The sequence below is a fragment of the Carex rostrata genome, chromosome 11 (assembly GCF_964058835.1).
Source record: "Carex rostrata chromosome 11, lpCarRost1.2, whole genome shotgun sequence".
NCBI classification, from domain to species: Eukaryota; Viridiplantae; Streptophyta; class Magnoliopsida; order Poales; family Cyperaceae; genus Carex; species Carex rostrata.
In genome coordinates, this window is record NC_135928.1 from 11,579,770 (window position 1) to 11,640,717 (window position 60,948).

At 31.5% G+C, this 60,948-nt stretch overlaps 3 protein-coding genes across 3 annotated transcripts; 2 read left to right on the plus strand and 1 right to left on the minus strand.

Annotated features, from left to right (window-relative positions):
- The first annotated feature begins 7,865 nt into the window (after positions 1 to 7,865).
- On the plus strand, positions 7,866 to 11,913 carry LOC144561380 (ethylene receptor 2-like). Its single transcript, XM_078310345.1, has 3 exons — positions 7,866 to 8,188; positions 8,588 to 10,437; positions 11,126 to 11,913. Exons 2-3 carry the CDS (start codon positions 8,665 to 8,667, stop codon positions 11,666 to 11,668), a joined length of 2,316 nt encoding a protein of 771 aa, XP_078166471.1. The 5' UTR covers positions 7,866 to 8,188; positions 8,588 to 8,664; the 3' UTR covers positions 11,669 to 11,913.
- A 16,674-nt stretch (positions 11,914 to 28,587) lies between these two features.
- Positions 28,588 to 30,847, plus strand: LOC144561836 (plant/protein (DUF668)). The gene is made up of 2 exons (XM_078310934.1): positions 28,588 to 28,781; positions 29,068 to 30,847. Exon 2 carries the CDS (start codon positions 29,077 to 29,079, stop codon positions 30,685 to 30,687), a length of 1,611 nt encoding a protein of 536 aa, XP_078167060.1. The 5' UTR covers positions 28,588 to 28,781; positions 29,068 to 29,076; the 3' UTR covers positions 30,688 to 30,847.
- A 19,646-nt stretch (positions 30,848 to 50,493) lies between these two features.
- LOC144562260 (LOB domain-containing protein CRL1-like) lies at positions 50,494 to 51,948 on the minus strand. The gene is made up of 2 exons (XM_078311447.1): positions 51,606 to 51,948; positions 50,494 to 51,005 (listed from the first exon to the last, which is right to left on the minus strand). Exons 1-2 carry the CDS (start codon positions 51,882 to 51,884, stop codon positions 50,658 to 50,660), a joined length of 627 nt encoding a protein of 208 aa, XP_078167573.1. The 5' UTR covers positions 51,885 to 51,948; the 3' UTR covers positions 50,494 to 50,657.
- Between the last annotated feature and the right edge of the window lie 9,000 nt (positions 51,949 to 60,948).

The following is a 60,948-nucleotide window of genomic DNA, read 5'->3' on the forward strand; positions in this document are numbered from 1 at the left end:
CTTACTTCTTAAATCTTGTTGCATTTGAAGAAAAATATAAATACGAGACTAGTGAATAGTAATTTTGAAATCTCAGCAATCTGAATCTAACCGGCAAACTATATATTTCAAGATGCATGCTAGGAAAAACCAGTTGTTTCGAGATGCGTTTTCGAAAAATTCGACGGTTAGATTCGAATTACAGGAATTTCAGAGTTACTGTTCACTGGTTTCAGAATTGCAACAGATTTATTTTCTCATTTCACACTTATGAGAGGTTGCATACTTGCATGCATGTATTTAGACTTTAGAGTTGTGCTTTTTGGACTTAACAATGCATCATCTACATTCCAATTAAAGCATGCTATGCAGTGGGGGCAGTTCCTACAGCATTTGCACATGCATGTTCTTCAGCAATTGAGTCCTCATTTCTTCACAAAAATAGAAATGTAGTTCCTCATGTACATGCATATCAATAAAATTTTCTATGTTTGCGTGGTGTTAAGGTGCCAAAGTTTTTTCCAAGGTTTTCTTTATAAAAACCTAAATTAATTTTCAAACTCTGTCTATCTAGTTTATACACATTCTGTCTTAAGTCAGAAAAAAAAAAAGGGTTCGTGATAGACTTAGAAAGCCAAGGGTAAAAAAATATATATATCTTTATGGAAATGAAACTCTCACGGATTGAACAGGAGTAATACTAGAATGAGTGACCTCCTGGGAAGCTCCTATATTGCTGATTCAAATTGGATTTTATTTCTGACCTACTCAACTTTTTTTTCTTTTTTCTTTTTAGAATAAAGACTTTGAAGAAGAATAAATTTTCAGACAAATGGAGAGAGCCATTTCATGATCTTCATTGTTATATTGTTATAATTCAAGCATCAACCAAATTTGGCACCTTAACACCATGCAAAACAGGTTTAATATCAACAGCATATGAAAACAAATTGCTTCCTTAATTATTTGTTACATAACCAGTTTAAGAAGGTGGCATTTTAATTAGTTTACAAAGCCAGTTTATAATATTCTTTGATATGAAATTTTGTATATTTTTATAATATTTTTACTATTTTTTAAATAAGTAGAAAATCATTATTTTTGAATGATTCAGAATTTTTAGATCAGATAATTTGCCACTTATCTAAAAGATTAGTAAAATTATTTTTAAATAAATGTAAATTTTGGTGTAGATCCGAAGCGTACACATTTTATCGTACAAAATATGATGGAGGATTTTATTCTGTAATCGCGCCAAACCAAACAGAAAAATTGATCTGACAAGAACGAAGTACAAAAGAGTTTGATGAGAGAAGAAACAAAACGTCTGTCGAGGGTTGTTATATCAAAATAAAAAAATAAAAAAAGTGTGGAACAGAAGAATATAGATCAAGATCAGAAATAATAATATACAAAATAGATATGAGTGTTTTAGTTGGCTTTGATCATTAATGATGTGTCTTTGTCAAAGATTTAAATAATATTTATCGCATCACGATAGAATAGTCGAAAAAACAACGTTATTACATATTGTGTTGCTATAGCATGCTATAATGTCTATAGTGCTATAGTTTTTATAGTCCGAAAATACTATAGAGACACTGCTATAGAGACACTGTCCAAATGAAATTGATGGTCCTGAGTTCTGCGGACTCCAGTCTAGGTCCACATATTGGCTCTACAATCCCTATTAAATGAGATCGCGGATTGTCTGTGCGGTCTGAATATTGATGGAATTCCTCCAAAATTATGGTTTTTTTTTTATTAATATTATGGTAGATTAAAAAAAAAAAATTCGGCGACTATGTGTGTAACTGGAGCCACAAATGAATGCATGCATGTTGGTTTTAGTAGAAATCTAAAGATATTAATAAAATAATAATTAAGGATCATGGGTTCGTATTTGGTGGAAAGAAATGATTAAAGGCGTTTTTGCATTTTGCATGTTGATTTTTTTTATGAAATCGATATCAAGAGGAACAGTCGAGAGCCTCAGAGCCCAAGATCGTTCATGCGGAATATTGATAAATTAAATTGAAAAATGTATTTTATTTTATTTCTATCTTTGCTTGATTGAGTAGTAATAGTATACTAAAATCTGGAAAAATAAATTCTTGTTTGTTACAATGTTGGTTTGGAGTTGATATTTATTGAAAATTAATTAACTTAATAATCTTGACAATAATAATTAAGCTAAAAAAATGGATAAGGTAATCAAATTGCTGGACTGAACAAATTTGTACATTTGACTTACCATAGTTGAGTATGGCTAGTATAACATCAGTGTCATTTCAGCCTATATAACACAAACTCTAAAACCTATCGAATCAACTTCAAACGGTGAATCCAAACCATTTAAACCAATCTACTTTATTAGTTGTGCATTACATGCAAAATTTATAATTTTACGAATTTATTTAATATCAAGTCAAGCGGTCAAACGTGTGAGCTTTTAAGTTAATTTAATACATTCATTTTTTCTAAAAGCAATAGCAATTGAGAGATTTATAAATAGAAACAATATTAATTATTCTAACAGAACAAGCACCATTGATTTTATTTTTCGAAAAGACAGCTCCATCGATTCTAGAGATCAGTGGAGAGAGAAATAAGTAGAAATGACTAATGCAGATGTCTCAGAACAAAATTTAACTTCTCCCTCGGTAGAACTGTTTTTTTTTTAAAACTAAATTAATGGTGCTTGTTTTCTTAAAATAATTAAAATTAATTCTATTTTAAAAAAAAAAAGAAAAAAGAAAAAAAGGTGAGAGATAGCATGTCATGGGGTACACATAAAGGACTTTTTGGAGAAATTATTATTGGATTCCTTCAAGTTGGGTTGCTTGAAGCGTGCTAGAACTACTTCCAAATTCCAATATAGACATTAAATAGATCAATTAACAGCAAAGCAAATGAACAACAGAACCAATTGTCAAGTTGGTACTTGTTGTCGATTGTGTGCCTTAATCTGGGTCCCAAACACCCATTTGGTGCATGTCACCTGGACTCAACCATTTCATGCCTATTGCCATTGGCTAGTGAATTAGTACTTAGTAGTGATCAGTACATCTATTTTCGAGTCATGCCCTCGATTTTCAATCTATGCACATGATGTGTTGGTTCTTTTCTTGAAAATTTTGAATTCATGTCGTTAATAGGTCTGGGGAATTGTTATTTCTCTTTTTTCACACGCTTGGAAATGGAAAGTCTATACTCTATATCACGAACACATACCCAGTATGCGTACGGATCTAAATAGGAAGGCATACTGAGTATGCACACCGATCCGTGCGCGTACTGAGTCTGCGCACCGATTATGTGTGTGTGTGTGTTTTTTTTTGTTTTGTAGTAAATTCATCGAATGCATGCATCTAATTGTTGTTTGATTTTATTCTTGTGGTGGATTCCAGTTCATGCATTGAATAATTCCAGTTCATGCATTGAATAGTTGGAATGGAATGGTTGAGTCCAGGTGTTATTAAAAGGGAAATAAATCTGCAGGAATAACATGACTCTATTATTCTTCATTCAGGCATTAAAAAACAACGAATATACTTTATGGTACACGAATCTTAATAAAATTGAATGGCTGAATGAGAAATAACAGAGTCTTGTTATCCCAAAGGAATAACAACAAATTTATTTTCGTGCTTAAGTATATCAAGTTTCTCTGTGAACTCAACTTTAAAATCTATTGTATTGATTTCAAATGACGAATCTAAACTGTTAAAACTCATCTAATTTACTAGTGATGTGTCTACATGCAAAAATCTTGAACTTCCAAATTAATTAGTAATAAGTCAAGCGGTGAAAAATTAGAAAGTTTGTGAATTAATTTTAATGCATTTATATATTTTGAATGTTCTTTTTATCACTTGACTCTAGACAAAATTAATTCAAAAATTTAAAATTTTCACATATAGACGCATCACCCGTAAGGTTGATGGATTTCAATGATTTGAATTTCTTATTTGAAACCAATTTAATAGATCTTAGAGTTAGTTCACAAAGAGTTTGGTGAACTTAAAAACACCATAGTTCTACTAGTCGAGTAGAACTAGGGTGTTTTTAAATTAATTAAGTCGCTTTGTGAACTAAACTAAAAAATCTATCAGATTGACTTCAAACAATTGAAAGAGTAGGGTTAAAATGCACTATTGATTTTGTGCCCCAACCATACCCTACATCTCTATCTCTGTTTTCAAAGATTAAACAGTCGATCAGAACCACTCTACATGATATCCATATTAAAATGTACTTAGAGACCAAATTATATATATATATTTTTTAATAAATTTTACTATTTTTAAATAGGTACAAAATTAATGTTTTTGGATGATCTAGAGTAGTAATTTTGTACCTATCTAAAAAATAGTAAAAAAAATAAAAAAAAATATAAAGAGCTATTTTATTAGAAATTTGATAATCATTTTTTAAGTTGATTAGTTTAGTTACTTTTCTTTCTTATTTTGTCCTTCAATAGCTAATTATCTGTTTTGTTTCAAATTTCAAAAAACTCACATGTTAACTTTATAAAATTTATTGTTTTTGTTCTATCAACATCCATTTTAATTTATTGTTCTTATTTTGTCCTTCAATTTATTGTTTTTGTTCTGTCAACATCCATTTTAAATTTATAAAATTCTCATTTTATTTTTATTAAAAAAAACATGTAGCATGTGTAAGAAAAATGCTCAGTTTTTCAATAGATCAGTTTTGTTAGTGTAAATAATTCATTTCTCTACTTGTAGCATATATAAGTGGTATTTAGCTAGGCATACACTTGTGTGTGCATCGCAAGTAAGAAAATAAATTATTTATCTTCACAACTGGCCAATTAGATGATTGCACATTATTTTTTAAATATGCTATGTATATTGTTTTATTAGATGGTAAAATGAAAACTTTATAAATTTAAAATGAGTTTAAAAAAAATTAATAAAATTGAATAGATTTGTGAGTATATGAAATTTAAAATACATTGCGTTCATCTAACTAGAATAGGTTAAACATTTTTTTTTTGTGACGGTTTGTGAGAAAATATATTTTACATATAATAAAATTGAATTTGACTAGTATGATATTGGCATCATATGACATCAATTTCAAAATTTATTGGATACACTTCAAACGAGAAATCCAGACTGTTCAAATCGATTTACTTTATGAGTAATATCTTTACATATAAATTTGTATTTTTTTCGAGTTATTTGAGTACCAAGTCAAACAGTAAAAAAATATTGAAAAATTAACTTAAAAGCTCCTGCATTTTATCGTACGACTTGATAGTTGATACTAAATAAATTCGAAAAATTATAAATTTTGCATTTAAATTTGCAGCTAATGAAATAGATTGGATCAAAATGGTTTAAGTTCGTTATTTGAAATTGATGATATATAGATTGAAATAGCACTGAATTCATACTATTGGACTTAATCAAATTACTTTTCAAAATTTGAAGTATATATCAAATAAAGCTCGTACATTCTGAGGTAATAATATAGGGACTGGAGTCACTAGACGTTTGGCACTAATTCTATTTTTAAAGAACTAATTTTCGTGAAATCAATCCGAAAATTGGACCAGAATAAAAAGTTTGAAGTGAATAAACCAAAATTAAGTGAACACAATAGTAACTACATTTAGTTTGGACCTACTTAGTCCTCTAAATTCAACCTTTCAAGAAAAGAGAAATGCTAATAATTGTACGAGGGAAATGTCTAAGACTTGTATTAGGGGCGGAGTCAGAATTCCGAACTATAGAAGTCAATTATATAAATATTTTTTTGCGAGGAATGGAGATTAATTTTACATTACTATGCTATTTTACTTTAAAATATATAGAAAAAACATATATGAGTATAATTTTTTTTTTTAAAAAGATAAATTGACCCATATTTAGGGGGTGTACACGGATTGGATATTATCTGATTTCGTCCGGATCTTAATTCAGAAAATTATCTAAATTATCTTATCCGTATCTATATATGAGACTATCCGTATCCGTATCCAAAAAATTATAATAGATAAAAATACGGTAAGACTTTTAACTATCTTTATCCGACCGTTTACACTCTTAAACCACAAAAAATTTACTATATGTTCTTAAATTAATTTATTATATGTTCTTAAATTAATTTATTAAATTGCATATTATACCAATGATATATTAAATTACATATAGATATATATTTTGATGAACGTATCCGTATATGTATTTGTATCCAAAAAATTATAAAGGATAAGAATACGGTAAAATCACTATCCGATCTATATTCGACCGTTTACGCCATATTCCTCTTCCTCATTCCGTTTCTGCTTGTACGCCGGTCATGTTGGGGTATGTGTCTTTTTTTTTTTTTTTTTGCTTTATCTATTTGTATGAAATAATGTGATAATTTATTATATTTAGGTGTTGTTGAGCATAGCAATATTATTTAATGTGATAATGAAGTGTTTCTTTGAATAAATATATGAATGTTGATATCCATATATATTTTTTAAAATTGGTTAAGATAGGCAATCAAGTCATTAACCTTCAAAAAGTATGTGTTAATTTGATATATTTAAAATGGCGGAAAGCGGAGGTGAATGAAAGGACACTTGTCATCCATTCGTCCGTAATCTGTTTTCACTGTTATTTTTTATTTGCGTCACACAATCTTGTGTTTAGATTTAGATCATATGATATAAGCAAAGTTGTAAAAAACGTTTATTTAGATCGATTAATCGGCCGATTAGTCGTTGACAGTAATTAAATTGTCATGAATTTTTCTAACTAATTTACCGATTATTTTCGATTATAGCCAATTTTTTCCGATTAATTGTTTGACGATACTCTGTCCGTCCAATGACCACATACCGTTATTTACAACAGTGGATATAAGTATATAACATAACCAAACACCAGATTTTTTTCGCCAACGTCATCAAACCATCCCTAAATAATATTACAACATTGGAGTGGATCAAATTCAGTCCAATATCTGATCGGAACAGTTAGCTTTTCATAAAGATCCGTGCTGACAGCTTAAAAATTTGTACGGATCGTCTGCAAATATTGACGCGGATCAAATCATAGTGACAAATGAATTATTCAGGTTTGGTTCGGCGAGATCAAAAATTCGTGATTCGGGTATAATTCGAGAATGATTCGGAATTATCCGGATCAGAAATCTCATTCCTGCAAGGGAGCAAAAAAATAAAAAAACAAAAAAATAATTGTTCTTGGAAAAATTCGTGAATAATTCGTAAAATTCGGGAAAAGTTCGTAAAATTCGGAAATTATTCGGATTTAATTCGGTCAAAGTTCGGTTAACCGAATAATTCGGTGTTCGGTTCGGCATCACCTCAAAAAAGAATTAAACGGATATAATTCGGGTATAATTCGGGTATCTTGTCACTATGGATCAAATAGCTTTGATCGAAATTGGTGGCAGTTTGACCGATTCGGATCAGAACCGTTCAATCTGCGTTAATTGACGTTGACAGCTTAATGATTCATATAGATAAAGTGCGCACGAATATTGATGTGATTAAACGGCTCTTATCAGACGTGAGATCTAATTTGGTCCAATGCATCTCAAACCGCCCCCACTCCTAAATGAGCCGACATAGTACGATTTGTTTTGAAATGGACGGTCCAGATCGAAAGATTGGAAAAACAGCTGATGTGGACTCCCCTACTAGCATACATTGAAATTTGCTCTGGGTGAATTATTCGGGCGAAGCGAAACAATTCTCATGGCAAAATATAATTCAGATTGGGAATAACAGCTCATTCTGTGTGAATTATTCGGGCGAGGCGAAACAATTCTAATGGCAAAAATATCTAGGCGACCAATTTTGGTAGCTTTTCGGGTACAAGCAGCAGCATGGTTAGTTCACTGATATTCAATTGTTCGTTCATCCCCCCTTGGCTGTACGGGACAGTCCTATTTTCTCCTTTTGCTACGCACACAACAGAGACAATAGCCAAAGGCAAAGGCGTGCGAATGTGAAAAAACGCGGTGTGAAAATAGAAACACCCTTTCTCTTGTAGGGGTCTCCAGTTTCCCCCCTTTCTTCTCTTTGGAGCTTCGTCGCTGCGTCTTCCTCTCTTTTCACAAAATGAACTAAAAGATTTTCTTGCGTGGGCTCGCTCGTCGTTGATTTCTTTCTTGAAGGAGCGGAGAAACTTCGAGGAGAAGGATGGCTGGACGAAAAAAGGTAAGATCTTTTTTTCTTTTCTTTTTTTTTTAATTTAGGGACTTGAAATCTGTGACTAGAGCTTTTAGTTTGATTGATCTTTTTCCCAGAAAATTTAATTGTTAAGGTTATGAAAAAAAATAGAGAGAGAATATTTCGATGGTTTTTAATTTTTGTGAGAATTTGGTTCGAGTTTGGTGGGTTAGTGGGTAAGTTAGGCGATTATTCCCCGATCAAAATAGAATTGCTGGTTTTGGAATATTAGCTATCAATCCAATTGGGTATTAGTTGGTTTCACGAATTAAGCAAAAGGGGATCTTATTCCATCAAAGATAGAAAAGTACTAAAATAGTAAAGTGCTTAGTGCATTATGGGTGCTTTCTTTTAATTTAGCTGTATTTTTTTTGTTATCTCTAACAGAACAGCAAGAAATATCTGGCAAAACATTGATAAAAACTTGTAAGAATGGACTGAAGAGATCCAACCTGTGAACTGAGATGATCGTAAGAGCATTGGCCCATGGTTTACTGCTCACCTCCTTCTTCTTCACCGTCTCTGCTATAGATATTGGGTTCGGGCTTGGCCGGTGCAACTGTGAGGGATGGGATCTGATTTCATGGAGTATTGAGAGCATTCTCCAATGCCAGAAAGTTAGTGACTTTTTGATAGCTGCAGCATATTTTTCTATACCTCTCGAGCTTCTCTATTTTGCAACTTGTACCAATCTATTCCCTTTCAAATGGATTGTATTGCAATTTGGCGCCTTCATTGTTCTATGTGGCCTGACCCATTTGCTCACAGTTTTTACATACGAGCCCCACTCATTTTTACTGGTTCTGAGTTTAACTGTGGCCAAGTTCATGACAGCTTTAGTCTCCTTTGCAACAACAATTACCCTTTTGACCCTGATCCCTCAGTTGTTAAGAATTAAAGTGAGAGAGAATTTTCTCAGAATCAAGGCAAGGGAATTAGATCGGGAAGTGGTGTTAATGAAAAGACAAGAGGAGGCTAGCTGGCACGTCCGCATGCTGACCCATGAGATTAGAAAATCTCTGGATAGGCATACCATACTGTACACTACCATGGTTGAGCTTTCAAAAACTCTCAATTTGCAAAATTGCGCAGTTTGGATGCCAAATGAGAGTAGGAAAGAGATGATTCTGACACATCAGCTTATAGAGAGAAGCTCGCCATCAGATCCATACTCTTATTCAATCTCAATTGATGACCCAGATGTGATGGAAATAAAAGGATCCAACCGGGCAAAGATTCTCAAGCCTGATTCAGTTCTTGGGTTAGCGAGTAGCGGGTCATCCACACTGGAACCTGGGCCAGTTGCTGCAATCCGCATGCCAATGCTGAAAGCCTCTAACTTCAAAGGTGGTACCCCTGAAATTATTCAGGCAAAATATGCTATTCTTGTACTGGTTTTGCCCAGAGAGAATTCTCGTGACTGGAGTGACCAGGAACTGGAAATTGTGGAGGTGGTCGCTGATCAAGTTGCAGTAGCTCTCTCTCATGCCTCTGTTTTAGAGGAATCACAACTCATGAGAGAGAAACTAGAAGAGCAAAATAGGGTTTTGCTCTTGGCGCAACAGGAGGCAGTGCGGGCCAGTGCAGCCCGGAGTTCGTTTCAGATTACGATGAGTGAAGGGATGCGACGTCCGATGCACTCCATTGTGGGCCTCGTATCCATGCTCCAAATGGAGAAGCTGAAACCTGAGCAGAAGCTTGTGGTTGATGCCATTGCTAAGACCAGTGTGGTTGTATCAACACTGGTCAGTGATGTAATGGACATGTCCGCTCTTCAACAGGAACATTTTTCTCTTGTCATGAGGCCATTTGATCTGACCTCGATGGTGAAGGAGGCAGTTAGTGTGACCAGGAGTCTCTGTGATAGTAGGGACATTGGGTTTGGGTATCAGGTTGATGAATCATTGCCCGATAAGGTTATTGGCGATGAAAAACGGGTGTTTCATGTAATTTTGCATATGGTTGGAACATTGGTTAGTAGTTGTAGTGGAGGAGGGTCTGTTAGTTTCTATGTTTCAGGATTTGATGGCAGTGAGGATATGGGAGGCCAGGAGTGGATCCCATGGAAATTGAGCACTTCGGATGGATACATTTGTGTTAAGTTTGAGATTGGAGTTAGAAAATTAGGGAATGCCAGAGCAGGTTCATATTCCTCAGCTGGTCGCGTTTTGGGGAGACCCACTACAGAAGCATCAGAGATGGGTCTTAGCTTTAGCATGTGCAAAAAGCTTGTTCAGGTTAGTAATGTACTGGTACACATGCATCTTATATAAGACGAACACTTGACAATCTTCAAAAATAAAGTTTAAATTTGAAATCAAACATTATAAGCATGATCTTATCATCTGCATATTATGCCTATAAAAAATGATGGGATTATTTTATTTGTTGTATTGTACATCAAGTGACTTCAAGTTTCAACCGTCCAAAATTAATGGTCCTAGCTATGTCATCAAATAATAATTTGATCGTTTATGCTATTTATTTTGCAATAATGCACCTATCAATTTACTTCTATTTTTTTCTTAAACCATTGTCAAGATTGCATCCATCCTTTATATAATCTAGTTTTATGGTATATGATAAAGGAACTTCATGAGCTTACTTCAAAAACTATATGGGTCTGGCTGTTCTTGAACTAATTGACGAGCCAAGCAATTGATGTTGAAGTTTTTAATTTTTCGAGTACTTTTGAATAAAATTGAGATTAAGTTGTTGTTGAGAATGGCACACAAAAAATTAAAATTTGTAACCCAAACACTTGACTCATTGAGTAGATCAAGTCAATGGTTTAAATTTGTCATTGAAGCAGATCCAACTAATATTCAGATTAAGCTCATATTAGTTTTACTGTAGGTTGGTAGTAATGTTTTTTTTTTACACTGTTTTATTATAAATTTATTTATTTTTTGCTTCTTTTTGCAGACAATGAATGGAAACATCTGGTCAGCTTCAAGTGCAGATGGTTCTTTGCAAACCCTAACCCTGGTCCTCCAGTTCCAACTCCAACTGATCTCTCCAGTTTCCATTGCTCGAACTGGATCTGGATCCACAGAGCTTATCCGTGCCGTCTCCAACCCACCTAGTTTCAAGGGCCTTAGAGTTCTCTTAGTGGATGAGGATGCCAGCAATCGGGTTGTGACCCGTAAAATTTTAGAGAAATTGGGTTGTCGGGTCTGCTCAGTTGCATCTGGCACACAATGTTTAACCTCTCTCAGTGCAGGTGCAACCCCGTTTCAGCTTCTGATTCTTGATTTAAACATGAAACAGATTGATGGATTTGAGGTTTCAAACCGAATCCGCAAATTTCGAAGTGGGTGTTGGCCTTTGATTGTGGCTTTAACAGCAGGTGCAGAAGAGAATGTGTGGGAAAAGTGTGTGCAATCTGGAATTAACGGGTTGATTCAGAAACCCGCGACTTTAATGGGTTTAGCAGACGAGTTGTATAGAGTGCTTCAGAACACTTGAGAGGGTTCGAGTTATTATATATTCCATGGGAGGGCATTTTTAGAAGAGTATATGGTTGTTCTGATTGTAGTTTAGTTTTTCATTTTTTTTTTCCCTCTTTTGTTAATTTTTTTTTTTTTATCTATTTCGTTTTGACTTAGATGATTTTGGTCATATTAAATTGTTATACAAAACTTTGCACCAAAGAAGTATACATTACAGCATCATTTGTTGCCAAATTAGGCAACTGATAAGTGTTTATCAAATAACTTGGCTCCCTTCAAAATTCTCCTAAACATTATTCAATTGTAAATAATTGTCTTTTACCATGTTTTAAAATATAATTACATCCAAAAAGGAAAGATGTATGAACAGCACATGCATGGCATGTGAAAGGCACTAGTCAAAGAGCAATTCCAGTTCATCAAAATTTCCCTAAGATCTTAGATAGGGTTGCATTATTATTTTAATAGAACAATAATCTTCATGATGACGCTAAATGAACGAAATGCCTAATTTTTTATTGCATGTAGGAATGTAAATGCATAATTAAATTGAGATGCACGTGAAAGATGTGGTTGTCAATGGTTGGGGACTTGGGGTTTGCTAAGTAATCTCATCACCTGGACCTTATCACGAGGTAGGTGGTTCTGGTACCAAGAAGAAAAAAGATGTTACCCTTCTCAAGTTGCAATTCTTATAAGGAAATTTTTTATCCATATAAATTATTAAATTCAAATTTTTTATCCATAGAAATTATTAAATTCGTACATACAGAAACAGAAAGAGTATTTGAATTGTAACAAATCTAAAAAGATCTGACTCAATAAGTCCGATTCAAATATATGGATCGGACTTAATGGTCCAAATCAAGGTTCTAAATAGCGATTATAGCGGCATAGCGGGGAGACCAAAAAAAAAAGCTATTGCGAATAGCGTAGCTATAGCGGAAGCTATCACACATAGCGATTTTTCCTTTTCAAACTTTATATTTCTACTAATTATCAACATAATCAATATTAGAGAATTGATGTAACAACTAAATGACAATTAATCTAAGTCTATACTTTTTATCAATTACGCAAATAAGAATGAAAAAAATGTAAAAAGTAACATTATTTAATAGTTTATACTTCATGGTATTACATATTATAATAGACAAAGAACAATTAATTTTATAAGGTAAATGAAGTCAATATACATATTTAAACATTTTATAATTATAATAATAATCAAAATTAGCTTTCAATTGAAATGAACGATAATAATTTTACAAACGAATACTATAAAAAGAGTAATCAAAATGAATAATTAGTATTTGAATATTTCTCGATATATAATGATAGAATAAATCACAAATAAAAATAGAAGCATATAGTTTGGTTTAGTATACTTATCGTAGAAGACCATGTAGCATTAGAAATAAGAATAGAAGTATAGAAGTCTATATAAATTGCAAACAAAAAATCATGTAGCATAGCGGTAGCTATAGCGGGTCTCATATAGCGGTAATAGCAGTCAGCTATTATAGCTATAGCGGTTGTAGCTGAGTTAGCGCAATTTTATCTCATAGCTTAGCGTTTATGGTCTGGAAAAGCTATAGCGTAGCTATAGCTAGCTATTTAGAAGCCTGGTCCAAATCCATGAGTATATTTTATTTTAATAAAAAGATAAGCCTTGAGGGAAATTTTGAAATGTAGAGGACTAGAGGCTACATAAAATCAGATAAAAAGTGGATCGGTCTCAATGATGAAAATCCAATATTTAAAAAAAAATAAATAGAAGGATTGGTCTGTACTGAATTTAAAAAAAAAAATTGGATCTAACTCATTGAGCCAGATCCACCTAGTATCATATTAAATGTGGCATACAAATTTCTCCTTTTTCACCGTTTATAATATATATATATATATATAAATAGGACTTGGCTACGGTGCTATGGGTTGCATAGAGGCCTCCCGTGCTACGGCTCAATATTGGAGTTTTGAAAATTCTAATGGTCGATCCGAACCATTCATCTTGTTCTCCATATTAATATGTGTTTGGAGACCAAACTTTACATTTTTTGGAAATTTTTTACTATTTTTTTAGATTTATTGAAAATTGTTGTTTTTCAGACAAATCTGGATCATAAAAAACAACAATATTCAATAAATCTAAAAAAATAGTAAAAAATTTCCAAAAAATATAAAGTTTGGTCTCCAAGCACATATTAATATGGAGAACAAGATGAACGGTTCGGATCAACCGTTAGAATTTTTAAAACTCGAATATTGAGTCGTAGCACGGGAGGCCTCTATGCAACCCATAGCATATTAGCCAAATCCTATATATATATATATATAGGAATACGCTAGCATGCTATGCATAGCATAGAGCCCCTCCATGCAACGGCTCGGATTTCGAGTTTTCAAAATCCTAACGGTCGATCCGAACCATTCATCTTGTTCTTCATATTAATATGTGTTTGGAGACCAAATTTTACATTTTTTGAAATTTTTTTACTATTTCTTTAGATTTATTGAAAATCGCTTTTTTTATGGTCCAGATTTGCTGAAAATAGGGATTTTCAATAAATCTAAAAAATAGTAAAAAAAATTCCAAAAAATGTAAAATTTGCTCTCCAAACACATATTAATATGGAGAACAAGATGAACAGTTCGGATCGACCGTTAGGATTTTGAAAACTCGAAATCCGTGCCGTTGCATGGAGATGCTCTATGCTATGCATAGCATGGTAGCATATTCCTATATATATATATATATATATATAGAGGTTGACTTGGGTGAGCCATGACTCACCAATCGTTTGTACTCCACGCCGTATTTTCATTTTGAAAGTCCAAAAGACCGATCCGAACCGTTAGATGTGATCTCCATATTGAAATGTGCTTGGAGACCAAATTTTACATTTTTTGGAATTTTTTTACTATTTATTAGGCATTTTTGAAAATTGCTTTTTTTTTTTGTAAACAGTAAAAAACAGTAAAATTTTCTGGACCATCGGATCAGCAATTTTAAAAAATTCTTAATAAATAGTAAAAAAATTCAAAAAAATGTAAAATTTGGTCTCCAAGCACATTTCAATATGAAGAACAAGATGAACTGTTCGGATCAGTTGTTTTAATTTTTAAAATGGCTAAAATGAGTTATGACTCACCAACGCGCTATGAGCCATGGCTCATTTTAGCCCAACTCTCTCTCTCTCTCTCTATATATATAGAGTAAGGCCACGGTGAGTTGCGAAGGAAAACACATTTTTACTTCACGCAATATCTTCATTTTCAAAGTTCAAATAGCCGATCCAAACAGTTAGATGTTTAATCTATATTAAAATATACTTGGAAACAAAATTTTATATTTTTTGGAATTTTTTTTACTATTTATTAAGCCACTTTGAAAATATGAAAATTCGGGTGAACAGTAAAAATTTCTGGACCGCTGGATCGGTGATTTTCAAAGTGGCTTAGTAAATAGTAAAAAAATTCCAAAAAATGTAAAATTTGGTCTCCAAGCACATTTCAATATGGAGATCATGTTGAGCGGTTCATATCGACATTTTGAACTTTAAAATCGCAAAATATGAGCATGAAGTAAAATAATCGCTTTACTTCACAACTCATCGTAGCCCAACTCTCTCTCTCTCTCTATATATATATAGAGAGAGAGAGAGTTGGGCTAAAATGAGTCATAGCTTATTGCGCGTTTGAGACCGATTCATATTTTTGAATCGGACTCATTGAGTCAGATTTTTCTAAATTTGTTACAATTCAAGTACTCTTTCTGTTTCTGTACGTACGAATTTAATAATTTCTATAGATAAAAAATCCTTCTTCTAATCATATTATCTTACCAAAAAATGTCCCTTTTAACTATATTTTATTGTTGATTATCTCGTGCTTGCAAAAACACATTCATTCGCAATACAATTTGATGTGTACTACAACAAGTGGGTACAGTGGAAACTACAATTTCATGAAACACTATTTACTTCAGTAAGTCCATCCTTTTTTTTTTCGGATTTGAAACACTATTGACATGTCTATGGGGAATTTCATGTATACCCCTCAAAACTTCAAAATTAAGTAGTTCTTCTAAATTCATAATATAACATCAACCCTTTTAAAAATTTTAAAAACTCACAAATTTAATCAATTTATTGTCTTTTCAATTAAAACTCATTTTAAATATGTAGCATGTATAAGATGTGTTTTGTCTTCTAATTGGTTGGTTTGTGATGGCAAATGATTAATTTACATACTTGTGACACACAATGGCATTTAATGGCTAATTAGGTCTTTTACATGTGCTACATATTTTTTTAATGAATGACAAAATGAGAACATTATTAATTTAAAATGAGTTTTAATAAAAAAAAATTGGTAGATTGTTGGTTTTTTAAATTTGAAAGGGTAAATATGATATTATAAAAATTTAGTCGATTTATTATTTTAGTTCTTTTCAAATCAATTTACCCCTCCCTTGAAACACTTTCTTCGCTGATTTTAGAAGGAAAATACGTAATTTCAACATATTGAGGGATATATACATGAAATTCTCCCTAAATCAAATATGAGATTTTTCATTATAGGAAATATTAAAAGAGGACGGATCCACTTATAACATTTTTAAGTTACAACATATTATAACAATTCGGTTTTGTGATTTTTAAAGTTTAAGCAGTCGACTCAAACCATTCAACATGATATCTATATCAAAATGTGTTTGGAGATCAAACTAGTGCTATTAAGTATTTTACAAAACTAGTGTTTTTAATCTAAAACCACTAGTTTTGTAAAATACTTAATAAATAGTAAAAAAATTCATAAAAAAAATATAAAATTTTATCTCCAAGCATATTTTAATATAGTGATCATGTTTAACGGTTTGAATCGACTGTTTGAACTTTTAAAATCGCAAAATCAAATTGTTATAAAATGTTGTAACTTACAAATATTGTAATGTAAGTAGATCTCTCCTCATATTAAAATATATTAAAATACATCGATTGACTATAAGATGCGTCTAATCTATTAGTAATAAACCTTCTACAACGTTTGCAATGATTCCATCAACTTGCACAAACAACTCCCCTGATAAGGCCCCGCCTTGTAAAATTATCTTTGGTAGCCTGTACCACTATATCAGAGCTCACATAAAAAAATTAATTAATGGAAGTGTTGGTCAACAGAAACCGGGCCTCCATTAAAAAATTGACACAGAGTATCTGCTTTTGGATTAGACATTTTGAAGAAACCTAATAACGAGATGGCGAGCTGCTATAAAGGAACAAGAAAACGAGTGCCTTATAATTGGGCCAGGCCTTAACGAATTATTTCAAAGTAATCTGCTTAATAAACTCATTTTTAAAAGAAGGGGAAATTTCACGTATACCCCTCAATAACTTCTAAATTATGTATTTGTCCTCTAAACTTCAAAATTACATATTTTCCCCACAAAAATCTACAAGACTCGTAACTCTCAAAACTTTCACGGATCAATATCCTCCCAGGTACCGTAGCAGATTATCCTCACTTTACGGTTTGAGATTTACTCTTAGCCGGTTTGGAATTCAAGCTAGCACGGGGGGCAGTATTATTGGGCTTTGAGATTCGTGACGAGTTAAAAAGAACGGTCCGAATCCACTAATTGTAAAAGATTCTCTTCTCAGGTACCTGGGAGCTTGTAAAAAAGGCCTTAACGATAGATTAAACAGTCATTTAATCGTTAATGACGGTCAAACCGTTACGAATATACTAATAAGAGGTATGTTTATGGATTTTTCCGATTAATCGGTTGATTATTCTCGTTTAATCATCCGTTTATTTTAGTGATATTTATTTTTTCTCTGACTGTGTGATAATAAATTTCATAAATCATGTATTGTCGTTTTATTTGTACTTGGATATACATCCAATATTTTTTATATATGTTATTTCATTTAACTTAAATTAAGTTTATTTGACAAATTTGATGAGTTCAATAAATTATTTTTAATAAATTATGAAATATATGCATAATTTTAATAAAAATAATTAATTATTCGCATAGTTCCGATTAGTTGACCGCATACTGATTAAAATGGACCGTTCCAAAAACAATAACAGTCAATATATTTTACCACTTTGCTATCCTAAGTCCCAACCCAAACACCTGTTTGGATCATTGGTTCAGTCAAGTAAAAGAAAACAAAAGCATAAAAAAGAAAAGGAATCTTATTATGTTTATTTTTATGTGATTAATTTTATTGTCTTCTATTATATTTAAATTTTATTCATAAAAAAAATATTGAGTAATAACAGACAAGTTTTAAATTTTACAGGATGATAAAAAAAATCTTTATTATATTGACCGTTCTATGAAATTACGTAATTTTAAAGATTGCTGGAGTATAAAATTCAATTTATATATGTCTCATGCATTGTTATGGTATTATTTACAAATTATAAGATTATCGATCAAATAATTTGATTACTTTTTCTCAAAAATAATTTGATTACTTACAGTATTTTCATTCTAATAAAATTTTATGGTAGACCAAATCATGTCTTCTATTTAAATGCTAGAGAGACAGAGAGTACATGTATGATTTTTTTTTTTTTTTTTGGATAAATGTTTATGAAGGTTATCTTTTTATTTTTTTGAAGGTAATTTAAGACGGTTGTTAAAAGTCAAACTACTTGCTTGTAAATTATTTTTGTTTGAAACCGTGTTAAGATTTCCATGTAAATCACCTTCACCTTTATGTTAAGAGTCGGTCAATGGATAAAATTTTCATATAATTGCGGAGCAATTATTATAGTTGTCAGAAATTTGGGGTCAAGGCATCAGAACCCATTGGGGAAACAGACACAGAGAAGTGGTCGTTCGTGAAAGGGAAATGAAATCGAAAGGTGAGATTTCTTGCGAGCAAAAGGCCACTTTTTGTTCGCAAAGGTGTACACGCTGACAGAATAGATACAAATTAACATTCCTATCCGATGGAGGGGTTATGGCACACCAAACTTCTTGCTAATTGTTTTCATCATTACTGATGTGCAACTTGTCAAATATATTCGGTCATATGTCCCTTTTTCTTGTTTGGAAATAATAATATTCACATATTGGCTCATATGCCTCCGTGTTGAAAGTTGCATGTTTGATAAGTGACGGATGCAGAATTTTTGTCTTAAAAAAAAATATCGAATCGGATTTAAATAGATAATCGAATTTAAACCCATTAACTAATTAGGTACTTGATAAATAAATAATGATTTGATTGCATGTTTGATAAGGAGCGGATGCAGAATTTTTGTCAGGTGGATAAAAAAATATCGAATTGGATTTAAATAGATAATCGAATTTAAACCCATTAACTAATTGGGTACTCGATAAATAAACAATGATTTGACTTATATTTTCCAGTGCTTTGACTTGTAATTTCTGATGTTTTAACTTATAATTCTAATTACCAATTATAATTCAAGAAATTTATTTTGATTTTAACAGTAAATTTAACCCAAATAAGTACCAATAGATCACTACTAAAACTCAAAATCGAGAGGGGGGCAGTTGTCCCCCTCTGTTACATGCTGGATCCGTCCCTGGTTTGATATTCGAATGAAATAATTTTTTATAAATATTAAACAGTTGAGTAGCTTGACTTTCAAACTTTATTAATTTTTAAAAAAAAAAATGATATATGGAGATTACTAATTAGTAGGAGAGATGGAGCTAGAAAATTGAGATCCAATACTGAATAATATTTTTGAATAATAGTGAAGATATCCACCCATTTCATATTGAAATCAAAAACCTGATATGGTATTCAAATTAGGTACCAATACCAAGAACAGAGAGTGTTACAAATATTCCAAATACAAGAGTTCATACCAGTAGCTAATACTCAAAATAAAGGATCTAACAACTAACAATCAAAATAAAGTGCCTAACAACCAACAATAACCATGCACAGACTAACTGAAAACTAACAATATAAACTATACTAAATCAATCAAGCCAATTCCTCACAATTAACTTGATTTTCTTCAACCTGTTCTTCTTTAGACATTGAATTTTGGGGACTGATAGCTCCAAAATCCTGCATAGTTATTTTCTCGTTGGATTCCCCTCTACCCATTGACATCAGCAGGTCTACTGCCCAATAATTTTATAAAATTTAATGGACAAAATTTGAAACTTGAAATTTAGACTCACTATTCCCTCACTTCCATCTCCTTCTGAATAGTAGAATATCTTTTCCCCGTGTGTTATATGATTGCGTAGATAAAATAATTTTATGGGAGGCTCATATATAATAATTTTAAAGTTTAGTAGCTATCTTATCGGTTAGATAATATTAATATATTGATGGATTAAGTAGAAATATTTGAAATTTGTCTATACAACTCAAGATAAAAGCTTTGTTTGGTCAGTAAGCAAAAGAAGAAGAAAAGATTTGGACAAAGCTTAACTTGGCAGAAGGGCTCTGCCGAAATTTTTATTTATACCCTTTCAAAAGAAAAAATAAACCAAAACACCTTAAATTATTTTGAAATTTGAAAAATATTAGGGCCTCCAAACCAATATGCGGTTTCATTCTTGGGGGAGTGCAGATTAGCTTGGAAACCACTTAAAAACCTAAATATATTTAATATTACAGGCGTTATTTGAGTTTTTGAGGAGGCCGTCAAGCCAATCTACTGCTCTATTGGGGGCTGCAGATTGATTTGAAAGCCCTGGTATTTTTGAAAATCCCCACAAAACATGATTTTTTTGGTTTATTGTTTTCTTTTAATATGGTATAAATAAAAATTTCGGGGCTCCCTGTACTGCTCCTTTTGCTCATAAATGATTGAAATAGACTATATTTTGAAGATGACATATCAAAATATATTTGGAATTTAATTAGGGGCACGAGTCATTTATTTAGTTATTTGTTGGACAGATTGTATGTGTTCAACATGTTGCCAAATTACCATTGGAGGGATCATTCAGTAGTTCAATAAAAAAATGAGGACATTTCTGCAAAACATTTTTCTTCTGTGAGATGATATATATGGAAAATAAAGTGCATTTGAAGTCAACAATACTTTTGAAACTTGATTGAATTTTTTTATGAACATTTAAAAGAACTTGAAATGGAGGGGCAAACCAAAGCTATAAAATGAAGAAACCGTAGCCCAATTAGGAAATTGTGCTTAGCCTTTAGGACCAAGTTTACACTAGCAGAAATCAAAAGCTTTTAGAGATATTAAATCATCAAATACTAATTTCAAGTTTACACTCTATCATAATTCGGGCCAATCTGGTTCAAGGTGGAATGTATGGATCCCAATATTCGTGCGGATTCTAATCGGACGGTCCGGATCTAAACAAAAATATTCTTTTACCTTAGGTGATGTGAATTTCACCGTAGGGGATATTCAGTTATTCACTCCTGTTCCCAGTTGCCAGTTACATCCTGCAACTTATTCCCTCTTTCCAATCTCTCCTATGAATAAATGTAATTGGAGGCTTTATTAGTTACAAGATCACTAAACAACTCAAATTTAAATATATAGTCCAAGTATAAACACCTGATTCTGAAAATTTAAACATCAAACAATACAAGTACTGTATATAAACACCTTACTGTACTCCAAGTTAAACACAGTGTATGTATAAAAAACTTGATAGTATTGCTATAAACACTTATTGGTACACAGGCACCCAGGACGACCACCCCGGACCTCAAGATTCAAGGGAGTCAAAAAAAAAAAAAATTGTTTGTATATATTAAAAAAAAAATTAATCTATATGTAATAAAAATAAATAAAATATTAGAACTCAAATTTTTCTATAAATAGATATGATATATTAGTATATCAATAAAAAAAATTATATATATATAAAGTGTCTAAATTTTTCTCTCGCTCCCGATCTCAGAATCTTCAAAACCGATCCTGTTAGTACACATAAGCACCCATGTACAGGAAATATATACACCGGCCCTGTTAGAAAAAACAATATTTAAAGATTTTACTTGAGATCCTATTAGAACTCCTCTACAAAAATATACAGAAATCCATTTTCTTTTTTTTTTAATCTATCATTTATTTTCCGAGAAAGCAATAACGTAGATAGCTAAATACTTCTCCTATATATTCCAAAACACGGTACTCTGGACATCTCAAATAATTCACAATTTGTGGTAGACTCCGAGTCACCTGAAAAAAAAAAAAAAAATAAGAAAAGGAGACGAGCATGAAGCATGAAGCATGAGATCAGTTATTAGTTTTGAGTATTGACTCATGACATAGACCTCCACTAGCAAATGCATCCAAAGAGGTATCGTAGACTCGTGACATGCGTGTGGCAGATAATGAAAACACTACTTCTCTTTGTTGTTAACTTTTTGGCAAATTTATAACTTCTCCGAATCAAATCATGTGTTTGTACTTTGCGCAATCTAAAACATGTCCTAGCTTGTATCGGTTTAATTCTACTTCAGGACAGTGATGGATATATAGAAAATTTATATTGAAGAGGTTAAAACATAAAATAAATAATGTGCGGTAGTTGAGATTTAAACTCAATTTTCATAATTATAAAATGAATTTTATCTAGAAGAGGAATCCACTTACGATATTTGTAAGTTACAACATTTTACAAGAATTTGTCTTTAGTCTAGTGGCAAAGGCACATGACTTTTATGCAGGGCTGGTCCTGAAGATTTTGGGGTCCAGGGCGGAAGAAAATTTGGAATCCTTTATATATACAAAATTTTTATGAGACCAGCCAATACACTTCGATAAATACTTCAACACTATATGCTTTAAGTCATTTTTGTATTTTTAAAATTCAAATAGTCGATCCGAACCGTTCAATATGATGATATCCATATTAAAACGTGCTTGGAGACCAAATTTTACTTTTTTTTAAGATAGGTAGAAAATCCATTAATTTAGAAGATTCTGAACCATAAAAAAAATTCTACTTACATTAAAAAATAATAAAAAATTCAAAAAAAAAGAGTAAAATTAGGTCTCCAAGTACGTTTTAATATGGATATTAGGTTGAATGGTTTGGATAGACTATTTGGACTTTTAAAACACAAAAACTACTTATAAACATATGGTGCTGAAGTACTTATGGAAGCAATTAGGGGTGTTCATCGGTTCGGTTCGGTTTCAATTGAACCCAACTAGGCAAACCAAAGTTATAATTTGGTTTTTAAAATAGAATCAAACTGAACCGAACCGAACTAAAGTTTTATTTCGGTTTCTTCAGTTTCTTCGGTTCAAATCGAAAGATATTAATTTTTTATTTAAAACAATTGATTTATAATAAACCGAAGTATATTAAGAAATAAACCAGGGTATTAAGAAATAAACCAAAGTATTTAAAGCAATTGATTAAGAAATAAACTGGGGGTAGTCCGGACCAAATTCATAATATATAAAAATTCGACCTGTTCGGTTTTTTCGATTTTGAAAATTTCCAAATCGAACCGAACCGAAGTTATAATTCGGTTTTAAAAAGCAAACTAAACCAAACCATTAAACTAAATAAATCAAACTGTTTAGTCCAAACTAATTTGATTTGGTTCAAAACCGACTAAACCGGACCCAATAAAAACCCTAGAAGCAATTAGCCGGTCATATTTTTTATTGATATGCCAATAAATCATATTTATTTATAGAAAAATTTGAACCATTTATATATACAAAATTTGAGCTCTAATAGTTTATTTATTTTTAATATATACATTTTTTTTTATATATATACAAATTAATTTTTTTTTAGGCCCCTAGAATTTTGGGGCCCGGGGCGGTCGCCCTGGCTACACAGCCCCAGGGCCGGGCCTGCTTTTATGTGGAAGGTCATGAGTTTGAAACTTACAGAGTGAAAAATTCTTTATATTAATACATAGGAGTTTGAAATTAGGGATGTCAATGATACCCTTTTAGTCGTTTACCCGACCCGTACCGTATTCGATAAAGCGGGTATGGATAAGATTTTTTTTTTCGTTAGCTTATTGGGTATGGGTATGGGTAAGGATTTTTTTTTGTGAGCTAAACGGGTAAGGGTACGGCTAAAGTCTATTTCGTACCCATTACCCTATAGAGTAATTATATAAAATATAATAATATGATAATCTTTGAGCAATAATTAGTGAGTACTTTTGTTATTTACTGTATTGTTTTTGTTGTAAGAAAAATATTAAACGTATTATTTTTATTTGTATGTCTTGTCCTTTAATTAAATAATTAAATTTGTCTAAAGATATATTTTTGTTTTTCAATTCTCTTGTTTTATAAAAAATACAATTTAGTTGAAATTGATTGCATATTTATTTTTATTTTTTATTAGTAATATTATTGCATATGTGAAAAATAAATGACTTTTGATGTTCTATTTGTAAAATATAATAAAACTAATTATTATAGTAGTTTTATTCGTTATTCATCAGCTACCGTTTCGTTACCCGATAATTTTAACGGGTAAGGGTAGGGTAGGGTAAGGTCAAATCTTAATGGGTAAGGGTAACGTATGGATAAGACTATTTTTAGTGGGTATGGGTATGAAAATGCGTATACCTTACCCGTATCGTACCCATTGACACCCCTATTTGAAATGTGTTGGGTGACTCCCAACTCATATTTCAGAAATAAAGTTACATCTTACAACAATTTACTTTTATGATTTTCAAAATTCAAACAATCGATTCAAACCAAGGTTCTAAATAGCGATTATAGCGGCATAGCGGGGAGACAAAAAAAAACTATTGTGAATAGCGTAGCTATAGCGAAAGCTATCATACATAACGATTTTTCCTTTTCAAATTTTATATTCTATATTTCTACTAATTATTAACATAATCAATATTAGAGAATTGATATAACAATTAAATGACAACTAATTTAAGTTTATACTTTTTTTCAATTACGTAAATAAGAAGGAAAAAAAAATCTAAAAAGTAACATTATTTAATAGTTCATACTTCATAGTATTACATATTATAATAGATAAAGAGCAATTAATTTTATAAGATAAATGGAGTCAATATACATATTTAAACATTTGATATATTATAATAATAATAATAATAATAATAATAATAATAATAATAATAATAATCGAAATCAGCTTTCAATTGAAACGAACGATAATAATTTTACAAATAAATACTATGTGAAGAGCAATAAAAACAAAAGCACATAGTTTGGTTTAGCATACTTATCGTAGAAGTCAATGTAGCATTAGAAATAAGAATAGAAGTACAGAAGTTATATAAATTGCAAAAGAAAATTCAATATAGAGCGGTAGCTATAGCGGGTCACATAGAGCGGTAATAGCGGTCAGCCATTATAGTTATAGCCAAGGTTCTAAATAGCGATTACAGCGGCATAGCGGGGAGACCAAAAACAAAAGCTATTGCTAATAGCGTAGCTATAGCGGAAGCTATCACACATAGCGATTTTTCCTTTTCAAACTTTATATTCTATATTTCTACTAATTATCAACATAATCAATATTAGAGAATTGATGTAACAACTAAATGACAACTAATCTAAGTCTATACTTTTTTATCAATTACACAAATAAGAAGGAAAAAAAATCTAAAAAGTAATATTATTTAATAGTTTATATTTCATGGTATTACATATTATAATAGACAAAGAGCAATTAATTTTATAAGGTAAATGAAGTCAATATACATATTTAAACATTTTATAATTATAATAATAATCAAAATCAGTTTTCAATTGAAACAAATGATAATAATTTTACAAATGAATACTATAAAAAGAGTAATCAAAATGAAGAATTAGTATTTGAATATTTCAAGAATATAGAATGATAGAATAAATCCCAAATAAAAATAGAATCATATAGTTTGGTTTAGTATACTTATCGTAGAAGACCATGTAGCATTAGAAATAAGAATAGAAGTACAGAAGTTCATATAAATTGCAAAAAAAAAAACCATGTAACATAGCGGTAGCTATAGCGGGTCTCATATAGCGGTAATTTTATCTAGCGCAATTTTATCTAGCTATAGCGGGTCTCATATAGCGGTAATTTTATCTAGCGGTAGCTATAGCCGAGTTAGCGCAATTTTATCTCATAGCTTAGCGTTTATGGTCCGGAAAAGCTATAGCTAGCTATTTAGAACACTGGTTATAGCGGTCGTAGCTGAGTTAGCGCACTTATATCTCATAACTTAGAGTTTATGGTCCGAAAAAGCTATAGCGTAACTATAGCGCCGCTATAACTAGCTATTTAGAACATTGATTCAAACCATTCAACATAATATCTATATCAAAATATGCTTGGTGATCAAATTTTACATTTTTTTTGAATTTTTTTTACTATTTATTAAGTATTTTACAAAACCAGTGTTCTAAATAGCTAGCTATAGCTTTTTCGGACCATAAATGCTAAGCTACAAGATAAAAGTGTGCTAACTCAGCTACGACCGCTATAGCTATAATAGCTGACCGCTATTACCGCTATGCACGACCCGCTATAGCTACCGCTATGCTACATGGACTTTTTTTTACAATTTATATGGGCTTCTATACTTCTATTCTTATTTCAAATGCTAAATGGTCTTCTACGATAAGTATGTTAAACCAAACTATTTGCTTCTATTTTTATTTGTGATTTATTCTATTATTCTATCATTCTATATCAAGAAATATTCAAATATTAATTCTTCATTTTGATTGCTCTCCGTATAGTATTCATTTGTAAAATTATTATTGTTCGTTTCAATTGAAAGCTGATTTTGATTATTATTATTATTATAATATATAAAATGTTTAAATATGTATATTGACTTCATTTACCATATAAAATTAATTGTTCTTTGTCTATTATAATATGTAATACTATAAAGTATGAACTAGTAAATAATTTTACTTTTTAGATTTTTTTTTTCTTCTTATTTGCGTAATTGATAAAAAGTATAGACTTATATTAGTTGTCATTTAAATGTTACATCAATTCTCTAATATTGATTATGTTGATAATTAATAGAAATATAGAATATAAAATTTGAAAAGAGAAAATCACTATGTATGATATAGCTTCCGCTATAGCTTTTTTTTTTTGTCTCCCCGCTATGCCGCTATAATCACTATTTAGAACCTTGTACAAAACTGATGTTTTTAGTGGTCTAGAATTGTCTAAAAACACTAATTTTGTAAAATACTTAATAAATAGTAATAAAATTAAAAAAATATATAAAATTTTATCTCCAAGTATATTTTAATATAGAGATCATGCTGAATGGTTTAGATCAACTATTTGAACTTTTAAAATTATTTTAAGATGTTGTAACTTACAAATATTATAAGTGGATCCTTCCTCTTTTATCTATTGCTGCTAAGACCGTATAAATATGTTGTTAAAAAAATTAATTAAATTTTAATATATATAATCAGGAGCGGAGTCATATTTTTAAACTATTGGAGTCAAACATGATGGAATCAATCATATAAAATTTTTATGCTACAAATGAAAGTTAGTTTTACACTATTTTACTCAAAAATTATATAGAAAATATGACACAAGCACAAATTTTTTGAAAAGAAAATGAAGGTCAATTGACAAATCCACATCCTTTGCATTTGACAATTAGAATTCGAATCAATCTGAACCATACCTATAACACAGATGTTAACTCAAAATTTGAATTAACTAATTCCTTCAACATGGCTCCGCCATTGTAACATATCACCTCTTACCATTAATGTAGACCAACCCCTCCCCTGAGTTCTTATGATTTTTAAATTAAGAATTTGGATTCCTTCGGATCCGCGAATGTAATTGAATATACTTCTTTTACTTCTCTTAATTTTTTTATATTAATGGAAGCACTGCAATTCTGCAAAATAAAATACACCAATAATAATATAAATACCCAATTAAGGGCACCTATATATGTTGCACATGTCTAAGCCATCTCAAGTCGACTCAACAACTCTCTGATCCAGATCCACACAGTTAGGCACGGATCTCGATGCATCGTGAAAGCTTGGCCCGTTGGATTCGCATTTCTCGGTCCATTAAATGTCAACGAAACCTTTAATATTTCATTTGTGAAGAAAGTCAAAAAGGAAGCCGTCACAAAGGCTTGGTTGGTCACTTGGTCTTGCCTGTTCGCTCGCTTGCTCCGCACAGTTTCAAACAAGTAGTAAGTAGTAAATTTTTACACGAGATGTATAAAATGGCGATTTCATAAATTGACCCTTATGATTGTTTTTATTACATTATTTAAGATTTGGTATTTGACCTTTTGTTTGCAAACTGTAAGTAACATGTGTTTATATTAGGGGTGGTAATGAGCTGATTCGTCACGAGCTGGCTCGTTGGGTTTGGCTGGATCTTGTTTTAAGAAGAAAATAAAATTTTCAAACTTTTTGGGACGAGCTGGACTGAGCTGAATCGAATTGGACAGTATAAAATGCACAAAAATTCATACAAATTCACAAATATTGATGTTGGCTCGCTGGGTTTGGCTAGATCTTGTTTTAAGAAGAAAATAAAATTTTCAAATTTTTTGGACCGAACTGGACAATATAAAATGTATACAAATTAATACAAATTTACAAATTGATGTCTAGCCGAGCCAGCTCGTGAGCTGGCGAGCAATTTAGACTCCAGCTTGAAATCGTTAATTCTGAACCGAGCTAGTGGCGAGCTGATTCGTTAATAGCTCGGTCCAGTAACAACCAAGTCACGAGCTACGAGTTTTTTTTACCACTCCTACATGTGAATAATCCCTTAATAGAGGGGTACATTTGTAAAATTTGGCTAAAGATGTAGATGTAATGATACATTGTCTATAAAAGAGAAGAAAGTTTGTGCCCTTTTTCAAACGGCGAAGCTCTCAGCTGAGGTAGAGCCCATACGATACGATAACCCCTGTGCAAAATTTAAAGCTCGTATTAAACGCCTCCAACGAAGACACCAACTAATCTCCCCACTCCACTTCCCTCTCTCTCTCTCTCTCTCTCTCTCTCTCTCTCCTCGCACCCCAACTCCATTAAAAGCTTCTCCTCTTCCCCAATTTATTACTCTTTAATGCTGACAGCAACTAGCTCTATCCGTCTTTTCAACGGAGATCTATCTGAAGGAATTCAAGACGCCTTGAAAATTTTTGGTTCGTTCTCTCTCTCTTTCCCTTTCAATTAATTTATTTTATAAGATGACTAGAGTTCTCAATTCAATCCCAATTTGTTGAATTTTCTCCTAATTTGAGTTAGTCTCAGTTTCAAGCCTGGTAAAGTTCAAATCTTTTTCCAATGTTTTATTTTCCAAATAGATGCTTCTCCTTTGACTGGTACAAAGGACCCATGTTTGAATTCAAATCCAATCTAAGACCATTTTGTTTCCTACAGTGAATTATATATCTCACCATTTTTTTTGTTTTTCTCCTTCATCCATAGTAAAACAAGATGCGCACGATTCTCTCTCTAGACACCACCTCGAGCTCCAAAAAGAAGAAGAAAAGCCGTGCCTCAAGCAGGGACTCTTGCCCCATAGTAGGTATCTTATCCTTCGAACTAGCCAATGCAATGGCCCGTGTTGCGAGCCTGTACCGGTCATTGTCAGACTCAGACCTGGCCCACCTCCGTACTGGTGCACTTTCAGCACATGCAGTACGCCTCCTTGTCTCACCACATGAACCCTACCTCCTGGCACTAATTCTAGCCGAGAAGCTAGACGAGTTAAACCGGGCTGCTTCATTAACCTCCCGGCTTGGCCGACATCGCTGCACTCTTCCATGTTTACAAGGGTTTGAACACATTTATTCAGATCTCCTATCTCCAAACCCAATTTCACCATCATCAGAATTTCTTAAGTTAGACCCGGTTTCTCTTTTTCGAAAAATTGACCGACTAACAACATCTACAGTATCTCTCTACTCCGAGCTTGAATCTTTGACAGAGCTTGAACAGACAGCCAAAAAGTTGAACCAACCGGCCAATGAGGAAGCACGGCGAGTACTGGATAGCAAAATTCGGTGGCGAAGAAATGACATATGTCGCCTCAGAGATGCGTCCTTGTGGAACCGTACATACGATGAGGCAGTTTTGATACTTGCACGTGCAGTTTGTGCGGTTCACTCACGTCTCTGCCAGGTGTTTGGGGAAATACCAGTTGTGTTGGAGTGTTTATTTCCTGAACCAAAGAGGGAGAAGAGAAGAATCTCCGTCTCTGGCCAGATAATGCGGTCGGGTCTCCTCCCAATGGATTCTGGACCAATCAGGTTCGATCCTGTTTCCCCGATTGATTTCAAAAAAGATGGGCTCAGGTTGAACTGTGGAACCAGCCCAGGCCGTCTATTTCTGGATTGTTTGAGTTTGAGTAGCTCAGCTTCATGGAAAGATACTTGTGAGGAGAATTTTGAAGATGAAACCTGGTTTAGTCAAACCAAGACAGGCCCGCTAGTACCTTTCAGTGGTGTTCCATTTAGTGGTGACCCGGTTCAGACCAAGAGCGGTCGAATTGTGAATCGGGTTCGTTTTGGACCCAAAACCCAGCTAACCATGTTAGCTCCTCCTTCTACAATTGGTGGTTCTGGCCTCACTTTGCATTATGCGAACATAATAATTATAATAGAGAAGCTTCTCAAGTATCCCCATTTAGTAGGTGAAGAGGCTAGAGATGATCTATACCAAATGCTTCCTTCGAGCCTTAGACTTGGATTGCGAAAAAGCCTAAAGTCTTATGCAAAAAACATGGCGATTTATGATGCGTTCCTTGCGCATGATTGGAAGGAAACAGTGGAGAAAATACTTACATGGTTGGCACCTATGGCACATAATATGATAAGGTGGCAAACAGAGAGAAGTATTGAACAACAGCAGATTGTAACAAGGGGAAATGTTTTACTCTTGGAAACTTTACACTTTGCCGATAGAGAGAAGGTCGAATCAGTGATTTGCGAGCTGTTGGTCGGTTTAAATTACATATGTAGATATGAACAACAGCAAAATGCACTGTTGGATTGTTCAAGTAGTTTGGATTTTGACGATTGTGTGGAGTGGCAAATGCAATTGTGAGGCTGGGTGTAAATTGAAGAGAAAAAAAGGTGTTTGGTTTTGATTTTTTTTATCTCAATTCTTTTTCAAATTTCTGTTGTTTATTGAAGTATGAAAGATGATGAAGGAACATGGGTTTTGACCTGTTGAGTGTACATAATTCAATTTTAAGAGATATTATTATGGATTCATGCTTGCTAATTATGAATCTGTCTTTGTTTAGAACAAACTTTATTGACAATTATTTGTAGTAGTGGGCATGCACATGACATTCATTATGATTGATACCAATCAATAATTGTTGTAGTTATATGTCGTCTTGTTTGTTTGTATTATCTAATTATAACACTAAGTAGATTCTGCCCCTATAAAACTTGTTCTAGATAATCCAGTCTGCCTGGATTTCAGGCTGTACATAGTTGGTTGTCAGAAACCAAAATCAAAACCAAAACTGAATGTACTTTCCTACCGTGAGCTGCAGTCCCTGGTAAATTGGTAAGCTTTTATAACTTCATGATTTAAGTCACAACTATAGTAACATGGTTCATGATATATTCACGAATTATTCGTGTTTTATTTGGATTTTTGATGTTTCCGAACCGAACACCGAATAAAACACAAAAAAAAAAACATATAATACATTTTATTCACGAATTATTTGTGAAAAAAAATGCGGTTTTTTTTTTTTTTTGCTTTGTTGTGATACCGAATCATTCTCGAATTATACCTAAATTATTCTCAAATCACAAACTTTTGACAGCTGAGAGGGATGAGAGGGATGCAAGAACAATTTACAGCTGAAACATGATAGAAAAGAGCTCTTATATTCCTTTCTTACTTTTTTTTTAACATGCTTTGGTGAATGGTGACTAGTAATTTAATGGGCCAACTGGAAAGTGGGCCATGCTTTAAAGATTTATTACCACACCAAGGCCATGAGGGCCTACCATAATTCTAAAACTTGTTTTCTTTGCATGCGCCCTGTTCCCCAAATATACCGGTACCGCCATACAAGTGTCACGCTTGTAGATTTTTAATTTTCTCTCCAGTTAGGTGAACTCTAGAAAGCAGCAGTTCACTGTTCCGAACAAGGCCTTAAAGATGATATTTTTCTTTGTTTTAAGGTTCAGATCAACTGAATTTTTTTTTTCCTACGCGCACAGTAACTGTGCCGAACAAGGCCTTAAAGATGATATTTTACTTCTCGCTCATATTTTCATTTTCAAAGTTCAAATAGCCGATTCTAACCTTCCAACTTAAGATGTGCTTGGAGACCAAATTTTATATTTTTTGGAAATTATTTACTATTTTTTTTTCAGAATTTTTAAAAATCATAACTTTTCATTAAATAAAAAAATAATAAAACTGTAGCCCTTGACAATTGTAACATATCTGTTGCTGAATTTTTTTAATAAACCATAAATAATTAAATCAAATTTATGATACCAATATAATTGCTTTTTTTTTTAAAAAAAACCATAAGGACCGTATGATCCCTACGGTCTCCAAAATTGCATTTCTCCATACCGTAGGGACCATACGGTCTTACCTTTTTTTTCTTCAGTTTTTTCAATTTCTCGTATGACCAATGGTGTAAATGGGAAAAACTGAAAAAAGAAGAAGGTAAGACCGTATGGTCCCTACGGTCTCCATGTATATATATTTTTTTCACTGTGCAAGTGAATTTTAATTGGAGACCGACATATATATATAGTAAGGCTACCATGCATTGCAATGCATAGCTATTTTTGTGCATTGGACTATAAATCACCGGATTCAAAGTCCAAATGACCGATCCAAACCGTTCATCTTGTTCTCCATATTAATATGTGCTTGGAGACCAAATTTTATATTTTTTGGAATTGTTTAACTATCTATTAAGCCACTTTGAAAATCGCTGATCCAACGGTAACAGTAAAATCAAAAGGCACCGTTGGATTAGCGATTTTCAAAGTGGCTTAATAAATAGTAAAAAAATTCCAAAAAAATATAAAATTTGGTCTGCAAACACATATTAATATGGAGAACAAGATGAACGGTTTGGATCGGTCATTTGGACTTTGAATTCGGTGATTTATAGTCCAATGCACAAGAATGCCTATGCATTACAATATATGGTAGCCTTGCTCTCTCTCTCTCTCTCTCTCTATATATATATATATATATATATATATATAGAGAGAGAGAGAGAGAAAGAGATGGGCTATGGTGAGTTGCGAAGTAAAGCGACTATTTTACTTCACGCTCATACCTTGCGATTTTAAAGTTCAAAACGTCGATCCGAACCGTTCATCTTGTTCTCCATATTGAAATGTGCTTGGAGACCAAATTTTATATTTTTTGGAATTTTTTTACTATTTATTAAGCAATTTTGAAAGTCGCTGATCTGATGGTCCAGAAAATTTTACTGTTCACAGCAAAACAGCAATTTTCAAAAATGCTTAATAAATAGTAAAAAAATTCCAAAAAATGTAAAATTTGGTCTCCAAGCACATTTCAATATGGATTAAACATCTAATGGTTCGGATCGGTCGTTTGGACTTTCAAAATAAAAATACGACGTGAAGTAGAAACGTGTTTTACTTCTTAACTCACCGTAGCCCATCTCTCTCTCTCTCTCTCTCTATATATATATATATAGAGAGAGAGAGAGGTTGGCTAAGATCAAAGTGGTAGTTCCTGAGCTTTGGTGCTACCAATTTTTTTTTTAATTTTTAAATTTCAAAACGTCGATCCGAACCGTTCAAGTTGTTTTCCATATTAAATTGTGCTTGGAGACCAAATTTTACATTTTTTTTGAATTTTTTTACTATTTATTAAGTCACTTTGAAAACAGCTGATCCAACGGTGGCTTCTGATTTTACTGTTTTGTTAAGCCACCGTTGGATCAACGATTTTCAAAGTGGCTTAATAAATAGTAAAAAAAAATCAGAAAAATGTAAAATTTGGTCTCCAAGCACAATTTAATATGGAGAACAACTTGAATGGTTCGAATCGACGTTTTGAACTTTGAAAATTGAAAAACGAATTGGTAGCACCAAAGCTCAGGAACTACCACTTTGATCTTAGCCAACCTCTATATATATATATATATATATATATATATTTTTTTTTTTTTTTTTTTTTTTGATATAAATATCCATCCTCTTCCTTCCTCCAACCAACAGATGATTGATTTCTTCTTCTCGACCATTTTCACCATTTTTTATACTACTAAAAATAATTACACATAAACCATTTATTTATACTACATGCAAATAAATTACTACATAAACAATTTATTTATAGTACAATTACTACGTAAATCATTTATTTATACTACATGCAAACTATATGCAAATAAATTACTAGATAAAACATTTATTTATACTACAATTACTACATAAACTATTTATACTACTAAAAAAAATTACACATCAACCATTTTTTTAATACTATATGCAAATAAATTACTACATAAACTACTTTTTTATACTACAATTACAACATGAACCATTTATGAAAAAAATATATAGAGACCGAATGGTGCGTCAAATCTTGAGAAAAAAAAACATTATTGGGATCTTCTGTGGCAGAAATTGTGCAGCAATCGTGAAAAAATGAAAAAACTGAAAAAAAAGAAGAAGAAGGTAAGACCGTGTGGTCCCTACGGTCTGGAGAAATGCAATTTTGGAGACCGTAGGAACCATACGGTCCTTATGGTTTTTCAAAAAAAAAACAATCATATTGGTAATGTAAATTTCATTTAATTATTTATGGTTTATAAAAAAAATTCTCTGTTGCTGCTGTCCTAGACCAATGATAGATTACAGGAGAAAATAAGGCTGTACATTGAGATTCAGCTTTAATATGGCTCACAAAGTTGCTGCCTGAAGAATTTTTTTCATAAATAATAATTAATAAAACGAATTTTACGGAACCAATATGATTGATTTTTTTTTTTATCAAAAATCATAAGGATCGTGGGGTTCCCATGATCTGAATTTTTTTTTTAAAAAAAACAAAAAAAATTTCCAGACCGTGGGAATTTTTTTTTTATAAAACATAATTTTTTTTAAATTTTTTATTTTTTGTATTAAAATATTAGAAATGTTGAATATATTTCTTTGAAAATAGATGAAATACAATATAATTTGATTTATTAGAAAGACTGCAATAAATAACCCGGATCAATATTTTTCAGGTCGGGTTTTTTGCGGCTGTAAGAAAAATTAATATATTTCTTTATGTGTTATTAGAAAAAAAAATGCTTAGATTTTGAGTTATTGATCCCGGTTCAAAAGTCACTTCTAGGTAATCCAGAAAATATTGTGATCCTTCTAGGACATTTAATTTATAAAAAAGTTATATCTATTTTGAGAATTCTTTTTGAATAACAATCATTAAATAACTTAAAAGTTTTTGTTTTTTTTTTCAAAAATAGATACAACTTTTCATAAATTAAATGTACTAGAATGATCACAATATTTTCTGGATTACCTAGAAGTGACTTTTGAACCGGGATTAATAACTAAGAATCTAAGCATTTTTATTTTTTTCTAATAACACATAAAGAAATATATTAATTTTTCTTACAGCCGCGAAAAACCCGACCTGAAAAATATTGATCCGGGTTATTTGTTGCAGTCTTTCTGTTACATTCTGAAATTTTAAAACATGATTAAAATTCTTAATCAATCATTTGGTTTAAATAAAAAGTTTAATTAATTTAAACGATCGTTCAGAAAACTTCTGACCGACTAAAACGAAACTAAAATTTCGAAATATAAAGGAAGTATGAAATTATGTATATTAAAAGTTAGAGTTAAACATAAAATAAAATATAGCACTATAGATAAATTGTGACTATTCGGTAAATTCATAACTTAGAAAAATTTGTTACGAGTTCATGGAATTTTAGAAAAGGAAATAAATTGACTCGTTAAGTAATTGACCTAGTTGAACTCTAGATTTAAAATATAACAATACGAATTATTTGTACACATAAATTATGAAATTTATAAATCTTGTTTATTAATGAATTATAGGAGTTTAATCAAATAAATATATATATATATATAAATAGAGATGTACAATTAATACCAAATGATTTGAATATTAGAATAGAGAAATAAAAGTACAAAATATTCATACGAAATTAATTGCAAAATTTTACGAAACTTCGATTCGAACTTATAAAAGAAACAGACTTTAAAACCAATATAAAGAAACAATGTTAAATTCTGAATTGTTTAGACCATTTGATTCATCTAGCACGGATCTTAAATGCTACAAATTAAGTGTTGGAATTTTATTAGCCACCCGTCCCACCCAGCACGAATCTTAAAGCAACCCATTTAATATCCCACCCTCTCCCTTCTCTCTTTCTCTCCTCTCCCTCCCAACCCGTGACAGACCCAGCCCCCCCTCCCCACCCGTCCCCTTCCCTCCCTGTTACGCCAAAGGAAAGGAAAAAAAAGAGAGGGGCTCCGCCCCCTCCGCCCCATCCCGTCGCCGGCTAGCCGCCCACGCTCACACCCACGCCCCCCCCCTCTCCTCTCTCTCTCCTTCTCGGTTTGGGAAACCCCAAACCCGCCCCCTCCCCACTCTTCTACACCGAAAACAGGGCCCCGCCCCTCCCCTTCCGCCGCTGCCACGGCCAGCAGCCGCCGCCCCCACTCTCTCCTCTCTTTCCTTCTCGGTCTGACCCAGCAGACCCGCCCGAAGCCCCTGCCCCTCCTCCTCTTTTCCCGCCTCCCCTCCTCTCCCGTGAAACCCTAGAAACTAGGGTTTAGGCGGGGTGCTGCCCCGGTGTTGGCTTGGTGCCGTGATGGTGATGGCTTGGTGTTGCTATGGTGCTCGCTTGTGCTCGAGTAAGATGGCCGCAAGGCGAGACGAAACCCTCGGAACCGATCCCTTGTTTCGACCTTTTCTTTTTCGGTTAATTTCTAAAATTCTTGATTTGTGTTTTGATGAATCGATTAATGTCGTAGCACTTGAATTGACTAATTATCGAAGGACGGGTTGTTGATTTTCCCGACTCGATCGAATTGCTCGAATAAATTAAGTATAAGGGGCTATGTTGCAAATGATTTTTATTAAGGGTCGGAATTGTAAAATGTATGACCATAGTGATTTGTATGAATTAAAGGGGCTAAAATATTGAAATGAATATGACATGATGTGTATGTGTAAATAGAATTGGATTTCGGCTTTGAGAATTAAAATAATGGAATTGGAGTAAATTGTGAATTGTTAATTAGAGGCTTAAACCTTTGCTAAAATTTGGTCCTTTAATTAAAGTAAGTAGATGTGATGATTTTAAAAATTACTAGGATCAAATTGCAAATGTTTAGAGTAAAGCGGTATAATTGCAAAGCAGACGCCATTGTGGGAAATTTATATTGATTGAGGACCAATATGAAAAAGATGTGAATTTATATGGAATGATGGCCGTGACTTTATTGTTGGGCTATACTTGAATTAAAATGAAATAGTTTAAATAACTTTGCCTTTGAATTGGTTTGATTAACGACATGATATATATATATTTGTGCATACTTGGGTCCAATGCTAGAATGTAAAAGAAACTGAAATTTGATTTAGCTTTTAAATAAGATTATGATAAGGAAAGTATAAAGAAAATAATATCACTCAAGTACGCAGATAAATTGTCGAACAATGATTTAAATTAAGTATACGTATAATATAGGTGTAGCCTCGGTCGAGCAAGATATCGCGAGGTGATTCGAGATGTCTGATCCTTAAATTAAGCGGTACGCTCGTCATAATCAGGTGCGGGATTCTTGGACTTGTTTGATACTTTATTTTCAGGAATTAAACTGTGTTTTCGTTTGTCATGTTGAATATCATTGATTGCATCACTGAATTGCGTAGAGCATTTGCATAGCCCAATTAAATTAAACTCGAATTGATCTGAATTGAATGATTTGCATGCTGGTATGGTTATAGGTTATGTTGATCTATTGTGATCTGATTTTGATTGAAAGTCACCACGAGCTGTGTATGTGAATGTATGTGAATGGATTTACGAAGTTAAGCACTTGGATCCAATGAATTTGCCAAGTCGGGGCTGTATGCTGACTTGGATTCCCAGGATCCTAAATGGCCTTAGGTGAACGGCCCTCGATATTCCCAGTACCGGTTGGGACGAGGGAGGGTGATTATGTTATGAGATGTGTGATTGGAAATCGTGGGTGACATGTGTAACGTCTATGGCTCGGTGGCATTTTCCTACGTGTTAATGCATTTGAAAGGTCAATTGAATATTACGACTATTGGAATGATTCCAAAGTGGATTTTCTTTATATGATTCGAACCAGACCTTAATAAACTGTTAAGCCAAGCGATTGCAGATGGGTGTCAGATAAAGGGTCCAGCGGTTGGCCATCTGTAGGTGTCAGTAACCCTACAGATGTGGGTTTGATAAAGGTTCAGCTCGAAAGAACATCTGTAATTGCTACAAGCCCTAATGAACTGAGTTATGAATCGAGTTAAGCCAAAGTATATGTTGTGTTTGAAATTCATCTTGGAAATTCCGTAAACTGTGTTTCAGGTTGATTCATTGTTGTCGAGCATCGGTATTATGTTATTTATGATTATACATATATCTGTTTGAACTGTTATTGGTTTGGGTTTCATTTTTGAATATAGAGTTTGATTGCAAGTCCAATAATTCAACTGTGGCAAATTCGCACTGAGAATTTATTCTCACCCCCACCCTCTTGATTATTTTCAGGTTTGTTACTCGGACGCAGCAGATGAGGATATTGGCAATGCATATAAAAGATCCACTGCCTTGCGTGTATATGTGACGCTTGATTTATACACGCGGCAGGCTGTCAGACCCGGTGGATTTGGGGTGTGACACTTTCTAATAAATCAAATTATATTGTATTTCATCTATTTTCAAAGAAATATATTCAACATTTCTAATTTTTTAATACAAAAATAAAAAAATTTAAAAAAACTCTGTTTTATAAAAATAAAAATAAAAAAATAAAAAAATTGAGACCTTGGGAACCCCACGGTCCTTATGCTTTTTGAAAAAAAAAAATAATCATATTGGTTCCGTAACATTAATTTTTTTAATTATGATTTATGAAAAAAATTCCTGCCTGAAGGTACATTTCTGATGCATATGTAGCTTGATGTTACATTATATATCTCCTGTTTACATGCAGTGTCTCGTGCAGGGTAAAATAGTATTTGTTTTGATTGTCATATCATGATATCAACATGCGGATTATTACAGTGTCATTAAAAAACTCAACATTTTTGTCCAGATTTGGTTGCCTGGGGTTGCAGTAATCCAAGAGCATATGCATTGCTTTACAGAGAGGAAGTGACGCTAGGAAAAGAGACCGTCTCGTAATTAGAGGTCATAATCAGTTTGATTTTTTTTTTCTTAATTATCGAGTTGGGTCTGTTTGAACAGGATCACCTGCCCTCTGTGGATAGAAAATTTTTACCCCTAAAGTCAATGACACTGTCACACATGAGTTCAAAATGAATTTTGACATTTAAATATTTGATATATTTTTGTTTCAAAACCTATCTTGAATTCACATATCAGTGATTTTATGCGGTTCCATTGGATGAGGTGGAGTAGCTTAATTAATTATCCTTTTATTAAAGTCTCTCTCTCTCTCTACTCTGATGGTGTCTTTTATTTTTCTTTTGAAAAGATGTCCTTTTGTTGCTTAGTTAAACTGCAAGGACTGTTTAACCAGAATATCTTTTTCTTCTCTCTCTCTCACCTTTTGTTATTTTTTTTTTTTTCCTTTTATGCTTTATTAGGTGCAATAACTCTCAATACTGCATCAAGAATCCAGAGTCCCCACTTCTCTGAAAATCAAACCAAATTCTGATTTATACAATTTATTATTACCTACTTTAGGTAACATATTTTAAACTTTCTCATCTTGAATTATTTTCCCTCGTCATTTACAATACCTCTGAGCTACTCTTATTGCTATCCTCTGAGTTTGTTTGACAAATTAAAAGAACATCATAAATTTATTTCCTAGTACAAATAAGACATCAGATTGAAATGTCTTCCCATAAAAGCTGTACCATCCCATCACCCTATGGAACTGGAAGTCTGGAATGAATTTATCACCTGAGGTAACTCAAATTTTGAGGTTCCATCCGGGTAGTACAATTTATTTTGACACAAATGATTAAATTTTTTAAGCCTCATGACCACAACCTTTTATATGGAAGCCGGGTGTGTCTGACGAATTCGTATCCTCTGAGATATCTCAAACTTTGCGTGACTTTATGGAAAATCCCAACCGTTTAAATACGCTCTGCACGAATCTCAAAGCACACAAATACTGACTCTACATCACCCCGAATAGGCACCGGACACGTCGGTCACGCAAAAGTTGAGATATCTCAGAGGATACGCACTCGTGTCTGACGGGGTATTGGTCCACTCGGAATTCGATTCAAAATATATGTGTGTTTGATCCGCACAAATATTAAAGTGAAATGCACGAATATTGAAGCTACGTGGACGATTCCGAGCGGACATCGAACTGATTTTAGTCTAATGCCCATCAAATGCCCGCTCCGCTTTTATATAAATAAATCAAAATTTGAATTGTTTTGTAAAAATTGAATCTTAAACAATAAATGTGATCTGTTAATCTTATTTTATTTCTAAAATAATACATTCACGTTAATATTATAAATATGAATTTCTTAAATAGTTGATTTTTCCTATCTATGATCTTGTACAGAACAAATTGGAAGTTTTATTAATTTTTAAGTGAGCGCATAAGCGCATTACTTTACAAAAATAATTTGTTAGATATCAGAACAAAGGTTCACAAATATGTTGTTTGAGGTTCCAAATTTGAATATATAAATATAATGTGAAAAAAAAAGGTTATGGTCATAATGAGCCACCAAAATTGTGGTTACTGGGAATCCTTCTCTTTAAATTTTAAACTAAGATATATAGATCAAGTTAAAGTTCCTTTAGTAAAGGATTCAAGATGTCATTTATATTGTTTTTTTTACATAATTGGACGGTCCGGATTAAATAACGGTACGGCTCTACTATTAAAATAAGAGGAGAGTTCAAATTCTTTCATTTTTTGTGTCTCCATCATCTTTCATTTTTAAAAACTTTAATAACTCAAAACTTAAAATTTTAAAGTCAAAATAAAAAATTATGACATTTTAAGTTTGTTTTGATTGTCGCTTCTAAAAATGATATTAAATTGTTGTCATCAAGAAAATGATATTGGAAAATCAACAAACTTGAAATGTCATAATTTTTTATTTTGACTTTTAAATTTTAAGTTTTGAGCTATTAAAGTTGTCATCAATAACATTTGATGATTATAAAATTCAACAATTCATCAAATGATATAAAAATCAACAATTCAACATTTGAAAAGTAAAACTTAAAATTCAACATTTTTTTGTATATTTTTCAAGAAGAAACTTGTTGAATGTTATAACATTTCAAATGTCATATTTTTCAATAACATATCATTTGATGAATTGTTGAATTGTTGGATAATTTCTAGAAGTTGATTTTTCAACTTATTAATTCACATATAAACAAAATTGAAATGCGATAATTTTTTATGAACACATAGAGAAAATAACACAGATCACATCTAACATGCATAATCAATATTGGATAATTGTGGTAACAACTAAATGACAACTAATCTAAGTCTATACTTTTTATCAATGACGCAAATAAGAAGAAAAAAAATGATCTAAAAAGTAACATTATTTAATAGTTCATACTTCATAGTATTACATATTATAATAGATGAAGAACAATTAATTTTTATAAGGTAAATGAAGTAAGTATAGATATTTAAATATTTTATATATTATAATAATAATCAAAATCAGCTTTCAATTGAAACAAATGATAATAATTTTACAAATGAGAAAATAAATTACAAATAAAAACAAAAGCACATAGTTTGATTTAGCATACTTATTGTAGAAGACCGTGTAGCATTAGAAATAAGAATAGAAGTACAAAAGCTCATATAAATTGTAAAAAAAAAGCCCATGTAGCATAGCGGTAATAGCAGTTAGCTATTACATCTATAGCGGTCGTAGCTGAGTTAGCGCACTTTTATCTTATAGCTTAGCATTTATGGTCCGGAAAAGCTATAGCGCCGCTATAACTAGCTATTTAGAACACTGGTTATACCATTTTATAGTGACATATTTTGATACCATATGTTTATAAGTTTAAACTGTCGATTCGAACCGTTCAACACGATATCCATATTAAAATGTGATTGTAGACCAAAATTTATATTTTTTTGAATATTTTTAGTATTTATTAATATGTGTACAAAATTGTTGTTTACAAACAATTTTGGACAATTGAAAAACAACGATTTTCAAAATATTTAAAAAAATAGTAAATAATTTTCAAAAAATATAAAATTTGGTCTTCAAGAACATGTTAAAATGAATATCATGTTGAACGGTACAGATCAACTGTTTATAATTAAATCCCTCCTCTTTCTTAATACTATTCATAACAATATTAATATCTCAATTTTTAATACTAACATTGAAGAAAGTGCCACATATCACAAAATTAATGATGTAGATTTTATTTCAATTTTATATTTTTTCCCTACGATTCAAGCTTCAAGAAAATAGATTAATATGGATGTGCGAAATAGAGGAATACATAAAATGAATATATTTTTTTTATTTAAATCTAACTTTTAGTCTTTATGGTATATTGAAGTTCTTAAGCAATGTTTAAACGCTAGGGGTGCAAACGGATCGGATACGCATCGATAGTGGTAAAACTATATCCGTATCCGCTTTTAATTTTCAGATACGGATCGGATATTAGACGAATACATACGGATACGGATCGGATATCGGATATCGGATATCGGATATCCGTAGATATATACATAAATATTTTCATAACTTATGATAAACTATATGGTATATACCTATTATTTGGATACGGGTAATTAAAATTCAAAACTATATTTGTATCTGTATCCGCACGGATATTCGAATATCGGATATCCCTATCTAATTTTCGAATATGGATACGGATACGGTCGGATAATATCCAACCCATTTGCACCCCTATTAAACGCACTTCTCAGTAGCCATTGAGGTATTAAGATAACTTTTGAAAAGCCGAAATTTTTTTTTATACCCTAATCACGAAAAGAAAATAAACCAAAACACTCCAGATTCTGAGGAATTCGAAAAATACTCAGGCCACCAAGTCATTATACGGCTTCAAAGACTGAGAGGTGTCATATGCCCCTCGGCCTCTAATCTAGGGGCCTCCAAATGATTATGTGGCCCATTTGTTTTTTTGTCATTTTGTTTTGTAAATGACATAAAATATTTTGACTGGAATATCAAAAATGTTTGTTCGGTCAGAAGTGGCACAAATATCAATAATTTTTGGAGTGTGTGCAGAATCATTTTGGATGAGAATTGAAGATGAAATGGGGGATTTTTTTAGGGTATATATTTGAAAAAATCAATAAAAAAAAGGAAAACATGTTGATTACAAAAAATTTAGTGTTTTATAGTTTTATTATTTAGTGTTTTATATTTTATTATGTTTTATGTTTGTAGTTAGCTTATTATGTTTTATGTTTTAGTTTTTAGTTAGCTTATTATGTTTTATGATTTATCGGGCTTATTATGTTTTATTATGTTTTATGTTTTATGTTTTATTTTGTTTTATTATGTTTTATTATGTTTTAGTTTTAGTTTTGGGTTGAACTATGTTTTATGATAGTATTCGTACAATAAAAAAATATTAAACAATTTTAGAAAAAAAAAACACTAAAAAAATAAGAAAAAAAAAATACTTCAAAATAAGATGTTTTGCTAAGGAAACCAGAAGTGCAAAGTTGGACCCCGGATGAAACATTCATCGGTTGGGGCTATTTTTGCGAGCTTATATCTCACGTTCTGTTTAGAGATTCTGCATGAAACTTGGCAGTGCTGTTCTCACGATTGGTGTCTCAAAAAAACATCAGAATTTTCAAAAAAATCGTTTGGTGCCTCAAAAATTCAGTTTAAAATTTTCGTTTGGTGCCGCAATATTTGAGAGCCGATATCTCACGACCTGTTCGGAGATTTTATATAAAACTTCACAGTCCTGTTCTACTGTGTCAAGACTGCATGTCGGTCAATTTTCACAATTTTTCAAGGTCGTTTGCTATGTTAACCAGAGGTGCAAAATTGGGCTGAGAATGAAATATTCAGCAGTTCGGGCAATATTTGAGAGCCGATATCTCACGACCTGTTCGGAGATTTTGTATGAAACTTCACAGTCCTGTTCTACCGTGTCAAGAATGCATGTCGGTCAATTTTCAGAATTTGTCAAGGTCCTTTGCTATGTTAACTAGAGGTGCAAAATTGGGCTGAGAATGAAATATTCAGCAGTTCGGGCAATATTTGAGAGCCGATATCTCACGACCTTGTTCGGAGATTTTGTATGAAACTTCACAGTCCTGTTCTACCGTGTCAAGACTGCATGTCGGTCAATTTTCACAATTTTTCAAGGTCCTTTGCTATGTTAACCAGAGGTGCAAAATTGGGCTGAGAATGAAATATTCAGCAGTTCGGGCAATATTTGAGAGCCGATATCTCACGACCTTGTTCGGAGATTTTGTATGAAACTTCACAGTCTTGTTCTACCATCTCAAGACTGCATGTCGGTAAATTTTCACAATTTTTCAAGGTCGTTTGCTATGTTAATCAGAGGTGCAAAGTTGAGTTTCCTAAAAAAAAAAAAAAAAAATAATAATAATAATTAAATTCTCGGACCGCCGAATTTATTGGCGGTTTGGAATTTTAATTCCGGACCGCCGAATTTTGGGGCGGTTAGGAATTAAAATTCCGGACTGCCGAATTTTGAGGCGGTTTGGGCATTTTTAAAATTTTTTCAAAAACCTGGTTATTATTAATAATTTAATTTTTCTTTGGGGTATTTTTAAAAAAATCGGGAAGCCGGGTGTGTCTGACGAATTCGTATCCTCTGAGATATCTCAAACTTTGCGTGACTTTATGGAAAATCCCAACCGTTTAAATATGCTCTGCACGAATCTCAAAGCACACATAATACTGACTCTACATCACCCCGAATAGGCACCGGACACGTCGGTCACGCAAAAGTTGAGATATCTCAGAGGATACGCACTCGTGACTGACGGGGTATTGGTCCACTCGGAATTCGATTCAAAATATATGTGTGTTTGATCCGCACAAATATTAAAGTGAAATGCACGAATATTGAAGCTACGTGGACGATTCCGAGCGGACATCGAACTGATTTGAGTCTAATGCCCATCAAATGCCCGCTCCGCTTTTATATAAATAAATCAAAATTTGAATTGTTTTGTAAAAATTGAATCTTAAACAATAAATGTGATCTGTTAATCTTATTTTATTTCTAAAATAATACATTCACGTTAATATTATAAATATGAATTTCTTAAATAGTTGATTTTTCCTATCTATGATCTTGTACAGAACAAATTGGAAGTTTTATTAATTTTTAAGTGAGCGCATAAGCGCATTACTTTACAAAAATAATTTGTTAGATATCAGAACAAAGGTTCACAAATATGTTGTTTGAGGTTCCAAATTTGAATATATAAATACAATGTGAAAAAAAAGGTTATGGTCATAATGAGCCACCAAAATTGTGGTTACTGGGAATCCTTCTCTTTAAATTTTAAACTAAGATATATAGATCAAGTTAAAGTTCCTTTAGTAAAGGATTCAAGATGTCATTTATATTGTTTTTTTTACATAATTGGACGGTCCGGATTAAATAACGGTACGGCTCTACTATTAAAATAAGAGGAGAGTTCAAATTCTTTCATTTTTTGTGTCTCCATCATCTTTCATTTTTAAAAACTTTAATAACTCAAAACTTAAAATTTAAAAGTCAAAATAAAAAATTATGACATTTTAAGTTTGTTTTGGTTGTCGCTTCTAAAAATGATATTAAATTGTTGTCATCAAGAAAATGATATTGGAAAATCAACAAACTTGAAATGTCATAATTTTTTATTTTGACTTTTAAATTTTAAGTTTTGAGCTATTAAAGTTGTCATCAATAACATTTGATGATTATAAAATTCAACAATTCATCAAATGATATAAAAATCAACAATTCAACATTTGAAAAGTAAAACTTAAAATTCAACATTTTTTTGTATATTTTTCAAGAAGAAACTTGTTGAATGTTATAACATTTCAAATGTCATATTTTTCAATAACATATCATTTGATGAATTGTTGAATTGTTGGATAATTTCTAGAAGTTGATTTTTCAACTTATTAATTCACATATAAACAAAATTGAAATGCGATAATTTTTTATGAACACATAGAGAAAATAACACAGATCACATCTAACATGCATAATCAATATTGGATAATTGTGGTAACAACTAAATGACAACTAATCTAAGTCTATACTTTTTATCAATGACGCAAATAAGAAGAAAAAAAATGATCTAAAAAGTAACATTATTTAATAGTTCATACTTCATAGTATTACATATTATAATAGATGAAGAACAATTAATTTTTATAAGGTAAATGAAGTAAGTATAGATATTTAAATATTTTATATATTATAATAATAATCAAAATCAGCTTTCAATTGAAACAAATGATAATAATTTTACAAATGAGAAAATAAATTACAAATAAAAACAAAAGCACATAGTTTGATTTAGCATACTTATTGTAGAAGACCGTGTAGCATTAGAAATAAGAATAGAAGTACAAAAGCTCATATAAATTGCAAAAAAAAGCCCATGTAGCATAGCGGTAATAGCAGTTAGCTATTACATCTATAGCGGTCGTAGCTGAGTTAGCGCACTTTTATCTTATAGCTTAGCATTTATGGTCCGGAAAAGCTATAGCGCCGCTATAACTAGCTATTTAGAACACTGGTTATACCATTTTATAGTGACATATTTTGATACCATATGTTTATAAGTTTAAACTGTCGATTCGAACCGTTCAACACGATATCCATATTAAAATGTGATTGTAGACCAAAATTTATATTTTTTTGAATATTTTTAGTATTTATTAATATGTGTACAAAATTGTTGTTTACAAACAATTTTGGACAATTGAAAAACAACGATTTTCAAAATATTTAAAAAAATAGTAAATAATTTTCAAAAAATATAAAATTTGGTCTTCAAGAACATGTTAAAATGAATATCATGTTGAACGGTACAGATCAACTGTTTATAATTAAATCCCTCCTCTTTCTTAATACTATTCATAACAATATTAATATCTCAATTTTTAATACTAACATTGAAGAAAGTGCCACATATCACAAAATTAATGATGTAGATTTTATTTCAATTTTATATTTTTTCCCTACGATTCAAGCTTCAAGAAAATAGATTAATATGGATGTGCGAAATAGAGGAATACATAAAATGAATATATTTTTTTTATTTAAATCTAACTTTTAGTCTTTATGGTATATTGAAGTTCTTAAGCAATGTTTAAACGCTAGGGGTGCAAACGGATCGGATACGCATCGATAGTGGTAAAACTATATCCGTATCCGCTTTTAATTTTCAGATACGGATCGGATATTAGACGAATACATACGGATTCGGATATCGGATATCGGATATCGGATATCCGTAGATATATACATAAATATTTTCATAACTTATGATAAACTATATGGTATATACCTATTATTTGGATACGGGTAATTAAAATTCAAAACTATATTTGTATCTGTATCCGCACGGATATTCGAATATCGGATATCCCTATCTAATTTTCGAATATGGATACGGATACGGTCGGATAATATCCAACCCATTTGCACCCCTATTAAACGCACTTCTCAGTAGCCATTGAGGTATTAAGATAACTTTTGAAAAGCCGAAATTTTTTTTTATACCCTAATCACGAAAAGAAAATAAACCAAAACACTCCAGATTCTGAGGAATTCGAAAAATACTCAGGCCACCAAGTCATTATACGGCTTCAAAGACTGAGAGGTGTCATATGCCCCTCGGCCTCTAATCTAGGGGCCTCCAAATGATTATGTGGCCCATTTGTTTTTTTGTCATTTTGTTTTGTAAATGACATAAAATATTTTGACTGGAATATCAAAAATGTTTGTTCGGTCAGAAGTGGCACAAATATCAATAATTTTTGGAGTGTGTGCAGAATCATTTTGGATGAGAATTGAAGATGAAATGGGGGATTTTTTTAGGGTATATATTTGAAAAAATCAATAAAAAAAAGGAAAACATGTTGATTACAAAAAATTTAATAATAACAAGAAGTCTTATTGTCTGATTTTTTATTTATTTTTTATATTATTCTTGAACTTAAAATATTTTATTAATAAAGATTAAGAATTGGTGAATCAAAATTTCATAAAGAAAAATATCAATTAACAATTTAATATCTTATAAAACATATATATCAATATGCATGGATAATACCTTTTCTTTCACTTCCAGTTCGGATATCCATAGGGCTTGGACTTTAACTTATTCCGACATCAATAAAAAATATTCGTTGTATATGGGCTTTTCTAAAGAACTAAAAACAAATGAGGCCGCATAATCATTGGGCGACCACAGTCTTTGGGGCAGCAGGGGCATTTAGTGGCCTGAATATTTCTCAAATTTCCCATAATCCAGAGTGATTTGGTTTATTTTTTTTATTTTAGGGTATAAATAAAAATTTTGGTCTGAAAAGTAATGTTTTAAACATGGGTGGAGATCTATTTAGAACAAGCTAGTTTGATAATTTTCAAAAATAAATTATATTTTTAAAATAAAACAAATAATTATAATTGATACTTTATATATATAACATATAAAAAAAAAATCATGAAATTTGATGCAAGTTTTATCGTTAATCAAATGATATAAAATTTATAAATTTGTTTTCATTTAATCCGGAACAAAAACAAAATAAAGAAAAAAGAACTATACCCTACCAGGTATTATTCTAACAACTTCATATTGGTTCTTGAGATTCCATTCCTTGTGCTTCTCTCTCCATTTTGCATTTTTCAGAGATATAATTTCTCTTTTTTCATTGTTGTCTGGATGAATTGAAAGAAGAAGTTGGTCGAATCATTGTTCCCCTTGGGAAAAGTTATCTAAAAAGGCAATAATGGAAGTTTGTATATTATGTTCATCATGAAATGCATGTCTACGTGCATGATGGTCCGCATGCCTTATTCTACATGGAAACAACTGAAAGTAAGCAAACTTTTAGAAAAATCTTTTAAAGTGGTTATAAATTTCCCTTCCCTGTGGTCCCATTTTACCTGACAATAGTCCAAATCAGGCCCATAATTCAAGTGTTTAGGCCTTTTAGGCCCGTAAAATAGGAGGCCTTTTAAATCGAGTTTAGAGCATTTATAATAGGCCTAACTTTGATCAGCAAACTAGCCCAATTCATGAAAAGAAAGCAAGATTAATTGGTAAACATGAACTGTCAACTTTAAATCAATGTTAGTCCCTAAAATTTTTATGATACTTTTCTATACAAGTCCTAAGATTATCAAACTAGCTTGTTCATATTATAACACACAACTGTCTAATTGGAAACAAGTTTTTAAAAAAAAATGTTGTCTATAGTAAGAGAGAACAGAATTGAAGCATTATGATTTTATGACATGTTTTTATTTATTGATCTTTCTCTCCCAGTCTATTTAGAAATGTTCTATATAGGAGGGTTCAAATGCCTCCATGTTTTTGTGCCTCCATCATGCCTCCATCTCTCTCTATCATTTTCAAAGTTCAAACAGTCGATCCGAACCGCTCAACCTAACCTCCATACTAAAATATGTTTGGAGACCAAATTTTATATTTTTAGGAATTTGTTTACTATTTTTTTAGATAGGTACAAAAATACTGTTTTTAGATGGTTCAAATTTACTGATTTTGTACCTATCTAAAAAAATAGTAAAAAAATTCCTAAAAATATAAAATTTGGTCTCCAAACATATTTTAGTATGGAGGTTAGGTTGAGCGGTTCGGATCGATTGTTTGAACTTTGAAAATGATGGAGAGAGATGGAGGCACAAAAACATGGAGGCATTTGAACCCTCCTCTAATAATAATAATAATAATATTGTTCAGTTGTGCACAAGAACCTAATACTAAATTAAAATTTAGTTGTCAAGAAAAAAACATCTCGATAATATACTTCAACAAAATCGCCTATTATAACATTTTTTTTATAATAGGCGATATTCTTAGAAGATAACAACAAAAACTCTATTTTTATTGTTTGAACTATTAAAAAAATTGTTATAATAAAAACGTCCTCTCCTCCTCTTTCTCATGACCTCTAAATTACAGCAGAAAGAGGTACCACGCACATTCATATCACAAGTCAAACAATAGCTTGGTACTTTGTGATGGTTTCTAGTTTTCAGATTAATATTTGAAGTATGACCAAAAGCAAATTTTTGTGGGTTCTAATGTTCTATTTTGATGGTTTCTAGTTTTCAGAGCATATAGTACTTCACCATAAAAGGTTATAATAACAAATGGAAATAACATAGTTCACAATAAAAGTCTAGAAGTGTTACTGGCTTGGAAGCAGGAAACACGAATCTTAGTAACTGAGAAGTTGTTGATTTCGAACCCGACTAGAATGTTTTTTTATGAATATTTAATATTGAGAAACTTGACTCATGATTTTACCTCAAAAGAAAAAAAGATATAGAACCCTTTCAGAAAATAAAAGGTTCGCGCGCATAATCCCTAGATGAAGTATTAAACTAGCAAATAAAGCTTTACTCTATCAAAAAAAGTATCTTGGTTGGTGCGCATATGCCACGTAAATGCTATAACTGATCTGTTCCAGATGTAACAAAGTTTCATTTTGAACCATCGTAAAGTTACCAGTAACACTGGCACGAACATAACTTATCAGACCAGAAAACAAAACTGTAACGAACTAAATTATGATCGATTCATATATGCATAAGCCAGTGATTGAAGATCCTCTGAATCATTATATCCTGCGGCCCAAGCACTTGTTTCCATGTCCATAGAAGCCGAGGAATCCTCCTCAACTATACCTGAATTGTTTGAATCGGGGCTTGTTTGGTCATAGGTGCTCTTGTAATTTATACAATCATTTGTGTTGAGATTTAGATGTTGAAAGGATAAAGGTGCAATTCTTTGATCACCATGGTTGTAAAACTTGGTGTCTTGAGTGCCAGTATACTGGCATGTGCTGTGGTAGTTAGGTTGTCTTTGCGCAGCTTGTGCTTTGAGAGATGCTAACTGTGCTTGAAGGCTGATAACCTACATAGTTAATGTACAAAATTAGATGAATTAGAAAAAGAAAATTATAATCTTAGCCTAAAGATTAAATTTGCTGTTAGGTTCTTGGTTAATACCTTGAGAATATTTGGAGAAACAAGAGCAAATGTATTTTGATGTGGTAATCAATGTGCACTATGAAATTTAATGTCTACTGTTATGAGCCTTATAGTAATCTGATCTATGATTAATACACCATTTTTATTTATAGTTACATGATCTGAGCAATGAAGGGACAAGGAGAAACATTATTATTGATATATGATTGAAACTTTCTACTCTAGAAACAAGAGACCCTGTGTTGCTTATATGTAAGCCCTATATATTATATTAAACTAATTGCTTGCTACCTAAGAAATTTTAATAAGGAAACATAATCATAATTCTGGCTCAAATCTATAGTATACATAGTTCATAATTTAGATAAACTTAGTCAATGAACAAACTGCCATTGTGCACATGTACTAGTGCTATTTGAAAACAATATACTTATTAATTACCTAGCTAATATACAAAAACCCACTAAACATATTCATGCGGATGCATAATTTAGTTACCAAATTGATCGAGTAAGAAAATTACTTGCTGTTGAAGCACGAAAATATGGGCTACGCAGCCATATACAGGATCTTGGATCCTGGCCTGAGCTTCATATCCAATCGACGCTGCAGCATCTGCTCGATCAGAGGTAGGCAGTTGTGCTAATAGTTTTGATGCATTACTTGCACCGAAAACCCTATGGATAGCTGCAAATTGTGTGGCACCTTGTTCATGGCAGAAGTAAGGTGCAAACACACAACCTCCCACACATTTCCTCCTTAGAAATTTGCATGCACCACATGGAGATCCAAAGCCAGTCATTTTGAATTGCAAGAAAATTAATCTATAGATATATAGGAAGGAAGATTTGAATGTGCTAGTGTGAGTAGTACTATGCGACTAAGAGAACTTGTTTGCTTATAAACACTAGAGAGATTATGCCTTTAGCTTATTAACACTAGAGAGAGAGAGATAATACTTTTAGTGAATAAGAAATGTGAGCATGTCTCCTTATTGGCATGCATTTTGATTGATTTAAACTCTAAATGGGACCTATCTTTCACCTCATCTTGTATTTTAATGCAACCATTTGTTTGCTTTCGCACTCAAAACTTAATTTTTTTTTATTATAGTTTGCCTAACAATGCTAGAGTATGTACTATGCAATGATATTTTGAACTTTGTGCTATGATAAGAGCAAGCATGCATGTCGATCGAGATGAACTGCTCCTTAATTAACCTTGTCAACTGTTTGGAGATGGAAATTTAATGTTGACCAGTGTGAGTCAATATTAAGTTTATAGTTTTCATATATAATGTCACCAGATATGTCAGGTAATTACTATGTAAAGATTAATGATCACTGTGTAATCCATACCTGCATAGTATCATGCTAATTACCTTGTATTTGTATTATAAATTAAGTTATCCTTTTTTTTAATGATTTTTTTTATATATACATGTTATCAAACATGAAAAAAAGGATTGTTGACCTCATTAATTATAGAATATATCTAATTAAGGCTAACCTAACCTCATAATCTAGATTGCCTGGCTGGCATGTAATTATATACATATCATAAGATTATTTGAAGATGACGGAAAGCCGAAACTTTATGCAAATTAAATGGATGCACTTTTGGTTATGGAGTTCAGCTATATATATATATGTAATTATTAATTTGTTTTTTTTTGCTTTACTTTCTAATTAATAGAGAGTTTGTCTAGCCAACTGGGAAGTGGCATTCATTAATCAAACCTAGCTGTATTAGTCATTAGCTGTGTACCATGACTAATAATATAGTCTTTTCAACTCAGCACACTTTCCATAAAATTTTGATTAAATTAAGAATATCAGGCTTCTTATTTTAATACGTACGATTGAACTACATATATATCTATTCAGTTTCAAACTTACATCTCTAACAAAAATATTATTGTTTCTTGCATTATATATCTCTATGTAGTAGCTAGGAAACAAGCCTTTTTATATTTTACTAAAAAAAAATGACCATTTTAATTAATTTGTTATTTTATTTGATGATTGCAATTTTATTTTTAGATAAAGATGGGGTCGTCTTTCAACTTTAAATATTCATTTCGAATCAGAATTTGAAAATATAATCTCTTCACATGAACAGTACTAATATTACCTTAACCTCATGATCATTAATATACATATCTCTAAATTCCATTTTACAGAGAATAAGATAGAGGTCAAGCCTCTAATTTTATACTCATTGGTAATTAGAAACATGAATGGCTCGATTAATATATATATATATATATATATATATATATATATATATTGAGCAAAAAAAAAAAAAAAGAGACAGAGAAAATAATTTCAAATCTTGCAACACTTTTTTGAGTAAAAAAACCGAAGCCCAGTTTCATTAACGAAACCAAGTTAATTAAGTTACATGAGTATAGTTTTATCGTATATTCAATTATTTTTTTTTAAATATATAAAATCATATTGCTTAAATTAGAAAACTAATATTGTAGGTATATATGTTCTTCATTTATTAAAAAAAAAACACTTGTATCAAATTCGAGTTAATTGAAATAAAAAAGTCTTTTAACTTTTAATAAATTTGTTAATCTGAGAACTAGCTTTCGGTCTAGTGGCAAAGTAATTTTTCTCAGTGTGGGAGGTCACAGATTCGAAATATGAAGGGAGAAATTCTTAAATAATTTGATGGCTTGACCTTCAACTTTTAGTAAAAAAAAAAAAAAAAAATGTTAATTTGTTTCACAAAACATAATATAAATGTTATCAAATATAATTTTAGCATGTGGCTATTTTAATCCACATGTGAGGCTAGGATTCTTGGGGAATAATTTGAGTCTGATGTTCATCGAACTCAAATTTAAAGTCTAATAAGTTTTGCGTCTGTTTGATCTGCTTTAGAATCCGTACATACAAATATTTTAATGAACGTCGAATTCTTTCTAGAATTCCTATACTGCACTTAATTAACGCATGTAATATTGCAACGCTAAGTTTCTATATTGTTGCATACCCTAATTAAGACCGTGCTCCAGTAGAGGAGAAGAGACTTTCATTAAAGAAAAGGAAAGGGAGAGGAGGTGAAGAGCGACCAACTGTAACCAGTCCGGACTCCATCACTTGCTCCAGAAGCAGGGAAGCGAATTAAGAGGGAGCAGAGGAGAGCGGAAGGGAATTGACACTGTTCGGAGGTGACGACGGTGTGTATTTCGTTAAAATTTGTTACTTCCAAATCGAAATTTACGAAATACTGTTCGAAAGTGACAATGCGCTAATTAATTAATTTCCTCTCATTTCTTCCCCTTCCTCTCCGTGCACTGTTTCTGGAGCCCAGCCTCTGAGCAGATCCTACTCCTTTATTGGAAGTACCAACGCTACGCATGCCATGTATATATGCTTTTGCATGGCATCTTCTACATGATTTTCACTATTTTAAGCAAGTGAATGTTTTCTCTCTCCACTTCATTTCTTTGTTTGTAAGGGACTTGGGCATAATTCTTTTTCATGAATTATTGATATATAGTACATAACATGGAATATTATATATCTCAACATATGTCATTTAATTGTACACAGCAAAATATATAACGTGATTATTTATATGAAGGATCCACTTACAACATTTTATAGTAGTTACTACATTTTATAATATAATTTTTCAAAGTTTAAATAATCAATCCAAACTGTTCAACGTGATCTCTATATTAAAATGTGCTTGGTGATTAAATTTGTTTACTATTTATTAAAATGGACACAAAATTCAATGGTTTGAAAACAATAGTTTTGTAAAATACTTAATAAAAAATAAAAAATTCTAAAATTGTAAAATTTGACCTCCAAGCACATTTTAATATAGAGATCATGTTGAACAGTTTGGATCGAGTGTTTGGACTTTGAAAAATTATATTCTAAGAAGTTGTAACTACATAATGTAATGTGTTATAAGTGAATTCTTTCTCTATTTATATACAATGCGGTATATATGAGTATTCCTAATAATTGAGGAGAAAATAATTTATTATCTCTGAAGAGTTATATTTAACAAATATATATAGCATACATGAGATTTTTTTTTTTTCATTTATGGTCATGAATTCATCTTGACCTTTCCGCGTTTAAGGATTTACACACACGTGTGTGTGTGTGTGCGCTTGCTTGCTTGCTTGTTTATATTAAATGTTTGCTTATGTATTTAATTTGCATTGTAAACTTCTCTTCTTAATTAGAATATTCTTTCCAACTGCCAAACTCTTTATTTTTCTATGCCACCTTAATTACCAGTTTACCACCATATTAAAAATAAAGCTAATTAAATTATCTTAATTAATTATTATTCGAACTAGGAAGCTTAACAATTAAGGTCTCTCTATGTAATGAATTTGAGGAATTTGCTCTAATTTGCTCCAAAATTAATTGTCAAATATTTAGCACTTTGTGTGTCAAGCACAATTCTTTTTCTTAAAAAAATGATAATGTCACATGTAGTTTGTTTGCCACTTTGCAATGATCAGGAAGTGGTATTATTTTATTTTTTGGTTTAAACAAAGATGTCTTTAAGGGCAAGCAGGATATATAGCACTATCATTTGCTCAATTATGTTCCTGTTAAACAACTATTCAGAAGCACATCCAGTAACACCTGGAAAAGCTACCACATGAATTTATTTTATTATACTATCAAAGAAGGTTTAGAGTATAAAATAGGACCTTAATATATATAGAAGCCATAAGACCCCCCACCCCCAACTTATAGTCCATAGTTTTTATGGATTGTCATACAAAAACAAGGATTTCTAGCAAATAGGCACTATTTTTTAGATCCATTCAATAGAATGGGAAAAATATCTATTGAAAAATAATGTTCTCCGATTGGGACATTTAGGGCTGCACAAAAAATTCGTGATTCGACTAGAGTTTGATTCGAAAAAGTTCATAAAAAATTTGATTTGAAATAGGTTCGCAAACTATTTTAGTTCGAAAGTAACGTGAACTATTGATTTCCGCTAATGACTTAAAAGTGAAAACAAAAGGCTGCCCAACCATAAGTCATAACTCGAAAGTCGTAACCCTCGCTCTTAGTTCTAAACCCTAGACGACTTTCACCTCTCGCTTTTGGCTACTATTATCACTCTTCCTTGTTGTAAAAAAGTTCATAAAAGATTCGAAACTGAGTTCGTATAAAATTCAATTCAAAATTAATTCAAACCAAATTTAGTTCAAAATTAATTTAAACCAAAGTCAAACTGGGTAAGTTCGATTCAGTTCAATCCGTTTGCAGACATTACATGTTCAAAATTCAAATGTGAATTTTTTATGAATATAAGATATATAATTAAACGGCTTGACCTTTTCAACATTTATTAAATAAAATATACACCATTTTTTGAAAAATAAATTAAAAGTTGTTCTAGCATATAAATATTTTTATGTATATGTATTTAATATATGAAAAATATTATTCAAATTAGAAAATTAAAATTGGAGATGTACTTTATATTTCTTAAGTTGTAACTGTAGCAAGTTTGGACTGATATGATAGATGTTTAGTTTTTTATTAAATAGATATAAATAATTTTAAATTTTTAATAAAAAATATTAAATATTTTTTTGTTGAATAGTTTTAATAAAGTATTTATAAAAAAATAAATTGACTTAAATTTATTACGGATATAATTTAAATAACGATGTACATTAGTACATAGTTTTATTTAATAAAATCAATTTCATAGTAAATGAGGGCTCAAATGCTTCATTATTTCATGCTCCAATCTTACCCCTACATCTTTATCTTCGATTTTAAAGTCCAAACAAAATATCTGAACAGCTCAATATGATATGCACGTTAAAAATGTACTCCGAGATCAAATTTACATGTTTTGGATTTTTTTTACTATTTTTTAAGATAGGTACAAAATCATTATTTTTTAATGGTCCACATTTTTTTGAAAAACATTGATTTTGTATTTGTTTTAAAAGTAGTAAAAAAATTCCAAAAAAAATGTCAAATTTGATATGTAAGCACATTTTAACATGGATATCATGTTGAGCGGTTCGGATCTTTTATTTGAATTATTAAATTGAAGATAAAGATATTAGAATACAACTGGAGCATAAAGCAATAGGGCATTTGAGTCATCCTCTCGTATATAATACAAATTATACGTGCATCTAAAATTATTATAAGAAAAATGAAGGCTATCAATTAGGGGGGGATGGTTAATCAGGTTTAAATCCATTAACTAATTAGGTACTCGATAAAAAACATTGCTTTAACTTATACTTTGACTTGTAATTTTTGATTCTCTAACCTATAATTCTAATTATCAATCATAATTAAAAAAAATTATTTTAATTTTAACTCTAAATTTAACCCGAAGCATCCAAAGGAGAGGCAAAAAAAATTCCCGGAAAAAACAAAGTCATTCAGAACATCCGATCTCCAGTAAAACTCAAAATTAAAAAAAAAAAACAGCTGTCTCTCATAACACTCTAGGTCTGCCCCTGCTTCCAAGTTCCAAGTAACATGCAACAAAGTAGAGATGTAAATAAAGGATTGAGAGGTCAGATATTAACAAATTGTCAAACAGGAGATTATAAGATTTGCAATAGTTTATCTCCGCTAACAAATTAATGTGGGGTTCAAAGAATAGCTAGGTAGTATATATAATATTATACTTTATTTTTATCTTTCTCATGATTGGACCACTAAAGCAACCTTTTGTGATTGTTGTTTTGTTCCTCCTTTGGAACTCGCAATTCTTCCTCCATCTCAGCAGCTTATCACTGTAAATTATTTTCCCTTTGATTTTTTAGTCAGATCAGTAGACAGTAGAGTCCAATTTGTAGATTTCAAATTCGATTCGAATTGATTGTCGAGTTAAATTCAAACTAGCACAATAACTGTGAGCTCTTTTGTATGTATTCGTGTATGTTTTATTTAGGGAGAATTTCATGTATACCCCTCAAAAACTTTGAAATTACGTATTATTTTACCCTTCTTAATTTCAAAAACTCACGAATTTATTCATTTTATTTTCTTTTGTATTAAAAATTATTTTTAATTTACAAAATATTCATTTTATTCTTTATTAAAAAAGAAAATAAATTGTACCATTTTTCTGAAAATTTTTGTTCTTCTAATTGATCAGTTTTTAAAGATAAATACATAAATTATCTAATTTTAACGCTTATACATTGATATTTAGTACTTTAAAACCAAGGTGATTCAACCCCTGTGCTTGAGACATATACCTAGATATTTTTCTGGATTGAGTACTTGCATCTAGAGTGGAAAAAACGTGATGTGTCATGCCGTGCCGTGACTAACACGTCGTGATTTTTATCTCGTGCCGTGCTGTAATCAAGTTAATTTTTCACGTGCTGTGCCATAACTAAAATATTAAGGGTTGGTCACAGCACGCGAATGATCATGTCGTGCCCAAAAGTGTATCGCGTAACCATTGAATCACAATTTAAGTTAGTGTATTCAAAATTCACCATTTATTGAATATCTAATGGTCCTAATTACACGTGACTCGCGTGAATACGTGCCGTGCCGTGCCGTGACTAGATTTTTCACGTGACGTGTCGTGCCGTAGCAAAGTTTCAAAAGATGATCACGGCACGTGAATGATCATAGCACGAAACAAGCGAACATAACACGCAACTGACATATGTGTCGTTCCGTAACAGAGCCGACTCCGCTGTTCCATTTTTCCCACTCTACTTGCATCCTTGTTTTTTTTTTTGGTGTGGTTTTACCTATTTTGGTGTTTTCCATGCTTTAGTGGCTTTAGTGGTCTGTAATAGACTGTGCTGTTGTGATGTGATTCATCTATGTTTTGCTGTCGTATATATTTGGATTCTCAAATTCTTCTTAAATATAAATTAATATAAAATCTTAATAGATTCTTTGGATTATATTAGAATCTGATTGGTTAACAATCCTATGAACAATTCAAGGATCTCTAACTACTAGTCGCTAAAAAAACCACCAAAAAATAATTGTCAAATAAACATTTGTTAGTGGATTTATTTGAAGAGGAGGGTTCAAATGCATCCAAATTTTTGTGCACCTAAATGCACTCAATCTTTCGAAATTTTTTTCTCTGTTTTCAAAGTCCGAATAGTCAATCCGAACCGTTAGATGCGATCTATATATTAAGATGTGCTTGGACACCAAATTTTACATTTTTTGAAATTTTTTTACTATTTATTAAGCCACTTTGAAAATCGCTGATTTTACATTTTCTGGACCATTGGATCAGCGATTTTCAAAGTGGCTTAATAAATAGTAAAAAAATTCCAAAAAATGTAAAATTTGAAAACGGAGAAAAATGATATATAGATTGCATCTAATGGTTCAGATTGACTATTCGGACTTTGAAAACGGAGAAAAATAATAGGGTGCATTTGAACCCTCGTCTTATTTGAATATGATAAAATAATATGAGTTTGTTTTACATCACGATCAAACGGGAAGCCTGGTCATTTATATAATCTAATAGAAATTGAATGAAAAGAAACAAACTTTTCTATCTAGGTACCATTGTACGATATACTTATCATCTCATTAATTAGAAACAAATTTTGTTCAAATGTCAAGCGTCATGACGCATTCTCAAAGAAAAAAAAGGGGACAAAGAGAGCCTAAGAACCGGAAATGCCTGACACAGAAGCAACCGCTTCCCTTTCAAGCCTTTGTACAAACTTGTATTCTATTGATCTATTTTACCTGGAAATACTCGTTGAGTAAGCAATTAGTTGAGCATTGTTGCCTCTTTGCTATACACACTTTCATAAATTTAATTGAGTGGTTTTTTCTTAGCGATTTTCTAATTAATAGGGGTGTCAATGGCATCATTTTATCTGTTTACCTGATCTGTATTGTATCTGAAAATGCAAGGATAAGATTTTTTTTTTTTTCGTTAGCTTATCAGATACGGGTAAGAGTAACGATTTTTTTGTTATCTTATCTGTTATTGTATAAGGTATTTTTTAAAAATAAAATTTTATATATAAATATATATTTGTATGAAGATGATACATGATATAATAAAATTTTGTATTTTATTAAATTCTCATAATACAAATTAGATATATTCATTATTATTATTATTATTATTATTGTTATTATTATTATTATTATTATTATTATTATTCCTTGTTTTGAAAAGTATTTTATCGAAAACACAAATCAAGATGTCAATGACATTTTTTTTATCCATTTACACAATCCGTACTGTATTCAAAAAGACATTTAAAGGTAAAGTTTTTTTTCGTTAATTATCATAATAGGTATTGGTATGAAAATGTCTCCAACCGACCCGTATCGTACCCGTTGACACCCCTACTAATTAACTACTGATATTGTTTATATATGCATGTTTTTAGTTACTTCAAAAGAAAAAAATTTAAGGTCCCAGCTAGAATGAGCAGAGAAGAATAATTTGTCCATTGTGCCAATATAAAATAATATTCATATTACTAGACAAAATCCAGAAGTCTTTAGAACTTTTTTTAAGGCATTCTGGCAATTGATTGCCAACTAGACAAAATTCATATATTTAACATCCACCTAATAGTTTAAAAAATATTGTTTAATTAAGAACTAAAATTATGGATGTATTTTTCTTAATTATTTATAAAAGACATGTATTAATTAAATTGGCTCAATTTAAAATTTAATGACTCATTCATTAATTATACTTTGATAGACATACTATATATTTTGAGAAATAATGAACACATAAAATTTTACTTTTCAGTTTTTTCTAATATCAAATAATAAATTAGAGTCAAATCATCTAATTAGAGTTAAATCATCTAATTATTTATTATTCACATGTAAAAGGATCCTTCATCCGTATTTTAA

What these genes read in the sequence shown, in the direction of transcription:
- LOC144561836 (XM_078310934.1), top strand. Translation starts at nt 29,077, where the DNA reads ATGCGCACGATTCTCTCTCTAGACACCACCTCGAGCTCCAAAAAGAAG.
- LOC144561380 (XM_078310345.1), top strand. Translation starts at nt 8,665, where the DNA reads ATGATCGTAAGAGCATTGGCCCATGGTTTACTGCTCACCTCCTTCTTC. An exon ending in TGTGCAAAAAGCTTGTTCAG is followed by an intron (nt 10,438 to 11,125) that starts GTTAGTAATGTA and finishes TTCTTTTTGCAG; the next exon opens with ACAATGAATGGAAACATCTG.
- LOC144562260 (XM_078311447.1), bottom strand. Translation starts at nt 51,884, where the DNA reads ATGACTGGCTTTGGATCTCCATGTGGTGCATGCAAATTTCTAAGGAGG. An exon ending in TTTTCGTGCTTCAACAGCAA is followed by an intron (nt 51,006 to 51,605) that starts GTAATTTTCTTA and finishes TTAACTATGTAG; the next exon opens with GTTATCAGCCTTCAAGCACA.